This window comes from Elaeis guineensis, chromosome 4 (assembly GCF_000442705.2).
Source record: "Elaeis guineensis isolate ETL-2024a chromosome 4, EG11, whole genome shotgun sequence".
NCBI lineage: Eukaryota > Viridiplantae > Streptophyta > Magnoliopsida > Arecales > Arecaceae > Elaeis > Elaeis guineensis.
In genome coordinates, this window is record NC_025996.2 from 131,787,191 (window position 1) to 131,859,279 (window position 72,089).

A 72,089-nucleotide genomic window follows, 5' to 3' on the forward strand; every position below is an offset into this window, starting at 1 on the left:
CGTTTTGAGCAACTATCCATATTTTACGTGTTTTGATCATATCATCAAATTTTAACATTTAATTGATATCAAGAAATCATTTTTAATCTCAAAAAAAAAATTATACTTTATTCTAATTGATTGATATTAAAAAATAAATTTAAAAAAATGCTATTCTTGAATCTTTTGAAATTGATATTAAGCAAAATATTTCAAAAAGACTGTCATTTATATTTAAAGCTAAATATTTAAAGAAGATTTTAGTTTTAATCAATTGATATCAAACAGTTTACTATTTATTTTATAATTTATTAAGTTATCTTTTGATAAAAAGAGAAAAATATCTTTATTTCAAATCTGATTTTACATAGCTATATTCTTAATATGAAGTCATTTGAGATAAATTTGAGAATTTTATATTCTGAACTTAATTGAGTGATATCTCTTAAGTAAAGAAAGAGATGCTCTTATTAAAAAATAAATATTTCTTTATGATTTATTTTCAATGATCTAATGGTATCAATTCAAAGTAATTTATCATTTTGATCTGAATTTAATCAATTCAACTTTTTCGATCAAAAACCTTCACAATTGGTATCACAATTTTCATAATTGGTGTCAAACAACATACTATTCATTTGTGCTCTATTGCTTTATCTCTTGATAGAAAGAAAAAAATATTTTATCTCAAATTTATTTCGCTCTGATACCATATTTTGTTCTGATACATTTTTGATATAATATCATTTGAGAGTGTTGGTGCAGAATTCCACCGACGCCGGAGAAGCTGGAGTCGAGGGGATCGCGTTCGCCATCGGGACCTGCAAGGGAAGTCTAAACCGAAGTTGGGGTGCTCTGGCAAGACCCTCCGACTCTCAAGTCAGTACTCTGCCTCAACAGAAATGGAGCACTCAAATGGGATTTTAGCAGAGTTTCGGGATAGAGTTTAGAGCTTAGAGAAGAACGTATCTGGGGGTCCCTTTTTATAGATGGAGAGCATAACTGATTGACAGCGACGTCTGTAACCGTCTGGTAGTGGGCCATTCGGGGCCACGCAGAGTTTGTTATGGAGAGTAGTAGCGTCAGGGGGCCGTTCAGGGCCACGTGGAGTTTGTTATGGAGAGTGGAGTGGTGTCCGTTGTCGTGACTTGTCAGAGAGTGGTGGAGCCATATGGAATCTGTTACAGAGAGTGGAATAGGGTAGTGGCCATTGTCGTGACTTGTCAAAGAGTTCGGGCCTGACGGTTGAAGCTCGGGGACATCTGATAAAGCAGAATGGCTCTCTATCTAGGCAATCCAGGAGAAGCTCGGATGTTTTCAAGATTGCAAATGAGTCTAATGTTGTCGAATGCCTTGGGCGCTGATACTACAGGCGGGAGTCATCTGCTGTAGAAGCTCGGACGGAGACTTTCTGTTGGTGAAATTCGGTAGAAGTTCGATTGTCAGAGAAGTCCATCTGGGATTTGCCTGATGTGGAAGCTCGTCTGAAGATTATCCGTCGGAGAGGTCCATTTTCATGAAGAATCCGACAGGGGGTCGTCCGACAGTGGAGTTCGGATGGCATTGTGGAGGTTTGTCCACTGGAGGAGTCTTGAGGATACTGTGGAAGGTCGAATGTTGGAGGAGTCCGGGATTCAATTCTGCTGTATTTTGATTTTTGTAGGAGTCTGAAAGGAGTCTGCTTATTGTAGAAGCTCGGATGAAGATCGGTTATCGTGGAAGCTCAGATGGAGACTTCTTATTGTAGAAGTTTCGCTACTGAAGAAGCTCGATCATTAACGAAGTCCGAAAGAAGTTCGAAGTAGAGATCCGGTTGGTGGAGCCTGTCCGTTGTAGGAGTTCGTCTGTGATCCATCCACTGTAGAAGTTCGGATGGAGTCCGACTCTTGTAGGAGCTCGGATGAAATCCGGAAGGCGATCGACCGTCGTAGAAATTTGGATGGAGTTCGATTACTGTAGAAGTCTCACTGTTGGAGAAGCTCGAATATTGACGAAGTCCGAAAGAAGTTCGGAGTAAAGTCATTCGTGGTCGGAAGAAGTCTGGAAGAGATTCGAAGAATGATCGATCACTGTAGAAAATCGACTGATAGTGAAGCTCGAAAATTGTTTGGAGCAGCCCGGTATATGAATAGAGGAGCTCATTATCGAAAAAGTTTGGATGGTATTATGGAAGCTCGGACGGTTGAGAGAGTTCAGAAAGACGCCACACAAGGTCGGAAGCCGAAAAAGCCCTGGAAGGATCTGCCTTTTACAAAGTTCGGCTGGAGGTATTTTATACCCAACAGAGAGAAACAACAAAAATTGATATCCTTTTAGAACTTAAGTGATTGATACTTTTCAAGAAAAGAAAGAAATAAAATTAAAAAAAAATTGAGCATGTCTTTTGCATATCTTTAATGCTTGCAAAGATCTATCCCTTTTTGATGTTGTCAAAAAGAGAGAGAGTTATGTTGACTATATGCTTGAGATACTCATTTGTTTGAATTAAGACAATCATTTGAAATGAGTGTATGTTGAAGTATGCATTAATTCTTGAAATCTGAATATAAGATGAATTGAAGAAAAATGGAAGTATTCATAAAGTATGTGTCTACAAGTACTTAGTTATTTTCATCATGATTCATATTGATAAATTAATTGAAATAAATTATGTTTATTATTTATGCATATACTCAAAATTTTATCATTATCAAAAAGAGAGAGATTGTTGACCCTATGATTGATTTTGATGATTATCAAATTTTGAGTAATTATGATACTAATCATGTATTTTAAGAGTAGATATAAGATTTCTAAAGTGTTCATAGGGAAGAAATCATTCTTGAAAGAAATTCTCTCAAGATGGTAAGCCAAAGTACTTAAAAGAACATGTTCTCACAACTCTGGATAGCTCATCATGAAGAAAATAAAATAAGAAGAAATAAATATCATTTGAAAGTATTGAAATCAAGAAATTCAAATTTGAGAAGTAAAAATATGAAAAGAATAAAGTTGGAAGGTCTTGAGTTGACTCCAAAAGGAGTTGAGTCAACTATAACATAAACTCAGCTTTTGGCACAGGCCATGAGCCAACTCAAATGAAGCTTGAGCCGACTCAATCATACAGACTGGCACTAACATAGCCTTGAGCCGACTTAAGGACTACTTGAGGTGACTCAATGGTCTCTGACAGCAAAATAGCTAGTTTTCTATATTTTTTGAATAGTTAGTTTTTAGGTCTAATGGCTATTCTAGCTCTTCCAATGGTCAAAACTTATTCTCAAGTAATTTTTAAACCTTTTAAAGCTAGAGAATCAATTGGAAAGGTGGATTGAAAAGAAAAATTTATCAAATTAAGTGAGGGTGGTTGAATACCTTTGGAAAGGGAGAAAAGAGAGGGATCTATGCATAAAATTTAGTGGGCATTCAAGAGTAACCTTCTACATCACCTTCCACATCTTCTCAAGCATCAAGAAGAGAAGTTGAAGCATCATTTGAGCAATCCAACAACAACTTATCTGGGCTTTAAAGAGTTTCTAATTTTTTATTTTTACTTTATGCTAAAATTCTCATTCTTGTATTTTATTTTTTTTACAAGTTTTTTTTGGAGGAAAGAAACTTAAGGTTTAGGTCCATCCAAGTCTGAAATTGGATATTATAGATTTTGATTAGTAAGTCTGAAAAATCAACTAGATTGATTGTGAACCTAAAAAATAATTGATGTATATGTTATGGTTGGTGATCTCAAAAAATCAACTAGGTTTATTTATGATCCCAGATAAAACAAACACATTATATCGGAGAGATTATAATAAAATTTTTAAGAGGCTCTTGGAGAGTAGACGTCAATGCGGGACTGCACTGAACCATTATAAATTGGTTGTCTTTGTGTTGTGCTTTGCCTTCTTTTCTTGCTTGCCTTATTTATTTTAATTCTTGCTTTGCTGCCTTTAATACCTTAATTCTACTGTAGCACATTGTCTCCACCTCACAATTACATAAACTAGGTTAATTTTAAGTACATATTTATTTTAGATTTCAAATTTGGTTTAAATTTATAAAGAACCTAATTCACCCTCCTCTCTTAGGTTGCTATCTTTCTGGACAATAAGCTTAGTGAAATCGGAGCTAACCTTAGGGGTGAAAACTATAACTATCCCTAGATTAAAACATTTGGATTTGGTGATTTGTTTAGGTAAGTGTTGCTTGCATTTAATATACTGTCCAATCTTATGCCTATAGTTTAGGGATTTGATAAGAATCCCTTTTCTCTTTTCTATTATTCTACACATGATACACTAGTGTCACTATTTTGTACTTAAGAGGTTATATGATAGATGTTGACCAAAGTAAGATGAAAGATGCCTTATAATGATAAAACAGAAAAGGTTAGTTACTAGAAAGAAAAATTTGTTTGAGAAGAAGTGGAAACTTTGGATGAGGAGTGATAACATTTTGATGATTTTGATCAGGAGTCAAGAACAAAGGAGCTATTGGTGCAAAATATTGAGACTCTAAGTTACTCTGAGGCTGTTAAAAATGTTTTGCATTCTTTTTTGGTTAGCATTTAATCTTTCTTCCTTTTATTTTCTTGCATATTGTCTGCCAAATGTGTCGATCATATTATATATGTCAGCCATATGTTTTTGTGAAAGGAGTAATTACATTGTCACACACTTATTTTGCTAAGTAAAGTTATTGATGGAATAATGAAATATCTATTTTGGTTCACTTAAACTGATGCAAACCATGTACCTATGCACTTAGAAATTGATTGTAGTAAATCCTTTGTAGGAGAATTGAATATACTTCTACTGAGTTTGTCATGAATTTTGCTTCTAGTGGGATAGTCTACATCAACTGAAGATCTATTTTTGGATGGCAATTCAAGTATATATCGAATTAGGATAATGGTCTAACCTAATTTATTATAGGAATATCAGTTGAGTCTGAATCAATTTACTCTATTATAATTATTCTTTATAACCCCAAAGGGAGAAGTAGTAATTAAGAGTTATAATTGAGAATCCTAGAGATTTGGTGGGTTGGAGGCAAAAATTTGTAAACTAATTTTGTACTCTGTAATCTCTAATTTTTTATATTGAAACTTTTGCACTGTCTCTACCCATAGATGTAGGTCAATAAATCAAACCACATAAAATTTGTGCATTCTTCTTTTTGTTTTATTATTCTCCTAGTGGTCACAATAAATGGTATCAAAGCCTTGGTTTTTTTAATTTGGGTTTCAAGATGACAATTGCAAAATTCAAAAGCAAGAAGTTTAATGGTCTGAATGATATTAACATCTAGCAGATTAACATGCGAATCCTTTCGGTGCAACAAGGTCTATGGAAGGCATTGGAAGGCAACAAAAAGTTACTAGATAGCATGTCTGATGGAGATAAGAAGGAGCTATTACCAAAGGCATATAGTATAATTCTATTGTGTTTGGTAGATGAGATGCTTAAAAAAATTTTAAAAGAGAAGATAGTGGCTGGACTATGGTTAAACTTGGAGAAAATAGTACATGATTAGATTATTCACAAACAAATTATATTGGAAGCATGGGCTGTACCTCCTATGCATGAAAGATGGTACACCCATAAAAGATCATATAGATGAATTTAATAAAGCTATTTTGAATTTAAAAAATATTAGTATTTCAATTAATGATGAAAATCAAATCCATATTTTATTATGCTCACTACCACCCTCTTATGAGAACTTCGTTGATACCATGTTGTATGATAGAGAATCTCTTTTAGTCAGTGATGTAAAAAATGTCTTGCAATCTAAAGAGTTAAAGAAAAGGTTCCTGAAATTTATAAGGAGAATCAAGAAAAAGGCTTGATTGTTAGAGGTAAGAGCAGGAAAAGGGGTTCTAGCAATAAGGGTAAGTTTAGATCAAAATCAAAATATAAAAATATCTATTATTTTCATTGTCATAAAGAAGGACAAATTAGAAACTTTATCCATAAAGAAAAGAAAAGGGTGAAAAGAGAGAGCTTGTCTCTGAAGCTAATACTAGTGTAGCACAAGAAAATTTCGATAATGCTAATAATGAAATTCTATTAGTTAGTGTTGATAGCTCTGAGACAGTGTGGATTCTTGATTCTAGTTGTTCCATTCACATGACTCTTAGTAATGATTGGTTTTCTACCTATCAAGATTAGGAAAGAAAATATTCTGTTGGGAGATAATAAATCCATTGTAGTTATTAGAATTGAAACAATTCAAATTGAGATGTATGATGATACTATAAAGATCTTAGAAGTATGGCATATTTTGGAATTAAAAAAGAACCTAATTTTCTTATGTACACTAGTTTCTCATGGGTATAAATATACAAGCAAGAATAGTTTGCTAAAAATATCTATGGGAGACCTTATAGTGAAAGGAAAGTTAGTTAATGGACAGTATCACTTATTGGGCAAAACAATAACGAGTATTGCAGAAATTTCTTCGTCATTAAGGTTGTCAGATACAAATGTCATCCAGTTATGGCATATCCATTTAGGGTATGTGAGTGAGAGAGGGATGATGATTCTCTACAAGAAAGGCCTGCTTGAGATAGGAAAACTGAACTTCTGCAAACATTATGTATTTGACAAGCAATGTAGGATAAATTCCGATGTCGACATTTACAGTACTAAGTGCATGTTAGATTACATTCATTTAAACCTCTAGAATCCCTCTCCAGTTGCATCGAGGAGTAGACATCATCATTTTTCTAACATTTATTAATGATTATTTTAGAAAGATATAGATGTATTTTTTGAAATATAAGGATGAAGTGTTTGTCAAATTTACATATTGAAAAGTCTTGGTTAAGAAGTAGACCAAAAAAAAAAGATTAAAATGCTAAGAACTGATAATGGCTTGGAGTATTATTCGGATGAATTTGATAAGTTTTGCAAGAATAAAGATATTGTGAGACATCGCATTGCACGTGGAACATCATAACAAAATGGAGTTACAAAATGGATGAATAGGACACTCATGGATAGAGCCTATTGTATGCTCTCAAATGTTGGTGTCGACAAAACTTTTTAGACTTAAGCAATTAATACAGCATGGTATCTAGTAAATTGATCTCCATTAACTGTAATTGAATTCAAGATTTCACATAAGGTATGGTCCAGTCATTCTGTTAATTATTCTGGTTTGAGAGTATTTGGTTGCCTTGCATATATTCATGTGAAGATGGTAAATTTGAATGGAGGACAAAAGGATGCATACTTTTACATTATGCAGAGGGGGTGAAGGAATATAGATTATGGTGTACAAATGATTCTAGTTTATTTAAAATTATTATTAATAGAGATATTACTTTTGATGAGTTTATTATATTAAGCCAAAAAAAGGAATCTGTTGATAGTGCAGGTATAAATTATGATGTCAGTAATTATGTAGAGCTTGATGTTGAAGCCCCAAAGAGAGTCAAATTCTCTAGTTCTACCTAATGAGACAGAGATGCAGGATTTTATACAAAATGATGCATTACCATAACAACAACAATATAAAATTACTACTGATAGGGAGAGGAGGTGTGTTAGACCATCTTCACGATATGCAGATATTGTTGCTTATACCATTATAACAGTTGAGAGTATTGAGGGTGAGGAACCTTCCTTCTATCAGATACAATTAAGAGCGGAGTCTATATGATGGGTTGTAGCTATGAATGAAGAAATTGAGTCATTTCAAAAAATTACACTTGAGAGTTAGTCTAGTTGCCTAAGGATAAAAAATTAGTAGGATGTAAATGGATTTAAAAAAAAAAACATTCTTGGGGCTGAGACAATACAATTCAAAGAATAGTTAATTGCAAAGGGCCATACTCAAAAGAAGAGAATGGAGTTTCATAAAGTATTCTCTCTTGTTGTGAAGCATAGATCGATAAGTATTCTACTTGCCATTGTCTGTGTATTTGATTTAGAGCTTGAGCAGCTTGATATTAAAACTGCCCTTGTGCATAATGAGTTGGAGGAGCAAATCTATATATCATGGTCTAAGGGATTTCTTGTTTCAAGTAAATAAAGTTATATTTGAAGCAGTCCCCTAGGCAATGGTGTAGAAAATTTAATACTTCCATGATTAATAATGGTTATACTATAAATCACTATGGTAGCTGTGTTTATTATAAAAAACTTCTAGATAATTCTTTTTTATATTTGTTGTATGTTGATGATATGTTGATTATAGCTAAAGATAAATCTGAAATTAACAAGTTGAAAGTTCAATTAAGTGGTGAATTTAAAATAAAAGATCTAGGCATGGTAAGGAAGATTTTAGGAATAGAGAACTATAGAGATCAACAAGCAGATTGATTATACTTGTCTCAAAAAAAAAAGTATATAGAGAAGGTGCTTGAAAGTTTTGGTATGGATAAATCTAAACTAGTGAGTACTTCTTTGGCTGTATACTTTAAATTATCTATTTCATTGTTATCATAAATTGAGGAGTTGGAGGATATATCACGTGTTCCATATGCTAATGTAGTTGATAGCTTGATATATGCTATAATTTGTACTAGATTTGATATTTCACATATTGTTAGTATAGTTAGAAGGAACATGGCAAATCCTGAGAAGATATATTGGCGGGGCATGAAATGAATTATGAGGTATTTGAGAACCTCCACAAATATTGACTTAGTCAACCATACTAGCAAATCAACTAATAGTATTGCCATCTATTTGATTCTAATTAAGCAAGTGATTTGTATAAACGACGATCATTGACAAGATATATATCTTTAGTCATTTTGATTGCACTTTTAGTTGAAATGCTATACTTCAGTCTACAATTACTTTATTTACAACTAAAAATAAGCATATGATTGTAACAGAGGGAGTAAAGGAACTTATATGATTGCATGGTTTTGTTGATAGTTTTAGCTTACAGTAGTAGTTAACAATTATGCATTGTGATAGCTAGAATGCCATTCTCTTAGCCCAAAGTCTAATGCATCATGAGCGAACTAAGCACATTAATGTTAAGTATCACTTTATTTGAAAGCTCATCAATAATTGAATTATTGTGGTTTAGAAGATAGCCACCATAGAGAAGTCGGCTAATATGTTGACAAAGTCACTTCTAGTTAACAAATTCAAGCATTGCTTGAACTTGATTGATGTTTGTAGAGGTTAATATCCTTATAGGGCAGGTGACGAAGAGACAATCAGAAAAGTTTCAATATATTTGACTGAGTAAACTTCAAGTTAAGATGGAGATTTATTGAGTTTGTCTTAAATTTTAGTTCTAATAAGACAAATCTACATCAACTGAAGGCCTATTTTGGATGGCAATTTAAGTCCATATCAAATTTGGACACCATCCTAAACTAATTTATTATAGAAATATGAGTTTCAGTCTAAATTAGTTTACTTTATTACATATATCTCTTGTAACCCTAGAGGGGGAAGTGCTAATCGAGAGTTCTAATTGAGTGCACTAGAAATTTGGTGGATTGGAAGCTAGAATTTATAAAATAATTTTGTACTTTGTATTCTCCAAGAGTTGTAATTGAGTGCCCTAGAAATTTGGTGGATTGGAGGCTAGAATTTATAAGATAATTTTGAACTCTATAATCTCCATTTTTTATAGTGAAGGTTTTGGATTGTCTGTATCTATGGATATAGGTCAATAGATCGAACCACATAAATATTTTGTGCTCTTGTTCTTCTCTTATATACTCTCTTCTCGATTTATTTTCTCTTCTTTTTGTTTCCTTCTTTTTTTATTTTTCTCCTAGCCAGTTGCAACAACTTCCTTCTAATATGTCAATTGATTGACTTCAATTTACTTTGGACTAGATGATCTATTTCTAGAGTCTTTTGTCTCTAACATGTCTAGAATCTACTCCATAACCAAGGAGCTTTTTGATAATTCATGTAAGACCGATCAATTGATGGAATTATATATGTTTGAACATCTGGTTCCTAGTTGAATAAAATAATCCATATTGCCTTCATAAAGAAATCAAGTGGCAGGAAAGTTTGATCATGATTTACATTCTTTCAATTGGCTTGAGTTGCATTATTGAAACTGTAGGTCCTGAAGTAAGCCTGCTTGTTTGCAGTTTAAGGTTATTGATTCGAGAAATAATTTTTTTCTACTTAGAGAGGTGAGCGAATTATTTTAGAAGTGACCCTGAACAGGAATACTTGGCCAATGAGAATGTATAAACCGACTCCAAACAGTTGGAAAAAGACTAGATAATTATAGTAACGGTAGAACAAAAATCATATGGGATGGGCACTATAAGCCATCATATAGGGCAGGCCTAGTTTTATGCCACGTTTTCATTTTTTTCACATCATTAAGAGAAAACTTAGAAGTCAAATAAGGATTAAATTTTTCCTACTAATGGAGTCCGTTAGTTTCATTTCTGAAACAATAAAATAAAATAAAATACATGTCTAAGAGAGACTTTTCGTGACCGTCTATATTCTCTTTCTTCCTCGTCAAGTCTCTCCATCCATTATCTTTCTCATCAAGCTATTTCTATCATCCACAAGATTTTCCTCTCAATCTCTTTCTTCTCTTCCAAACCCCATGTGCCATCTCTCTTATTCATGAGATCTTCCTTGAACCCCTTTCTCTTCTTCCAAATCCATCTTCTTTTTTAAGGTTTTTGCATCTAAAAGTTCATGAAACCATATATCATTCTATTTATAAATATGTATTGAATCATCGGATGAATATTTTGTTGGGTGTATATCAACTTACCGTATATTTTGTACTAATGAATACTAAGTTCAGTAAACTATGTATCAATTTGTCTATATGTGTATATTAAATCGTTATTGGATGTGTATCAAAAAATCTTATGGTATGTATTAATAAGTCATCTCGTATGTTTCATAACAACTGTTCTGTCCAAATTAATTTTGTTAGTTCATTGGTCTTGTTTTACCGAAGAATGGGCATGATTTTACCCAGTTGCAAAGATCGAGACCTTTTTTTTGATGATTTAGAAGGGTCAGATTCTTAATATGAAGAATAAATTGATGTTGTGGAAGAAGAATCTAAAGATGAACAGATATACGAGTACCATGGAGACCATCGTTATCACCACCCTACAGGTAAGTTTTGATAAAATCCAAAATGCCAAGCTTTTGTCGTGACGTACCACCGTATCGCTCAAGTCGAAGTAATCATTTTTGGCGAACTCTTTTGACTTCACATTATGTAAAGAGTCCAACGTTAAACTTTTTTGTTAAATGTTGCCCAAGGCTGCTGTAAAAGAGCATGTTGACATTTGAGTCATGCAAATGATGAGATGGAAGTGTTCACCGTAAATCAGTTGCAATGGATTTTGAGTTTTGATTACTTTCTCATGCACACGAAAAATGTAGTGAAGGAACTGCCCAGGACCACAGAAAATCCGCCCCAATATCACCCCACCAAGAATCTTAACCTTTCACATAAAAGGATTCCCATCACTTCCCATCTTTGGAATCTAAAGCCAATAATTGAACCTGATTCCTCCCACTTCTTTTGTTACCCTACCAATCTATAGAGATTGACAATGTGTACCAGACAGAACTCTACCATCTTCCTTGCATGCGTTCGCAATACTCGTGAACCATAGCAGGGTAAGATATTGTCTTAGTTATATAAATTCAATGGCTTATGTGAAGACCTTCATATTCTCAGAATGCCCTTGTCCAAACGTATCCCTGTAACATCTTACTACTGTAACAATTATTATAGCTACTATTTCTTGCAAATAATAACAATACAAGGAAATTAGGGGCCTCATCAATCCAATAAAGAAAGCATGTGTGAGCCAGCTATTTTAATGAATAAAAACCTGCAATTGTTGGAGCTTTGAACCTTCATTTTATCAACCATTATATGAAATCGCTTGTGCAATGTCAACCTGCACTTTTAACCTTAAAGAAAATAGCACACGTCCATGACTACATAGGAGCCTGTCAATCAGAATCATTCTATTTGATAGATTCATTAGTATCCATTCAAATTAATGACTTTCGAACAAACTCGAAATGGAGAGAGACATACGGAAGAAATAACATCAAAATATCAAAAAGGTGCTCATCGCATTTCTTTTTCCTTTGGTCAGTCAGAAACATAAATACTTTCACTATATATTATTGTTTTTATGTACATAATACTGTTACAAAAGGTACAATGGCTATAGTTGCTTAAAGAATTTAAAACAGAATATAATCTTCCTTCGAAGGTACCCACACATCTATGCATTCCAATAGGTTGGTTCAATCAACTCAAAACTGCAGCTCAACGGCTCTTCCACCACACCCAATCAAAGAAAATGAAGGAAAAAAGCCTGATCTCTTCACGAAAATGAGAATCTTGAAAAGAGAGAACGGGGTGTAGATGCAGTGTCGGAAAATGAAGCCACCGGACTAGATGAAGCGTCGTTTGAGGAGCGGTATACTTGTTGGCATTTCTTAATCTGTAAAAGCAATACAGTAAAAGATAATCATGCTTATAAAGCCTTAGGAGTTGATGTAATTAAAAGATAGCATCTCTTCATGGCATTTTTTAAGCAAAAATGGAAGCCAATTATACTTCATTATATATCATATAGCGAAATCAGGAACATGGTCAAGGGTTACAGGCATCTGCTGTAGGACTTTAGAATCAACTAATTTAACCACAATAGTAAGAGCAAGTTGATGTGACCTCTTCAGGGCTGAATTGCAATAGTGTTGCAACCACAGGAAGCAAGGCTTCCACTTCACCTGCGTAAAAGGTAATCTCCTTAAATCCTCTGATCATTTGTCTTCACTTTACCTACCAGCCATGATGTACATTTTTTTGAAGCATGGTGAGTTTAGGTTTTTAGGTACCTGTTTCAAGTAGCTTCAATATCACATTTTTAAGATATGTCATATCGATCCCTTCTCGCTTTTGTGATCTCTCCATGTTCCGAAGCTCAGCCTTCAACATCGCTTCCTGTGACAGTTGTGCAAAACCATGAAAGATATAAAAAAAAATAACTGGACAATCCAATAAATCTGTTGAATGCAGGCATCACATTTTAAACCCGTGATGGACTATTTAAAAGCAATGTATGACCACATGCCAATAAGCACAATGGAGATGGTAATCCAATACTAGATCATGTCTATTAGAGGTTCGTTTTCTGTCATAACTCATAATTAGTATTTCGTGTTTACCAAGTATCACGCATATCAACTTGCAAGAGTTATATAATCAAATCAGAATGATACCAAAACAACTAAACATTTTCATACTTGTTTAAACAAGGCTATTCAGAAAAAGATTTTATTCATAGAATATGAGAAGGCACACATATTTCAAAATTGAGAACATTTTTGAATGGGAAAATATTTAGTAAATTCATAGAGAGAACTCAATTTAACATACCCATTACATTAGTTTACCAACCGTAAAATACAGATGATTTGTCATGCTTGCTGCTGAAATTTCCAGAGTGAAACAAATTATATATGGTAAGATTATCAAAAGCAAATAAAATGTTCTGACATGGACTAGGAAGTGAATAGGAAATGTCAGTTGTGGCCTTGGTAACATGGGGACACAGTAAACTAGCCTCATTTTGACTAAAAAGAGATGCAAGTGACTAATTCTGCTCGGTTTAAACTGATTCAACCCCTCTTTTCCATATTCTTTATTACCCTTTTTTCCTTCTTACCTTCTTCCTCCTTATTTCATTTCTTTATATTTCTTCATTCCTTCCTTTCTTTCCTTTTCCTTCTTCTTCTTCGCTTCCTTTTAATTTCCTTTTCTTCTTCACCACTTAGGTCATTCCTTTCATTATCCTCATCCATATTTTGCTATATAATAGATTATCTTTAGTGGATGTGCTTTATATCAAGGATCGCCGACTCGAAACTCGATATCATGCCGGCCAGCTAGTGATACGAGTCGTTATGCCCCCGTACCGGATCCGAACCGACACGGAAACGGGAGATGAACCGGGAAGGAAGAGAGAGAGAGAGAGAGATGGGGAGAGCAAGGGAAGGAACCAGAGGCCGGCGAAGACGCCTGTGGTGGCCACTAGAGGGCCGCTGAGGCCTCCTGGACTCCACGATCCACGAGAAAAACTAAGAAGAGAGAGAAAGGGGGAAAGGGAGAGGAGAGGAGATAGAGGAAGGCGGCAGGAAAGCTATCGAAGTGCTGCCGAATGGCCATCATGGCTATCGGGTGGCTCAAAACCCCTCACGACCGTCGTGAGTTTGAAATAGGAGCGAAGCTCTTGTTTCATTGGGTTTTTTAAAAAACCTGACATAGTGAAGTTGGCAATGGATTTGCCGACTTCATGTGTATCAGATTTTTTTAAAAAAACTGACAAAATAATGAAATCAACAACGGATTTGCCGACTTTACTTAAGTGAACCCGACAAATCCATTGCCGGCTTTACTGTGTTGGATGTTTTAAAAAATCCGATAAAACGGAGGCTTCGCCTCTGTTTCAAAATCGCGACCGGCGTGGAGGATTTTGGACTGTTCGACGGCTACGACGACCATCTGACAGTCTTCCAGCAGCCTCCCCGCCACCTTCCCCTCCTCTCCCCTCTCCCTTTCTCTTTCTTAGCTTCCCACTCTCTCACGGAGGATCGTGGAGACCCAGAGTCTCAACCGGCCACCATCAGCCTTCCCCTCTCATTCCCTCCCCTTCTCTCTCTTCCTCTTTTTCCTTCTCTTTCATTTCGTTTTTGCTAGCATTTTGAATTAAATGTCCGAACTGCACTGATTAGCATCGCTATAGTTCGGCACGCCCCGAACCATCTGATTCGGGCCGATTTGGCAAACCATGCTTTAGATAATAAATTTGTTCATCTCATGGTAAACTCTAGGTTTGTGATCCACCTTCAGCTTAACGATATTTAAAATGTTTGAGTAAGCTTAAAAAAAAATCCTCTAAAATTAAAAAAAATGAAATAAAAAAATAAAAAAGCCAAAAATGTTATCCCACTACTAAACCAGTACGCACTTGCATACCTAGTGCTGATATGGTACAGTTCAGAATCATACTATCTTGATTAGGTACTAGTTTGATATCTTACTACACCAGTCAGGTACAGGTATGGAACTTGGTACCAAAATCAAGGATCTTGCAACTGAACCTGCAAGCACTCTGACCTGAAAATGCTGCTTCTGGGAGCTACTCACAAGATAACATTGCCATTTTCTATCCTATGAAGCACACATCTCCAAATAAAGCTTGTAGCCACATTTCTTATAGCTACTGATAATAAGATGCCAAAGAAGCACTGGCCTTAACAGGAATAGTACCATTCCAAATTATCTGAAATGTGTTCTCAATAATTTATTTCTGCTCAGAGGAAGGATAAAGTTCATAGGAAAGTATGAGGTGAACTTTTTTGCATTTTCGGAGTGCAAGTACCCATAGCTACACTTCTTAATAATCCCAAGTTATGAAAGCTTGACCTTTAAAATGACAGTATTGTTTTTAAGTTTTAACTATCTAGAATATTTTATGAATTTTCCTTCTAATGCTCAGAGATTTAAGCTACTTTAATATGTGAACAGATCACATGCTTATGCCTCATTCAAAAGCTATCATTTTATAAAGCAAAGTAGCCAACATTATGGTGCATCATGCATGCACAGGTCAAGGCACTCACATGCTATGCGCATGCACTATTCCGGTACCATGTAACAAATGGTTATCTTATCTTAAAACCAGCCTGAACAAATAGTTAAGGATTGTCCTTCCCATTTATCTAACTCTCAAGTTTTACTCCCATTTAATGATTTTTTAGAATGAATTTTAAGTGAGTTCCACAAGGTTGTAATCCATGTAATAAAGAAACAAAACGAGAAACATGAAAGTAAGTTGCAAAAAATCCAAAAATAAATGTCTAAAGCAATGGAGGTATGAAGATTGGTGGTTAAGGTCATTTCATCTACAAATTCCTGACTAATCCAGTATAACTTGAAAAGCATAACCAATCTTTCAGATGAAATTGATCTCAAAAGCCTCCCTGTCCTGATACTTGAGTAATCAATTTTCCCACACCCAAACATACACGAATACACATGATGAGAAAATGACGGACTTCTAACAGCATGAGTTTATTCTAAGAAAAAGTTTTAAGATACCATTACATGAAAAAAGATCAGAAGATAGAAGCAAATGATGACTTCTCAACTGATATACATGTAACAACATAGATATAATGTACTGTACACATGAGTGTCCATAAACTTGTTGCTTTAAGGACCAGAAATGCATAAAGATTTCTGACCTGTTGATTGTGAAGACGATTTTCACGCTCAAGCTCCTCAATCTCTTCCTGGAGAAGAGAGAGCAAATCAGATACTGTAATTTACAGATGGAAATAGGAAAATACCAAAGTATTTCTGAAGCTTACCTGAAGTGCTAATATATGTCGTTGTGACTGGGCAAGTTCTTCCTCTCTTTGAGCTTGTTGCCTAGCCAAAAGCTGAAAATAAAAACGATAAACACAACATTTAAGATGTCAATGGTTTTAGTACAATGAAAGTTGTATGCTCACACTCCTTATATTCAGTATTGTCATAATTAAGCAAAATCAGATAAGGAAAATTTTGCATAAATAATGAGCAAGGTACATATAGAAGAAAAAAGGAATAATCCAATATGTTCTAGTGGATGTCATGAGCAAGACCAGTATCATATATTTGCACACTACACATTTAACTAATTTGATCTTGTAAGTCATATGTACAAGATAAACAAAGTAACCTTGGCATAGAAAATGCCGCTTGAGCTAGTTGCTCGCAAGAGACTCAAGACTCTTGGGCCTTGGCTATCCACACAATGGATACTGGAATGACATTGTCTTCCTCTTTTTCCATCAAATCTCATACCATAACCTTGCTCCTCCATTGCCAGCCTGAGCTGACAACTTTGACCCTTCTCACCTATAGCTACCACCACTAGCACCATCACTATTAGCTCTCATATCTCTAGCAACCCCACTCTACTTATGTGCCCTATCTAACCATGATGCTGACTGCATTCAACCACTTTCCTTTGGTCCTTAGATGAAAGGCCACATCCTTTTGTTGGCTCCCCAGAGCCACTTTGCTCACATCTTTACCTTCTAATATCACAATTAGCTAAATAGCAGAGCTTCATGAACCTCTACTAACACTCCTCCAAATCCCAACCACCCAAGGATAGCAGCAGAGGGTGGTGAGAGGCAATAGTGAAGCAAAGGACTGGAGCATGGAATGTTGATTTAGAGGAGGATAGTTGATGTAGTAGGGAGGGGGGGTGAGAGAGAGAGAGGAAAGACAATTGATGTTGCAGCCAAATATGATACCCCTCTAACTAACACCATCATTCTCTCCTCCATCCTCTCTAACTCTCTTGAGAGAACCAACGAGCAGATTGTTCCCCCTACTATTATGTAGCTAGTGAAGAAAGTAAGTCATTGGCAATGGTGGAACAAAGTAGAGAGAGGAGTAGGAGTCAAAGAAGAAAGAGGGCAAAGTCATCGAGCTTGAGGTTGGAAAAACTATGACTTTCCTCAAAGAAGAAAGGTGGGGAACTTAGAGGTTGTGCGGTCTCTAGATTTTAATTTGTGATACTTAAATCAGATGGAACCTTTTCACCTGATAGAAAGATCCTATGGTTCAAAATAAAAAAGGAGATTCCTTCTCCTCTAAAGAGGAGTGTGGTCCACCTCACTCTATGTTTGTGTGTATATATAAAGATATGAAAGTGCATATAGATGAACATTACCATAACCAAGGATCAATACACTATCATGTGCTACAGTGCTAGCATTTCACTAGTATGGTATGCTCTGGCCAAGGTTCACCGAACTGTTACCAGAGGTTGTACTGGCCGGCAATCGATTCGGTACGGTACAAGTCTATACTATTCCAGGATGTACATTAAATAAGAAGAGGGTGGAGTAGAGGGAAAAAAGGAGAGAGGAAGAGAGGGTGGGAGAAAGAGAGGGGAGGGCTAAGGGAAACCCTAACCTAACCCTAGTGGAGAGAGAGAGAGGTGGAGGGAATGAGGGATGAAGAGGGGGAGGAGGGCGAAGAGCCAAAAAATCGCTAATCCTAACCTTAGCAAAGCGAGAGAGAGAGAGAGAGAGAGAGAGAGAGAGAGGAAGGGAGGAACTTACAATTTGAAAAAATAAGATAAACACTCCAATGGCAAGGGGGCCCATGGTTCTCTCCAATGTTTTTTCAACCCATACAACGTTCGCCTAGGTGGACAACTCCATTGTCCTTGTAAGCTAAAAGTGCCTCATCACTATCCATTAGAGAAAGGGCCACAGGCAAGAAGTTAGCTATGACATTCTTCCAATGACAGTCAGCGACATCTTTTTGGGCAGCCCTTGGCTTTATGATAAAGATGTGCATCCTTCCAGCTGCAAGGCAAGAAGGTGACAATATCATCCAAAAAAAGCAGGCTTTTTCTATGCAAAAAAGCTCGAAGTAATTCCAAAACCTCCAAAGTTCCTCACTGTCAGATGCTTTGAGAAGGAAAGAAAGCAGGAGCTATCTGTGCCCTAATTAAAAGGAGTCTATGGTTGAAGAAAATCGAACCATACTTGAAGCTATTCAAGAAATCCTGAAGGACTTCAATGACCAAAATGCAGAAAAACTGCCAGATAGATTTACTTCCCATGGAAAATCCAGCATACCACAGACCTTGTCCAACGGTCTAGCTTGCCAAATTTGGCACCTACCAAATGAGTCCTGTTGAACACAAGGATTCAACAAGTAGGAGGATAGTTGGCTGCAGAAAAGATTCATGAGGGAAACTTAAGCCCTTGTGGAATCCCAACTATATTAGCTCTCAAAAAGGATAGATCATGGTGAGTCTATATTAACAGTAAAGCAATTAAAAAAAATCACAATCAAGATCGGTTTCCAATTCTGAGACTTGATGATATATTAGATATGCTACTAGGATCTACAATCCTTCCCAACATTTACCTTCGAAGTAGCTACCATCATATTCAGATCCAACTTGAGATGAGTGGAAGACTGCATGCAAGATGAAGGACCATTTGAATGGCTTATTATGCCATCCGGACTTACTAATGCTCCTAGTACTTCACCAAGAGAAGTTCTACATTAATCTAAAGAAGTGCATTGACCCAAGGAAGATAAAAGCCATAGTGGATTGGATGATGCCAACCAATATTAATGAAGTAAAAAGCTGCCAAGGACTTGCTATGTTTTACCGACACTTCATCCATGACTTCAGTATCATCATGGTGCCTATCACCGAATGCATGAAGCAAGGTCCGTTTAATTGGATGAAGGTAGCAAACAAGGAAACAAGGCCTTCACGATACTTACAAGATGACAGAAACCCCACTAGTCTCATCTGCCAAATTTCCACAAAGTCTTTGAAGTTGCCTGTGATGCTTCATCTGTGGGAATAGGTGTTCTAAGCCAAGAAGGTCATCCATGTGCCTATCAGCGAAAGTTGCATGATGCAAAGAAATACTCTACCTATCACATGGAGTACTGTATAGTTGTGCAAGCCTTAAAGCACATGCAACATTATTTAATCCATCAATAGGGTTGGAAATGAGCTCGGGCTGGCCCGGAGCCCATCGGGGTGGACCAACATTGGGGCAGGCCAACATTGGATCAGGCTAGGCCCAAACAATATCAGACTTGGTTTGGACTTATTAGATATAGAGCCCATTTTTTTCGGACTCAGCTCGAGTATACCATTGGCCCGACCCAGGCCTAGCCCAAGCCTGAATTCAAGCCCGATCTTGAGCCCGGATTCAGGCCCATACCTTGTATATGACAACCCAGTTTGGCGCCCATACCGTGTACACTAAGGGATACACCAAACATTGCCATTCCAAAATTTCTCCCCCTCTCTCTTCACCCTCTTCATCACTCTCCTCCCAACTCTTTGCCCTCCTTGAAACCCATCAGAGTTTTTGCGAAAAAACCCTTCTTCGATCCACCACAACTCTCAATTTCGTTGTTCAAAGGAGGACCTAATGGTGGAGGATGCGGTGATGCTCGGACCATCACAGGTGGGTAGTAGCGACTGCAGGGATGATCGAGAGCTTAGAGATCTCGATCGAACAAGCTGCAGGACATCTTCGCCCAGCTCGACAGCTCCATTGATCTGCCTCAGGTGGCAATGGTCGGAAGCCAGAGCAGCAGGAAGTCGAGCATGCTTAAGATGCTCATCAATCGTGATTTTTTACTGTAGGGATCGGATATTTTTACTAGGATGCCGCCATGGTCCAACTTGTGCATTGGCCCAAACGGCAAGAGGTGGAGGGGGCAAATGAGTGGGGGGAGTTCCTCCACTTGCTTGGAAGCCACCAATATGAGCACTAGTAGGAGCAGGAACTGATGGTTGAAAGTGGAGAGGAGGTAACGAGAGTATGCCGCCCCCACCATCACCAAAGCCATGCCCCCTTTCCAACTCTTCCTACCGTTCCTTGCTAATTAATGGATCAAGTTGGTTGAGGGAGGAGGCAACGAATGGATGGGAATGAGGCTGGATTTCCAATCAGGAGGGGGAAAGGCAAAGATGGATGGGGCTCAGGGTTGAGAAGGCGAGAACAAGACGAGTCAAGCTAGCCCAATCGAGTTCGGGCCAGGCTCGAACCTAAGCTCAGCCTGTTCGGGCTTGGGTTTTTCCAAACATATCGGGCCTAACCTTAGCCCAAAGCCCCAAAAAAATCTCAGGCCAAGCTCGAGTAGGGATATGGCCAGACCCAGCCCAACATAGTTCCAACACTATCCATCAGGAGTTCATCTTACACTTTGATCATAAAACCCTTAGATACTTGAATAGTTGAACTCTTAAAAGAAGTTAAGTTCTCCACATGCCGAGTGGAGCAATTACTTAGAGGAATACACTTTCCACTTGAGGGGATCGAGAACAAGGTTACCGATACCCTTAGAAGAAGAGCCTGCCAGTTTACATCCATGTTTGACGAAGTCGCTTGATTATCCAAACCTAGCACAAAGACAGATTTCAGCCCTACCTACAAAGCTTTTTGACAAGAAGAAGCTAGAGATGAACTATGATACCTGATCCAAGATGGCTATCTCTTTCATGGCAACCATATCCGCATTTCAAATACCTCACCTCGAGGCTTTCTAATCAAGGAGATACATGCCAAAAGAATGGTAGGACATTCAGCAACAACATACCTTCGCACTTCAAATAGGCAGATTTTATTGGCCAAACATGCAAAAAGATGTTAGAAAGATATCAAAATATGCCTATGTCAACTTGCCAAAGCTCATATTTTGCAAAATGCAAATTTATACCAGATAAGCAACTACTAACTATTCCAAACAAGCCTTGGGAGGACCTCAACATGGAATTTATACTTAGGCTATCGAGATTTTGCCAAGGTTGACTTGATCGTTATTGTATTAGACTAACTTTCCAAAATGGCATATTTATCCCCTATAAAGGCTTCTAATGCTTCCCACAAAGCCAAGATCTTTTTCAATAGAGTTGTCAGGCTACATGGAGTTCCTAAACTGACAGAGATGCGAGATTCATAAGCTAATTCCAAAAAATATTGTGAAGAAAGATGGGCGCTAAACTACTATTTTGTAGTGCCTTTCACCCATAAACTGATGACCATACTTAGGGGGCGTTTGGTATGGAACGATCCACCCAAGATCAAGGATGATGTCGGTGAAGATGATGAGATCACCGTGTTTGATTACACCATGGTGATCCTACGTGGCGATGATTTTAAATCGCCCCCACTCCTCAAATCACCGTCCAACGCGGTAATAAAAAATCCGCTCTTGAGGATGGATATCCAACATCACTCCACAGCAATCTTATATTAAAATACATCAACCAAAATACCCTCATAATAGAGAGACTTCCTAGAAGAGAAAATCTTTTTTTTTGCCGTGATATTTTTTCGCATGCGTACGCGATATTATTTATGCGCATTGGGTGGGTAGTTGGGCGTCATCTCAACGAACGAAGAGAAGGAAATCCTTCCTTTTCTTGCCATAGTGATTAAAAAGAGGAAAAATCTATTAGATATTTTCTGTCCCGATCCTCAATCCCAACTCCTAAAGCTTTATTGAGAGGGTGACTTGAAGCGGTGATTCATTTCCTCAACCCAATCACGGTAATCTGAGGCTTTTTTCTTCTTCCATCTCTCCTCTATCATTTTTTTCCTTTCCATTTGAGATATGTCAGGGGTATTTTTGATATTATATGGTCGGTGATCTTGGATTTCCGTAGCATACCAAACAAGTTACTTGTACATATCCGAAGATCTTTAATCACTGTACTATGACCAACCAAACATAACGATCTTAGATCACTAGGGAGCAGATCACCCCAAGATTTAGATCATCAGTGATCCTAGATTACCGTGGTGATCCCAATTGGGTCACCAAACAGCCCCTTAACTGGTAAACAAAAGCTTGGAGCATCTCTTGAGATGTTTGATCATCGAATAGTGAGAGATATGTGATATAGTTCTGCCACAAGCTGAGTTCACCAATAACAACTCAATAAACCAGACATTAGATGACCACCCTTTGAAATAGTTGCAAGAATCAAATCAAAACTTCCAGTGGATCTCATGCCCCTTCTAGCACAAGCACAGACTAGTGTAGTACTTTGCCTGGCACATAAAGGACATACATGAACTGTTCAAGAGGATCCAGGGGCAAATAGAACACTGGAGGCGGCAATCCAACAAGATATGATGGGATGTCCAAATCTAAGAAGGGCACCAGATGATGGTAAGAATCACTCCATAAAGATTTGCGCCCAGGGCCTTCCACAAGCTGCAGCAACAAGAGACAGGTCCATACAAAATCCTGAAAAAGTTGGGAGAATACCTATTTACTCGAGCTTCTAGAAAATATGAAGATCAGCCTTATCTTCAATGCATCCAATCTCACAGCCTCGATTAAACACCGTTGATGGGGTTTGGGACATAAAGCCATGTCAACCTAAAGTTGTAAAGATTTGGATAATCAGATCATTGCCTCTCCCAATCGACCCTATTAGAAATTTTTACCAAGTGGCAAGGGAAACCCATGAAGAATGGACCTGGATCACTAAATAAGATTTGCAGACACTCAACATGGACTTTTACAAGGACTACTAAGCACAATATTCATCCAAGTTAAAGTTTCTCAAGCAAAGGTGGTGAGTGTGTCAATGCAAACCAGAGGTAGTCCAAGAAGAAGAAGGGCCGATTACTGCTAACCAGAGCCTGAATAAGGCAAAAGAAGTCAATCAATTACTACCAAAAATCAACTGACTTTATGAATTACACTGTCAGAACATACTGATGGTAGGACACACTGTCAAAGGAGAACCAATGGTGCAAAGTCACCTTCAGTACAAGCTGACTCTGAGTTGGATTGGGAGAAGATAAAGAACTGATACCAATGCATCCATGGGAATTGATGGTGGCCTGTTCGCCATCATAGAGAATTTTATTTCTAGAGGCCGTTTAGACGAGATTTCTTAGGTTAATAGTCCTAGGAGTATTATTTTTTATTTCTAGTCGGAATACAAGAGTCCCCATGAATTTCTTGATTTAACGGCCTTGTATCCAATAAATACCCCTTCCCATGCACTCGTTTTATCATTGAAGCATTAGTAAAATTTCTATTGAGATTTCTCCTAACTTCTTGAGTGTGAGGGATTGCTTGAGTGCCCATTATGCAAGATCAGAGTGCCCATTGTACAAGATCATGATTCGGAAGAAGGCTTTGGCAAGAGGTCAGGGTATGGAAGGCTAAACCATGCCGAACCAACTGGTTTGAGATGCACCGAACTGGATTAGTCGGTTACCGGCATGGTTCAGTCCATTGGTTCAAAACAGAGGGAGAGAAAGAATGAGAGAGCAGAAGAGAGAGAGAGAAAGAGAGAGAGAGAGAAGGAAGAGGGGGAAGGGAAGGGAGAGAGAGGGCTCAAAAGTCCTCATTTTGTCAATAGAGGGTTCCCTTGTTTCCTTGCAAAACAAGGGATGCCCTATAGTTTTTTTTGCCACTTTCGAACTGATGTTGGCAAATAGTTTGCTGACCACAGTTTAAGTTGGCAAAAAAAAATGAAATCGGCAAACAGTTTGCCAACTTCTTAAGGGATGTGGGCAAACCATTTGTTAATTTCAGTTCAAAATTGGCAAAAAAAAAAAAAGAAAAATAAGCTATATGTCCCAAAACAGCACAGCATGGATCCTTTCTGTACCATACCATCCGCCGACCAGTATGGGTCCCAATACCAGTTTGGCGAACCTTGTGCTACAATTCTTTTACCGAGATCTTGTGAAGACTAGACATGCGAGGTTGAATGTCCAGCAAGAAGAGAAGGTGTGAGGCCATATAGTTCTTAGTCCAATTTTGCTTCTAGTTTAATTTTTTTGCATTTGGTTAGCTTTCTAATGTGCTACTTTGATCTTTTGTGGGATAAGCAATCCTATGGGGTCCTTTACCTTCACACCTGCAGCATGCCAATTGATGAAACATAAACATATCTTGCCAATAGTAATAATGGCAAGAAAAGTATCCTGTTGTGTTGTGCCATGATGACCATGACCTAAATCCACAACCCATTATCTTAACCATCAATCCTAGTTCCAATGATTTCATAAAACCTCACAGGAATAAGATAACTTAGACCTTAAAGTAATTAAAACTAAATATCACCAAATTAAAATAGCAATGAATTACAAAAAAAAACTTACCAGAATTTGTTGTTCAGCTGCTGCGATGTTCAAAATTTGGGCATCCTGCTTTGAAGCGGCTGAAAAGTCAAATGTGTCAAGAGTCTAATAGCCACTATTGGATATGAACAAATCCTTGTGGATTTGCAGAGTTACAAATATGTTTACATTACCTGAATTTTGTTCATCATTATGGTCCACCTGAAACACAATAAAGATCAAAAAAATATATATTAAGACTGAGAAATTAATAAATCACAAATGCAGGGGAACCAAATAATTGTATATAATACTGATGATGCAATTACTTCAGTTTCAATATGAGATAAAAAAGAACACATAGATTCTTGTTAAGAATTACAAAAAGAAGAATACATTTTTCATAAAAAAAGCAGGACATTCTTGTTCCACTGTAATTTGACACACAATACGTTGATCATGATCAAAATGTTTATGGTGTTCGTATGCAAGAAATTTGGTCATTGATCAGTAAGAAGTAGATATTACGTAGTCGACATTGCAACTATATTAAAGGCATTAAAAATTATGTCTTGCATGGTTGAATTTAAATTAGATAAGATAATGAAGCCCAAGGCTTATGATCCAAAAGAATATCAAGAACAAACACAATATTGTTATTAGAATTACATTAGCAAATAGAAACAAGTTCATTACCCAGTTATGTTCCCAATGATCCAGGTTCCTGAGAGGGTGGACTGGGACAAACCTAACCTTTGGTATTTTTCACACTAAGTGGCTGCCCTAGAATCAAACTATGCTATTGCACTTGTCATCCCATGACTTTACCATTGCACTAAGCAATGGTCCCTATTAGAAAGCAAATATTAGAGCATAAAATTTCAGGAAATCAATAGGGTAATCCTTTTGATTCATTTTTTATCTTTGGGGAGGTGCAAATTCTTTTGATTCGTTGATGAACAAATCATATTACATTTTCCTACACCACATTCATTTACACTCTTAAAGACTTGCATATTTCAGTAATTTTGTTTATGTGCCAAACTCTGTAATTATGAGAGTATGACAACTGAGCAAATGTAGGTTAAAACATGACAAACACTACCTTTACGGTGATACCAAAATATTTCATGAAGCGAGCAAAGGACAATATAGTTTTTTTCTCTATTTTTTTCCTTCTACCTTCCTTGCCATCTAGGATGCATGGATTCCTCCAATTGCATGTTGTGATAGTAGCAAATACTAATACTCATCAAAATACCTTAGGGATCATGATAATCATGTTAAGTATCCTGTTGTTCAAAACTAAAAAACTGCTCCGAGTACTTCCTAGATACACTTCAGGCACATCACAATACCTCCAAGAATAAGGGAGAGTGTTCTCCCCTTCCTTTGATGAACTAGAGTTTGTGATATTGATACTGGTGTACAGAGTACGGATTGGGTTCCATGAATTTGATTGATAACTAAATATCAGTTCATGGAAGTTAATACTATCATATAAAGCATGAGCTATTTCATTTTTGTAACTCAAGATGTCACCCAAAGGGGCTAGCTAGAAGGCTATTAACTAGGATCCTTGGCCCTGCTTAAGTACTCAAGATCTCCTCAACCCACATTAATGTCAGACTAAGCACAAGCCTGTTCGGATCTTCATGCACTCCCCTCATCTAGGCTATGACATCCTTGCCAGGAAAGGAACTAATCACAAACACCATACTAAAGCTGATCATGGGTGGGGCTTGAGCACAGAAAATGTCAAATTTTAGATAGGCCTGATCCGAAGCCTGACTAAAAACGAATATATTTTAAATGGCCCAAGGCCCAGTCCATGATCATCTCCACAACATACCTAGCTTGTGGTCAGACCTAAAAGGGTCTGCACTATATTGTCCCCTAGCCACATGGGTCATAGGCTTACATTGTAGTAATCTAGAGCTTCAGCCAAAAAGGGCTAGCTAGAAGGTTATTAATCAATGTCCTTGGCCCTGCTTAAGTACCTAAGACCTTAGTTCACACCAGTTGTAGGACAAAACACACCAAGATGTGTCTTCACACACTCCCCCCATTTAAGCCCTGACATCTCACTAAAGAAAGGTCCATCACAAACACCAAGATCAGCTCAAGTCAGCCCCAAAAAGACCCATGTTATAGTATCCCTTGGCTATACACAAAAAGGGCTAGCTAGTAGGTTATGAATTGAGGTCTGTGGCCCTACTTAAGTGTCCAAGACCTCTCCAATGCATACAAGCTGTGGAGCAAAACAACTACATGGTTCCTCACAAATCTAATAGCCCACTCCGCTATACAAATATTTGTTTACACATATATGTAGAAAATACATACATTAAATATTGTTTTCAAAACATATTATACCTTGCATTTCAAGACCTGCCACATTGAAGTATCCATATTGTGCAATATTTGCATCATTATCCCTCACCATGCTTCATAGCTTGCTCTCCAGTGTTAGCTCTGACTAGTTTGATATAATTTGTTGTACTCAAGGCTTGGAATCTTGGTACTGGACCCCATACTAGCACCCAACCAGTACACCTTGTACCAAATGTTTGGTGCAATACATACCTTAGCACCAAACCTCGATTCGAGAGGCATGCTGAGTCTTCATACCCCACCAATATGCTATGGTGCATCTTGTACCAAGCAGTGCAGTTGAGTATAGGAAAACAGAGTTGTACCAATGACAATAGGCCAACATTGTAATACTGTTTCTAGGTAACCAAAAAACTGGATAGATGGCACAGGGATGAGAATCCCTTGTAAGAAAGGGTTGAACTAAAAAATAAACCCCATTTCATGTTTTGGTAACGCTAGGGAAATTTTTTAGGTAGAAATGATGCCAACCAATGGTGAAAACTCATTTTGACTCAGACCTTGGCCAATGACAAATGAAAGATGACATAATGAAATTATACATCCCAAACAAAATGAAGTGTTATTAAGAAGTCACAATCTGCATGAATAAGACAAGATTTCTTCATTTTAGTTCTACCTTGTACAACTAATCTTGCATTTGCCTTCAAATTCATTTCATCATTTATTTTTTTCAAGATCGATTGAAATACTGTAGTTTTCTATAAACACCCCTAGCAAATCAAGTTATTTGACATACAAAAATTTAAATAAATAAATAAAACAAAAGAATCTTCAAACACATTTAACTTCTCTCAAGTAGGACTGTAGTAGCAGCTAACTGAAAGTGGAATGGATGATATGGGTTGCTAATACCTATTCAGTTTATGCTGAATGACAAGTCTAAGTTGAAGATTAGAAGAGGAGAGCACAAGAAGCTTTAGGGCAACTGGTCAGGAAAACTTTAGGGCCTTGTTTAAGAATATTAATTGCAGTTTCCTTGTCCTGCCCAATTGGTCAAGTTGCTTGAGGATTTTATTTTACCAGGTTAAACTTTCGGAATGGGTTTTCTGCAAAAATCCTAAAATACCGAAGATTCGTGGACATATTTTTATTAACAATGAAAAGCAAATGGCAATGATTATAATTTCAGACAACAAATATAAATGCTAGAATCTATTCAAATGTAGCAAGAAAACAACACACAAAAAAGGATTACAGAAGCATAGTGTCAATGAACTTACAGATGGTCTCAATTCCAAAGAGTGATGAAGATTCTTATTATCTTCAATAAGTCTGGTTATCTCCTTTTCTTTCTCTTCAATTGCTCTATCAGCAATATCACGAAATGTATAATGCTCTTCCTAGAATTTGACAATGTCAGAAACTAAACAAGATAGATCAAGCCAAACATCTAGTTGCAAGTGCAAGATACCTTGAGCTTTTCATATTGTAGTTTAAGATCTTCCAACTCCTTCTGTGCATCATCTCCAATACGGTTAACATTCTGAGCCTCCAATATGTGATATTTCACTGCAAAGTGTATGCTACTATGCTTCTTATATATTATTAACCAACCATATTAATTAGACAGTGCTGTGTTTGTGCTTCTGTGTGTAGGGGGCATGCATGCATATGTTTGTGCATGTGCTTGTGTAGGGTTGAGAAAGTTTACATTTCCAATGTTCCTCTATACTCTCCAAGTTTTTTTGCCAAGTTTCTTTTTCAGACAGGTATTGAGAGGTAGCAGCATCAAGTTTCACAGTTATGTTTCTTATCCGTCCCTCAGCATCACCAAGAGCTGCATCCCTGAAATCAAAATTCAATTGAAGGTGGTTCTATCTACCAGCTGTTAAAGGTCTGCAAAACATTTGCAAGCTATTAAAAGGTTTAACTGGAAAACCTGCGGCTCTGAAAAGTTCCAAACAAGTTTCACAGAATAATAAAAAATTGGTCACAAAAATATCAAGGTTCTCAGGCTAGCAGAATACTATGTTTAGGTGATAAATATGTTAGGATTTGACAAATCAAATGGTATCTCAAGCTGGAAATGTTAGGACAAATCCTCAATCTTTCCATAAGTCATCAACTACAATTACAACAAAAATATGTTAGTTAATTGAGTACCAAATCATTATTTGATAATCTAATATATTCAGAACTTGATTATTACTAATGGGTTCATCTCCTATATTTGCATTCTCTCTCTCTCTCTTTGTTCTCAAGGAAAAGCAGGGTATGGTAGAAGGGTGTTTCCCCATGGCATAAAATCCCCAAATCTTGACACTGAATAAATGCCCTTGGGCCACTTCTATATGCTGCATTACTTTTAGAATTTCTTTCCTTCTAGATTTTCAAAAATTCATTTTGCTTATAACACTTCTTATTCCAGACTTGAGAAAGAACAAAAAGAAAATTAGGCATCATGACAGCCAAGAAACATTGCCTGATATTACTGGATCAATGAACAAGATGGCCAGAGAGGTAGAAAAAATTACTGAACACAAGAAAAAGCTATGTGAATTAGAAAAAAGGTTCTCATCAAGATTATTGAGACAGAGAACACTAAGATATTCAATTGTTCTCTGGCCTTTGCATGGGAGAGAATGCAATCAATTATTTGTGCCATTCCCAAAATGAGTAAACCTGGACTCTGATAGCAGTACTGTTGTTACAGTTATAGCCATAGATGGACACAAGTCTCCTAGACTGTTCACCATGATTTGTCTATGAGATGATATTTTAAGAGTTGACTTCAATAACGTGCTTCACATGGAAACAAAGTCATGGGCCAAACTGATGGGAACTTAAAATTTAGCATGATGGTCATGGAAAGCAAGAAAGGACCATTCCTAAGATCCAAAATAATAGGCGATCACAACTCAGCAATAGGGACTTCGTCTAAACTTAGTTTCTGGCAAGCTGCCACCTTCGTTGATAAGAAACAGAAATGTCTTGAGATTAGTTCTCCTATAGCTTAACTTATGCTCCTCTGCAAATTATGCTATTTTGGCATGTCAGCTCTGACAGAATAATTGTTCAATGTTCTACATCACAGAACTGCTCTAAACAAGATTGCTCAATGTGATTAACCTTCCTCTTCTCAGAGATAAGCCTTTAGACCACATGTGGAAGTCAAGTTAAAAGTTAGAAACAAAGAAATGTTCCAACAGAATTAATCGATCCTCTTCCATTTCGGAATCCCTCTCTTCTATGGATTATCTCATGCATACAAGATTTTGAAACACTCACTTTTAGGCCAAGTTAAAATTTAAAACCACCTAATATATCACTATTAAGGTTCTAAACGGTTATCCTAGTACACATGGTCTTTCATGCCTTGCTATCACTATTCCTTGTACAATTTACGCCACATTCTCCTTCAATATGGGACTGATTTTTCCAATGAAATTGATGTGACCGCCCATAAACCCTCTGAAAACTGCTATCAAACCAGACAATCAGATAATATGATATTACATCAGCCCAAAAATCTCGCTTTAAGAGATCAAGAGACATCTCATTAAGCACTATATTTGACACAACTCGGAGGAGAAAGATACCATCATCTTCTCAAGGATACTGTTTTAAATGACTGATTTGTACCTACCTATATGTTCCTGTGCATGTCAAGTGCCAACACGTTATGCATATTGTCTTGGTCCCTAAAAAGCACAGCCACAATGCAAAATACTCCAACCCTACTGATCTTGTTTTCTTGAATAATGGTTTGGCATTATCTTTGGACGGCTATCCACACACACCATTTTTTGTGGATCTCATAATTATGTTGCCTTTCCCAGGGAAAAAAAACATGATCCAATTTGCTAAACCATAAATCTGAATCATTTTCCATTTGCTGACCATTTTATTTTAAATTATTGCAACTATTCATCTTATAAAAATCTAGGACCTCACCCAAAATGGCTAAGCTAGAAGGCTATCATTAGGGTTTCTTGGACCTGTATAAGTACCCAAGATCGATCCATTGCAAAACAGAAGTGGGACTAAACACATGCCCTGATAGGTTCTCACATAATCCCCCATTTAAGTCCTTGAATCCTCACCAGGCTCAAGTTCCAAATCTGATTAAATTCAATTGCAAACACCATAATCAGCCTGTAGTCAACCTCAAAAGGCCCCATGTTGCATTGTCCTTTTGTCTACATGGCTATAAGCAAAGTTTGCTCTAATTTCATTTGCAACAGCCCAAGACCTCCCTCAAGAAAGGCTAGCCAAAAGGTTATTATTTGTTTCATTAACCATGTATATGTACCCAAGAGCTACCCAGCACATAGATGTGGAAATAAACATGTCTGCATGGGTTCTCAAATAGCCCCATAGAGGAAATAAGCAATTGTGACTAGAAGTTTATCTCTGAACAAATTGTATATTCCTTGCTTAAATATGGAGTTGCTTTGTAATATCCTTACCCATACATGATGTGGCTCAATTAGCACAAAGTTTTCCACATTATGGAAATGGGACTTTCCATATTGTTTCATATTGGTGTCCCCTCACTCATGTAACACCAAATCCACTAGTAATATTATTAACAAGGTCCACGAACCAGTATCGGAGGTTGTACCAGCCGACTACCAATTTGGTACAATATCAGCATGCACCATACTGGTCCGTACATTACCAGAGCTACGGAGAGAGAGGGCGAGGGAAAGAGAGAGGGAGAGAGGGAGAGAAACAAAGGGAGGGATGGAGGGAGAAAGAGAAAGGGCACCCACTATCGGCCTCATTAATGGCATTGTAGTGATGATAGTGATAAGCCGAAAACCTTGGCGATGAGGATCTTGACCTTGCAAAGGATTATGAGTTAGAGGCTTATGCATGGCGAGCTCATTTCAAATGAACCAAGGTAGGAAGGTTTAAATATAATATTAAGCCGATTCAACCTTTGAACCGAGTCAAACTGCTCAAAACCAAGCAGAATAGAACAATTCAGCTCAATTTGGGCCGATTCACATCGAGTCTTGAACCAAATTGCCAACTCAACCTGGTTTTGTACTAGTTTGGTTTGGTGCACCCTGAACCGAACAGTTCAGGTCAGTTTGGCAGACATTGATTACTATAAAATACCAGTATCAGTTAATTCAGCGTCCGACATATACTATCGATCCTAAAGTTTGCCATAAAAGAAACAATGAATTAAGATTATGATGTCTAAAGAACTTAAAAGAGAAGCTAGACTTCCAATAACAGTTATGATTCACCATACTAAAGCTACATGAAAATAGGGGTATTTTGGAAGAATGTTTAAAATTAGTAGAGATGTAATGTAAAATAGCTAGTTAATTGCCTAGATATGTTTATTTGTCATACAGAACGTTTTAGAATAACATAGGCAGCAGATAGGTAGCCAAGTAGCCACCTAGCACCTGCAGCCAAGGTCAGCCCAAAAATGATAAATTAGAAAATCTAATGAGTAATGAATATGATGAGAAATGTAAAATAATAGTCATAAGAAAAAATAAAATAATATAATACCTATCAAATAAGATGTAGCAAGTCAATAAGAAATGCAACATGGCAATATTCAATACCAATAAGATGCAAAAACATGGGGGTTGGCACCTAGTTGGCCAAGGAGGCAGTTTAAAAGTAATAGTCGTACACGGAAACATACTTACCTTGCAGAAATTTCTTTATCATGGTTGACCAAAGCGTCTTGAAGATCATGGATGGCTTTGTCCCTTTCTGCTAATGCCATGACTACTACTCTTTCGGCTTCCTAAAGTAAATAAAGGACACAATAACCATAAAAGGGAAACAAAAATTTCTTCTGAATGCGTTCAAGGTTATCATTAGGCTGTAATAATGAAGAATATTGCATACTCTGACTGCTTCCTCCTGAGCTTTGATAAATTCTGAGTTCTTAGCTGCAGACAGCTCAGCATCCTTCTTTTGCAAAAGTGCATGTGCGCGGACCTTATATGCAGAAAATTCACTTTCTAAACGGCCGATCTGCAAAAAATAGTCAAGTGAAACCGCTATCCAACAAATGGACAGTACATAATTTGAAGAGCATTTTCCCAGTATATAATGTTAAATAACACCTGTTATGGTTCCAAAAAGAAGTACATTGTTCTGTCATACAATGGAGGCCTCTGACAAATAAAAGTTTGAAACCTTTATGGAGAATTATTCTTAAACTTAGTTTCATCGTTCACTCAATATGGGACTCAAAATCTAAATTTGAGACTATGAGAGTAAAAAATGAACTAAAAAAAAAAAGAATCTAGACTAGGAGTTGGAAAGTCCGAAACCATTCATTTCCACTAATTGAATAACATTTTGTATATATTATATGCTGCTATCAAAAGTAGGTACTTTGTAGGGAAACATGACTTATTCTACATGATATAAGAAGGCAGACAAACTAAAACACAAGCCTTCCTGTCTATTAGAAGTCAGAAGGGCTAGAAGATGAACAAATCAATTGAAGGAAATCCCGGCAGCCAACTCAATCAGGTGACTGGAAACATCAATATCAAGAGTTTTTTCATAAGATCTTACTAAAACAACTAGTATGGTCCATGAGAATTTGCTTGATGTTATACATGTCATGTGAAGTAATTATGGTGGATAGGCTTGTTGCTTTTTATGATATTCCTTCTAGCCAGCAAACGTAAGGCATAATTTTGATGAAACCCCAGTAACTTCCTTTCCTTCATATAAATGTCATTGTGATTTACCGGGCTAAAGGTAGCGAAAGAATGTAAACAGGTAATGAATTCACTGAAATTTGGTACATAGAATTATGGGATTGTTTTCATTTTTCAACTAGAACTCTTCAAGTAACCGCATGTTGAAGAAAATTTCAAAAAAATATTGACCCATAGTGGTGTCCATACTTGTTGATTCCATTACCTTAATAATGTTAAGGAATTTAAGTTATGGCTATAAACACAGAATAATACTAGCATAAAAAAAATGCTACACATGATTAACAGTTTTTAAATGAACCAATTATGTCATAAATATGTTCAGAAACAATTATATTCTTTGCTCAAGCCTATAGAAAAACATTTCAATTAGAAAAAATAGATCATCAAATTTAGTCCTTGAGTACCTCTAGTACATCTTTCAAATGATTTAAGTACCTTCTACATAATTCTGTGCTAATATTCCGCAGAACACAGTTTCAAAGTAACATATACTTTCACAATATGCAACACCATGGACCTTAGCTAAGAACATTCACCAACAAAAAATGCTAGGCACGTACAGACTAACATATTAGAGGTCATGCAAGAGCTATGGTAAATGTGCTGCAAGGAAGTTTCAATAGCACATATGACTATAATCTCTGCTTCCAGAAATTCACCTTAATAACATAGAATACATCAGCATAACACAATACAATGAGTTTATCATATCTTATAAACAATATATTTCATGAGTTAAAAGACTAAGAAATGAGTTCTACGCAACATAAAGGACTTACATAACAATTTAAGTGATCAATCAAAACTCAAATCCAGCATAAAAAACTAAATAATGGATACTAATTAGGGATATGTGAATCAAGAAGTTGCCAACTAGCCAAGTTGGTAAAGCCTCTTGTCTTGATACATGAGACCTCGGTTTGACCGTGCCCTCACTCCAATATTCCTGACCTGAGCATCCAACTGTTCTCCTTTTGAAAAGTGGATCAACATTTAGATTTAACAATTTTGCCTCTAAAACTGAACCAAAATTAATCTGTGAACCTCAATTTTGGTAGCTTTAATAGGTTTCAGCTGGAATCAGCCATCACAAGCAAGCCAACAGCAGCCCATTCTTAGGCAGGGCCGCATGCATGTTCAACACATCTTCAACCATTTGTAAGCCCCCTTTGTCTAGTTTCACATTAAGAGGCCAGGTTTTCATGTTTCAGTGTGAGGCTGTGAGCATTCCATCATTTGACTGCATTTAAATGCAATTAAGGCACATCTCTTGTTTGGTTTGGCAAGAAATTGGAAAATAGGTGATTTGCTTAAAATAAACACCCTTTTGTTTCCGTACTTTGATCTATGCCAGCTGAAAAAACACAGTAGAATTTGCTTACCTACATGAAATCCACTAGTTTGGTGTGAATTTCATGCAACAAACTCTTTTAAGTAGATTTACTTTAGATTTTTCTTTAACAGAAAGCATATAATTCTAGAAGAGGGTGTTTGCTAAGTAGCGTCATGAATGTGATTGCCATAATACTTAAACAAGTGATATGTCTTAGAGAGGACTATCGAATTTTAACAACATATTGGCATAATAGATTTATGAAATCTAAAGATATAAGAAACAGCCTAGCATTTTCAAGTTGAATTTTTGACACAAGGCTAAAAATCTGTAGTCTGACCTAAAACAGAGAAATCAGCTTTTATTCTTGGAGAATTGGAATTTTTAAGTATTTTTGGTGAATTCAAATAGGGAGTCCTTTCTTCTTTACATATAATGTCTCAAGTAAATGTCTCATTTACTTGAATGATAATATTTGCAAATAAGTCCGCCTCTGGCTATCCACCCCCATCTTGAGCTATCTGCCAAGTCCCTTACTTTTTGGACTCCTGACCCAACTGACCTAGGTAGCTGATTGACTTAATAGGCTCCATTTATGACTAACATATTTAGTGGGGTAACCGTCCTAGTGAAGTGGGCTCCATATAAATTGAACCACCTCCCCTTTTTCATAAATAGAGGCAAGGAGGGAAGCAAGGGGGGAATGGTAGCTTGGCTGGGAGAAAGGAGGAAGAAGAAATTCTGTATAATGGTTTTGGATTTTGTTTTCTTCATTTTAGTAGGTAACTTCTGCATGTGCCTAAGATTTTGGCTTTCTATTTTGAATTTTATGTTCCATCATATGCTTATCTTGTTTTCAAAAATTTAAAAGTTTGAGGTCTACCTCACAAGTATTTTATCAACCATCATGATTTCAAGTTAAATTTCATGTTTGTAACCCGAATGTCAGTTCTAAGCCTAGATTTTGCTTTGAAACCCCAAAAATCCTAATCAGTTCAAAGCTTATGGCTTCCTTTGTGGTTTATGAATTTTGTACCAATTTGGAACTCATGTGTTGTCTAAGATATAATTCTTTAAACTAGTTCTAGAACCTAGGGTTCCCTTTGAAAGCTTGGATTCTATAATCCAATTTTAAAGTCGTTTTTGAATTTGAAACCAGAGATTTGTTCCCAAGACTTTTGGCCAATTCGTTCCTTGAAAAAACACATTACCATGAAAACTGGAAGTTGTGTTCTAGCATTTGATATCGAAATTCAAGTTTTTACAAGATTTCAAGTCTAAATTTTGGAAATTGAATGTGTTTTGGAATTTGAACATATGCATTATGACTTCATTTTTTATCATGCTTTTGAATTCTGACATCAATTTGTTCCAACTAGAACAAATTATAAGTGGTTTACAAAGCATTTGGAAAGTTTCATAGATTAAAATATAATAAAAGTGAAAGATTTATGTAAACCCCTAGCTAGGTGGTACATTAGCCTCAATCAAATTACTGATGAAGATGTCTTCGGACCCCTGATAAGGTGGTATATCTGGCCTGATTCCTAATATGAATGAAGATTTGCGAACCTTGGCTAAGCAGTATTTGTGAACCTCGAGGTTTTATGTCCTCGAGGTTTTATGTGGCCTCAATTGCATTAGCAACAACGATTTTATGTAGCCTCATCTAGTTTATTGGTTCACCATGAGGATTATGTGGCCTCATTAGGTTTAATAGAGAAGATTTTATCTAACCTTGTCTGCAGCCATGGAAGATCTTATGTAGCCTCATCTAGTTTATTGGTTCACCGCGAGTATTATGTGGCCTCATCCAGTTTAATAGGGAAAATTTATCTGGCCTTGTCTGCTGTGAGGCTTTATGTGGCCTCGACGTATCCGTAGAATTTCATCAGAACATATGAAACTATGTGAATATAACAATTTTTGAAATATAGATTGTGTTTTAGTAATTTTATTTCTAACAAGTATTTTACTTATGATTTTATGCAAATTATTTGGACTCCTAAATTTGGATTTGAACATTTCTATGGCATCTTATTTCCTAGTGAAAACTTGGCTTTTGGAATTTCATAACAAAATAGTTTCAATGAATTTCCATTCAAGCCCTTTATTCATAATTTGGTCATGTGTCTCATTGTAAAGTTATTTGTTTCTTGTGGACCTTAACTTCTGTGATCATGGTACAAGTTTACTTACTGTGCTTCTTAGCTCACTACATTCATTACACAAATTTTTCGGAGTGATTATAGAAAATTCTGGTGGCCTTATTAAAGGAAGGGGACTCGATATTCTGAAGTTGCCTTTGGATATGGCAATCATAGGAGCAGTGTAGACAATGCCCCAGTTTGTGTTTAGTGACTTTACATATTTAAAGTTGAATATCATGTGTGATAACCTATACTTAAGTTTGTGACCTGAATTTTATTTTAGGGGTTTGGGCAATAAAATAACATCGCTTAGTGATTGCTATATTAAATCATATGGCTTCATTTAAAAACATTAAATATTGATAGTATTTGATCGACTTATATTGAGGAGGATTAAATTTGAACATTAGTTCACTTGATTTCGGTAGTTACACCTTGGGGTTCAAGTAAGTTAAATTTGGGAGCATGACATTTATATTGCGGGATCATGCATGTTACGTAATCTATATATGAACTCTACAAATTTTGGTTCACATGTTAGAACAGATTCCATGGCAAACAAAGATGCTAATCTTTTTTCAACTTTTAGAATATGGAAGTTTTAAAGATTGGAACCAAGAGTCACCAACCAGCATCAAAGAGTGATCTATTTGGTACAATATAGGTCCATGTCGTGCCACTCTGAGGGGTACTGAAACAGGGAGTCAGAGAGGGAGGGAGGGAGGCCAAGAGAGAGGGCTCGAACAGTCATCATCATATAGGGGGAGAGAGAGAGAGAGGGAGGGAAAGGGAGAGGGAGAGAATGAGGGAGAGGGGGGGGAGGGAGCAGGGGAGAGAGAGAGAGAGAGAGACGGCTAGAATAGCTGTCATCATCATCATCAAGTGGGAGAAAAAGGTAGAGAAAGAGAGAGAGAGAGAGAGGACTTACTTGGCAAGGGATCTTGTCATCGACATCATACAACATTCTCGTTGAGCTAGTTGAAAATGGAGGGCTTTGGAGATTAGGGTTTTGAAACAAGGGAGAGGCAAGGCAAAGCAAAGCCAGGGTGAGTTTTCAATTCCGAACGAAAGTTTTGAACCATACCGATAACTGACCAATCCGATTAGGTACAGCCAAACTGGCCAGTTTGAAATATTTCGGCTAACCTTGATCGGAACCACCAAAATTCTAAACTTAAGCATCCTAGACTTCACAAGATACTCTATTAAAATCAACATAAAATGATTGTTCAAAAAAAAGGTACACGATGTCCTCTAGGTTTTTGCTGGTTTTCTTTGATTTTCCAATTTTTCATTCGATAAATTATATGAAAAATCATGGAAGATGCCACTTCCATGGAAACGATATGTTTCCTAATACCATTTTCACATTCATCCTCCGTACATAGTTTTGGACACTTTTGCCCCTCTCATGTTTTCATCACTAGAGTGAAACAATACATGAAATACCATTCAACAAGATATGGACCTCATAGATTGAAATCATTTAGCATGGATTCAATGGTTGGCTTCCCAACTTAAAAAAGCAAAAAACAAACCCTGTGGCCCCATAGATGGATATCTTCTAGCATTGTTTCATTGATAGAGCTCAAGCAGCCCTCTTTGTGCTTCATCAAGTGCAACTGGCTCTGTAGGAAGTCAACCAACTGCCTTCTCTCTCTCATGATGGCCATGACCAAGGCTCGTGGTCTCAATATTGGACTATGTACCATTTGGAGACCTATATAGTATAGTACACTACCATACCATATCAAATTGTACCAATACACCAAAAAGGTATTCTTGAATCCCTTTATTTTGAAGGTTTTTAAGATTTCGTTTTTTTTAGTTTTGAGTGAAAAATAGGGTTTATGAGTCTGCTTTTTGATGTTTAAATATAATATACTTTAATTTTTATGTTACATGCCTAAAGGATGGTGTGACTATACAATACAATACATGTTAAATTAAAAAAGTTATAGAACTTAATAGATCTGGCTAACATCTATAGCATATCATAAAATCATGCCAAAATATAAAACTTTGGTATGATTTTCTTATATCTTTTCAATTTCTGCGCACTTGTGGGATGAAATAGGAGAAAAAGAAAATAGAAGAGGGCAGTACTTGGTTCAAAGGAACATTTCACCCTTCCACTCTCTCCCTCTCTTTCTCCTCTCTTACATTGAAACAAACAGAGAAAATGGCATCAAGCACTTTCTCTCATAATAATTAAGGCTCCGAACTAGTATAGAGCCCTTACCAAGCCAAACCACTCGAAACCGAGGAGTTCTGATTCAAGTATAATCCCATGCCATGACCAAAAATCATCCTAGTTCATCATTGATACAATATTGTATACCATGGACATGACAATTAAGGCTCATCTAGAGTATGTACCTTTCTCATGACCAGATGGTTTTGAGGGAAATGGAAGACATCATCATTCCACATTGCGGCTCATTATCATGTCTCCACTTTGTTGGCTGGTACTCCTCCAATGTCCAATAACTTGGTGCACTAGTGCTACCTAGGTCCCTCTCATGTTTGGCTGCCCACTTCCACCACCATATTTGGATGCCAGGTTAAAGGAACAGTCCAATAAGGAGCAGAATGTCAGGCTATTGACCCTTGGTCCCTACTAGTGGGAGTTTTGTCATAGTGTCTTGTTGTTTCGGAGTTGTCTTCTTCTTGCATGGGGTTTTTTAATGGTTGGGAGTTTTTTTGAAGAACTATGACAAATGGAAGTCATATTGAAGTCATGTTGTATGGGCCTTTTCATTGTTTTATCCAAGGTTCACAATCTCATTACTGAACCCCATATTGGTATCATCCTATTATAATGTCAGTACGCAATATGGTATGAGACAGCAAGGTGTATCCAGTGTTGATACAGTACAAGACTGCGTATTAGTTCAGTATCGATACAATACAGTACGTCTAGTACGATAGGGTACTAACCGGTATAGCAAATCTTTTTATCTTTGTATTGCTTGGGGTTTTGTTTCCTTCGTGTAGGTATCAAGATGTTAAATAGAAAGTAGGCATTCGGTTGTTATACTCTCTAGATGACATATACACTACTCAGTTACCAAGAAAACAAACAAAAAAAATGTTGCATCCAAAGTTTGCCGTCTCGGTATCGACGGCCATTTCGGCCGACCGGCGATATGGATTGGTATTGTTCCGTACCATACCGAACCGACAGCGAATCGACAAAAGCACCAGACCTGAACCGGGAGAACAAAAAGAGAAAGAAAGAAATAGAGAGAGAGGGAAAAAGAAAGAAAAGGAGGGGAAGGAGGGGCAGGGGCCATCGGATGGCCTCCGATTGGCCGCCGTGGCTGCGGACGGCGCAGTCCACGCACGCGGAGCTGCGGATGTGAAACAGAGGCGACACCCCTGTTCACGATTTTTTTAAAAAAAATCAAAACTTGAGTGAAGCGGAGAAATGGTTTGCTGGCTTCATTGATTTTAATTTTTTTAAAAAACCTAAACAGTGAAGCCGAAAAATGGTTTGTCGGCTTCACTGTTGATCTTCATTTTTAAAAAAGGTCGCATGAACAAGGGCGACGCCTCTGTTCCACGATCGCGACACCGCCTGCACTGCTTCCGCCACCCCCTCTCCCGACCTCGACGAAGCCCGCATCCGCGACGCCGTCCGCTCCCATCTCCGATGATCTCCCCCTTCTCTCTCTCTTTCTCACTCGTTTCAAAGCCCTATCGATCAAACCGACAAGCCACGGATGCTTTTGCGGCCCTCCGGTGGCCGTAGCGCGCCACCATCGGTCTCCAGCGGCTCCTACCTCCCTCCCTCTCCTCCTCTCTCTCTCTTTCTCACTTTTCCTCTCTTTCCCTCCCTCCCTCCACCGGTATACCGTTTGAACTGGCTGAACCGTGCCGATTCCCCACCAGTCCGACTCGATACGGAGTGTACCGATCGATTTGGCATGGTACAGTATTTCCATGATTGCATCAAATCCTTATCCTAATGCTTGAGAGAAAGAGAAGGGAGATCAAACGTGTTTCTTTAGAGTTTCCGAGAAGGAAACTGCTTTGCAAGATGACTCCCCCACCACCACAAGTAGGCCATGAGAACACAAATTTTATATGCATGTGAGGAGGGAAAAAAGAAAAACCAAAAAGAGAAGCAGATGAAAGCAATTCAACTTAATTCTTTGGTCTAGGTTCTTCCTTTTCAGGTTTTCCACTTGCATGGGATGCAGGGGGTTGTTGGCTTTGTTGTTATGTGAGACTCTCTTTTGGCCCAATCTAGATGATGCATGGGGACGCCCAGCTATGATGCCTGGGGATGCCCAGCTATGATGCATGTCCAGCTTCAATATGTTGTCTCCATGATATAATATAGCTCAGTAACTTACCAAGAAATGAAAAGGCAGTGCCAGTGGTAGAGGAAAATAAATAAAAGAAAAGAAGCTTTTGAACTAATGACAAGCTTGGAGTGGGAGTCTTTGGCTTACTCAGAGAGCTCAGTGATCATGTACAGGAGGTTGGCATCACGCCTGCACCAAGAGAAAGAACAGAGAGGAAGCAAATGGAAGAAGTTGAGAGTTGAGGGAGAAGATAAGGACAACATCACCTTTCTTGACTTTGAGATAGAGAAGAGCTAAAAGGCGTCAAAGTGGAGTGGAGAGACTGGTAGTGAAGCAATGCACAGCGGGAAGAAGGGAACCGCAACAGGTTTTCTTGTCCACATCAAGGGAAGGAGGTGGTCACCCAAGGCTAGGCTGCAAAAGCTATCATCATGCAGAGAGGCAGGGAGAGTAAGGTTTGGTGACTGGGATGCAAATGCTCGAGAACCAAAGGGATGAGTCACGTGTTGATCCATGTCCAACAGCATTATCCATCCATGGGGTACATCGAAGAGATATTATGTGATCTAGTCAGGCGATAATAGTAGAAGCCTAGAGGGTAAAAGTGGACAGAACAATTCATGTAGGCCCCATTTTAAAATATCATTTATGGGTCATGTTGATCCATGGAAGAGATATCATGCAATCTGTAGGCCATGTGTGGATACATGTTCTATAGCATTATTGTGCTATAGAGCCCAAGGAAGAGATATCATGTGATTCAAAGTTTTCTGTACCATGCCGAACCGGCCGGTACACTCCGTACTGTACCGGACCGGCGGGGAACCGGCACGGTTCGGCCAGCGAAATCGATATACCGGAGGAGGGTGAGGGAAAGTGAGGCAAAGTGAGAAAGAGAGAGAGAGAGAGGAGGGAGGGAAACCCCAGCCACCGGAGGCCACCGGTGGCCCGCTGCAGCCGTCGGAGGGCTTCAGCACCCGGTTATCGCCCGATAGGACTTTTACAAGAGCGAGAAAGATAAAAAGAGAAAGCTCAGAGGGTGGGGAGCGACGTATCGGAGGCCGGCGGAAGGGCCATCAATGTTTGTCGAGTAGCCGCCGTGGCCACCGGACGGCGGAAGCGGGCACGTAGAGCCACGACTGTGGAACGAGGGCGACAGCCCCTATTCATCGCCCTTTTTTAAAAAACGAAGGTGAATAGTGAAGTCGGCAATCGGTTTGCCGGCTTCACTTTGGAATTTTTTAAAAAAAAGGCAACAGTGAAGCCGACAATCGAAATGCCGGCTGCACTTAAGTGAAGCCGGCAACTGGTTTACCGGCTTCAACTATTTCGACCTTTTCAAAAAAATAGCCGTGAAACAGGTGCGACGCCCCTGTTTCACGCCCGCCGCACCGTGCGCGTGGACTGCACCGTCCAACGACCAACCGGAGGCCGTCCGACGGCCCCTCCGACTCCTTCCCCTCCTTTTCATTCTTCCTCCCTCTCTCTCTATCTCTCTCTCTCTTTTTCTTCTCTCGATTCGGATCCTTTGCGTTCGTCGGTTCGCGTCGACCTGGTATGGTATCATACCATACCGTACCATACCGCCGGCCGGCCAATATGACTGCCAGTACCGATTCTGAAAATCTTGATGTGATTTGATCCAGTTGGGTGATAACTTTGGAGGGTAAAAGTGGACAGAACAATTCCTGTGGGTCCCCCTTTCAAATATCATTTGTCCATCCTAACAACATCTAGAAGAGCTCCATCTGACCTCCTCTAGGCAAAATCATATGGCAACAAAAACAAAAATGACCCTACAAAACAGAAGATTCTATGGCAGTGGCATCTTCCACGAATTTTCTTGCAACTTATCCTTTGGATTTTTTTTCTTTTTTGGATATTAACTACCCAGAAAAAACTGCCAATACTACCAGAACCAATGCCCTGGTGGAGTCTGAAGGAAAATTCTAGCTTTGGAGCCTTGACATTAAATGATAGCTAAGAGGGCATAAGATTCTATATTTATGGTTAATTCACTTAGCTAATAGAGTTGATGTACCTCATCTTTGGCAGCCATAAGTTCAGCATCTCTTGTATTCAGTAATTGATTCTGCATGGATAACTCTAATTCCAATTGACCTGTAAAGTCAACAAGAGTTGTGTTATTTCTTTATACTTAAACTAAACAATTACAGAAATACATATGATTTAAAAAAATATACTTCTCATTTTAGCTGATTCAATTTCAGAGCGTAGGCAGGCACTCTCAGATGCCTCTAGCTTAGTTCTAAGTGCTTGGCATGATACTTCCCACTTCTGTCGCTCTTTTTCCTGAAAAAAAAAAAGAAGAAAAAAGAAACAGAAAAACAGGATGTAAACGATACAAAACTGTTAAGGATTATTACTCAGAACAGATATAACAATCACAAATGAAAACATGAGCCTGCTGAGAGCAAATTTGCATATGGGCATCGATTACATAATGGAGCTCTAGACAGCTGCAATCATCTAGAAATCTTAGAAAAGAGAGAAAAACCTGCATTTATCAGTAAAAATATAGTGATACTGCTGAATGGCTCATTATTGGATTTTACATTGTGCTTATTGGTTATTTTTACATATTTCTCTCTCAGCTTTATGTCAATCATATTTTATACCAGCCAATTATTTTCACCCACAAAACAAAAGTTGCAAATCTCAAAGATAAATGTTCATCAACGGGCCTCTAAAGCCGAATTTGATGAAATGTTATAGCATGATAAATGTTATAAAATAACAAGCAACAGGAATGGACCTGATGTATGCAAAGCTCAAACCAAGGTTTTACATCCCAATAGGGCAAGAGGTGTCCCAATCGTCCCATCCCATTCCTGTGAGAAAATGGGATTGGGACAGACTCAGGATACAGAAACCCATCCATGCAGGGAGAGAAGAAGAAACATGAAAGAAGGAAAGAAAGGAAAGATAAAGAAAAGGAAAAAAAAATGAAAGGAAAGAAGAAGAAAAATGAAAAAGAGAAAGGGAGAAGAAAAAAAGAAAAAGGAAAGGAAAAAAGAAGGTAGAGAAAAAGAAAGAAGAAAGCAAAAAAAGAAGGAAAGAAAAAGGAGAGCAAGATAAAGGATATCCACCAGGATGCATGACCAGGATTGCTATCAGGATGGGATGGGATAGCAGGAGAAGAAAAAAAAGAAAAAAGAGAGGAAAAAAGAAGGTAGAGAAAAAGAAAAAAGAAAGCAAAAAAAGAAGGAAAGAAAAAGGAGAGCAAGATAGAGAATATCCACTAGGATGCATGACCAGGATTGCTATCGGGATGAGACGGGATAGCAGGACATCTTGTTCCATGGAGAAACCGGAATACTTTTGTTTCATGAGATTTAAAACCTTGGCTCAAACTAAGGATTCAAGTCCTAGCGAGACGTCCTGTGAGACACCGGGATGGGATACCATCCCATGCATTGAGATAGGGCCGCTCTGTCAGTGTCCCAGCATTCCGATCAGGACATCTTGGGACATCCTCTATCCCAAATGTTAGGACGAGGCACGATGATGGTGCGTTCTATTTCATGAAAAAATCGAGACAACCCCGTCCCTCGGGATTTAAAATCTTGGCTCAAACATCAAAAAATGACACTCATTTTCTAACCAATACTAGTTGAAATTTAATTATTAGCTACTTAACAATCATCGAAGATGCAGATTTGAATGTGGGAGGAGGGAAAGTGCTTTATGCCTCTATCTATATCAAGATAAATGCGAATATACAAACTAGAACATAGTGCTTTATCTAAATCTGCACTTATCAAACTCTTCATCATTCTTGGTTAAAGATTTGCACTAGAATTGGCAAGATCCAGGAAAGAAAAAAGAAGTAAAAACGTGTTACTAATCATAAGCATATGAATCTTTTGTAAACAACATATTGTTAATCCATGACAATGAATTTTGCCCAAGTCTACTAGTGAAGAAAAAGGGAAGAGCACCATGGCATATATTAGCTTACATGTTATAGTTATTTGACATCATCAAAAAAATATAAAATTTTTAAGAATATAATAGAAGAATATCACATCTAAGTGCCCCCAAATACTAATTTTCATATTACGAACCAAAATAATAAAACATACCTAAGAACCATGATCTAAAATAATTATTATTATTATCACATCCCTATTACATTGTTATGGTTATATGCAGAACACGCAGAGATAGATGAAGATTTTCTCAATGAAGCAACATAAGTCAAGTGCTTACATGCCAATGAGAATTGAGAAGAAATTTCAGTAGAGATAGGCAAGGTTGGAGGTTTTCTGACAATCATGATGCTTGGAAATTAAATTGGTGATGATATTATCGACAAACCAATAGAATATGGACATCTTCCATTTCTGGATTTGTTTTAAAGTTTTGAATGTCCAATTCTTCTGGACAATTGGAAATCGAACAATCACATCAAGCAGACAGGAAACAATGCCAGCTAACATCATTGTAAATCGGAAAGAATATGGCAGATCGAAAAGTCTGCTGCATATATCCTTAGATTTCTCTGTCAGCTTACAAGAACATAGAATATTTTATCACGAAATACCAACTTTGGATATCAACAGTTCTTTAATAGCTACTCATGGAGTGTAAGAGTCAGAAGCCCAAAGAGCAATACATACTAAGGTGATGAATAATGTCTTTAATGTCAGCAGTTGGTATGATGCTTTATGATTTCTACCGAATTATAACCTAGAGACCGTGCCCCCCAATTCCCATATATATGAGCTTCTCATTACAAGTCATTTTCAGTTCATTTCTGCCCATGCCAATCAACTGCCATTTATGATTAATGTTATCATTCTCTTCCATTCTCCCAATTTAAGACTCTTAAAAAATGATAGAATTTTCTCAATATGTTACCAGTAGTTAAACCCTACCGAACCAAAAATATAAAAGACTAAATGAATATATTTCTCACTCATACATGCTGGTCTTTAAGATGGTTAAGTTCTCCTCTCACTTCCTCTAGTGCAGCTCCAAGTCTTACAGCTTCCCCAGTCGAAGCTGCATCCATCTCTGCAATTTTTGAATCTTTCTCAGCTAGTAGCATCTGCAGAAAAATAAAAAACAATCAAATATGAGCATCAGTTTGTTCCCAGCATTTATCAAGGTACTTATGTCTTAAATAACTGTCCTTCAGAATGCCCATTTGTAGAAAACATTAAACAAAGCATAAGGAAAGCCAGCATTCACAATGACAAAGAGCAAGTGACCTCTACATTTTCCATAAAATTATACCACAAAGTTCAGAACTTCAGATAAAAGTACACAGGTTAACAAACTAATTATTGCTTCATTTGATTCATCATACTGTTTCTGCAGTTGAAGACAAACTACTTGTTCCCATTAAAGAATTAAAAAATTTCTGCAAATCCAGCTGGACCATAACTAAATATTGAAGTGAAAAATGCCAAGGAAATAATCAATTTCACCAAGTTATTGAAAACATGAACTCATGGTGATCATCTCAAAGCCCTTAAATGTGTTCATCCCTTTTTCAATGATAAGTAGGATGTAAGAATACTTCAACACGCATCATGATCTGACTAAATGTAGCACACTGAAACTTCAACACATACCGTGCCAATTGAAGTTATAAGTGGCTTCAGTATAAAATCTTCAAGTTTGTGGGATATTTGTAGATAAAAATAAAGCACAAATGATTTATATATGCAAAAACTTGTAGGTGTATGATTTTGAAGGGGAGAGAGCAGAGGACAATGGGTTCCAAACTTACAATCTTGATAGTACAAACATCCAATGGATGCTATATATAACGGGACTCTTTAGCATGGTTCATAATCTATACATCTTAGAACATATGGACCAAATTTTAACAAGTTTGTAAACTACTGAATAGATACTTTCAGAGCTTCTGACGTGTTGACCATGTGGTCACAAAATGAACAGTTTCTCAAAAACCAACATCTAGATATATACACAGAGTGGGTCTAGGTGATTTAAATATTTTCAAGAATGTGTCCAACCAAAACTTTGTTGCTAGATATACATTTCATAAGGAACTTTCATCATCTCATAATGGATCAGGTGGAGTCCAATCAGATCCTTTTCCAGACTTAAAACTGTTTGGAAGTTCGTCTTCGTTTGGAACTCAAACTGGTTCAATATGAACATATCACAGGTACAGATAGAGCCAATGTGGTCTAGTGCTGGGCGGATCCGGGCCTGTGCAAGTGCAATCCACATGCATCACTAGTCTCAGTCAATTAAAATAACTACTTTAATAGAGAATTGTGGTCAAACTGCACGACTTCAAGGTTCTGAAATGACCTAGACCAGAAGACCTATGAGTCAGCACTTCAGAGAGTGTAATTCGCTCTCATCTAAAACACATAAAGCAAAACCTTACATTAAAGTAACTACTTTGAATAGAGAATTGTGGTCAGACTGCAACTTCAAGGTTCTGAGATGACCTTGATCAGAAGACCCATGAGTCAGCACTTCAGGGAAAGTAATTCACTCTCTTCAAAAACACATAAAGCAAAACCTCTTGGAACATAACAGCACACATTTAAGGAATTTATACTACATAGTACCTGGAGAGATGAGATTGTTTCAGCTGCTTTGTTCCTCTCTGATAGAGCATCAGCAAGTTGTGTTTCCAAGCTTTCTAGTTGCTGAAGATGAAGTAAATATGAAGATATATGTCCAAAATGCGTAATTAATTCTTTTAACTAGACCGAATGCACCTAAACAAATATCTTTTACCTTTTGGTGCTTAGTAGAAAGCTCTGCTATTGATGCTTGCCTTTTGTCTTCTGCAGCTTGCAATGAACCCCGAATTTGCTCCAACATCTATCAGAAATTTTTATTAGTAATATTAGGATTATCTCAATAATCAGCTCATATTTTGACCGCAAAACTAAAATTAAAAATCAAAAACAATAAGACTAAAAAAGTTCACTGTATTGCAATTGTTAACGTCTGCAAAAATTAATCTATGGCGTTGCAACAAGTGAACATTAAGAATGTGAGACACATACAGATATACATATTTATTCAGTTTGTCATATGTCAAGACAAACTAAGCATTCTCTGCAAGCTCCTCTTGCACAGTATCAATTACTACAGAATCCCAATTGATGAAAAAAAGGTGACGTAGTTTAAGAGTTTAGATAAGCTTAATAAGAGAATAAGCCCCATTTGGCACCACTTTTGGAAGATGAAAAAGAACTTCTTGGAGGGCCAAAAGCTTTTCTGGGTGACTTTGAGGTGTTTGGTAAAATTTTGAAACCACTTTCTGCCTCCTCCAAAAGCTAATAAAGGTCTACCAGAGAAAAGCTCCAATTGGCAGCTTCTAGGTAAAAGCTCTACTTGAGAGACATTGAGAAGTAGTTTTTTTAGCAAACCCTCGATTAGGAGACCTAAGTTCAAGTCCCAACAATGGGTTTTTCAAAAAACTAATTTAAAACTCTTTATTGCCATAATCATTTAAGTTGGTGGCATTTTATTGCCATAATCATGCAATCAAGGATTTGAGTTTAATCTTATGATGATGAGGATCTACTCCCTTCTAATTGTTTAAAGATTGATCAACCATAGGGAAGACGAAGCACAGAATAAAGTCAAACATTGAATAATAATGAGATGGATGTTTTGCGTGATCATATAGCGACTCTTCTTATGAGTTGTGGACTTTTTGTTTAGGATAATTATGCTTGTAACATGAATATTGATAAATGTTGGTGAATATTTATGTTGCTAATATGATTGTGGATCTATCAACAATTTTATTGCCATTTTGTAACTAGGTGAAAGTCAAACATTTATGATAGTACCATGTAATAACAATATAATACAATATAATAATATTATTATTACATAATTATATTATAATAATCATAATATAATCCAATACTATTATATTATATAATATAATATTTTTTTGAATGCTATTGAAAAAATAGTGCCGTGTTATTATATAATACCTACAAGATCATTATAGTATGGTAATATTATAAATATTATTATATTTTATATTAAATATAAAAAATATTATTTATTATATTATTTAGATTAAAATACCAAAATAAATAATTTACAAATTTTGTCATGCTAAAAGTATCTTCTCAGTTAGGTTACTAACAAATGTTAAAGTTCACAGCACTTCAAAAATGTAGTTATCAAAAAGCAAATAGTTTTTTATTAAAAGCTCTATTACCAAAACTCTATAGACAAAAGCTCTACTACCTATAGCAATGCCAAATGGGGCCTTGGTTGTATCTGATTATGGATAAACCGTCTGCTACTTTGAGTTAAAAATTTGCCATGAAATTAATACTTCCAGAAGTAGACCTGAGTTAAAAATTTGCCATGAAATTAATACTTCCAGAAGTAGACCTACATTATGGCATTCTCGTATTGGTTATAATATGTATAAAATAGTTCATGTACACAAATATCATGATAGTTGATATTCAATAACTCAGCTGATGCTTTTTTTTTAAAAAAAATTTACACTCTTATTTTAATTGAACATATGTGAATTACAGGTTTTAAACCCAGGGTTTCATGCCTCATGACATAGATGAATATTTATGGCATTTCTTGGTGAGAACTTGCTTCAATAGGGGTGATGGCTGGTGAGATTTGTGGCAGGCTAAGACAGGAGTACCTGATCGTGATAATCAACCTAGACCAACCCACCTAACAAACAAGCCAAAACCTTAAATCTTAAGGCAGAACGAACATAAAACACATACGCAATGAAGCAACATCGAACCCTTTTGCACACTAACCCACTGAAAACAGACCAAAATCTAGAAGGATGAGAAGGAAAGGATATGCTAGTAGAGTAACTATAGCTATCACCTCTTCCGCACAATGACAACTGTCAAAAAGAAAGAAAGGAAGAAAAGAAAAAGGGAAGAAACGTAGATATCATGCATGACCGAGACTGCTACCGAGATGAGGCAGGACAATAGCGGTCCTGTTCCATAGAAAAACCAAGACACCCCAATCCCACAAGATTTAGAACCTCGGCTCTATCACGAAACGACACAACATAGCATATATTTCCATGCCAATGCCATGCCAACACACCATCCGCACATAATACACTTCAATTCTTGGCTATATTGATGGTTCAAAGAATATGATACCACATGATTCAATGTTTTTGCAACAAATGGGATGCTATGCTAGTGATGCATCAATGATGTTGCAACAAAAGCATTAGGATAGGAATCATATGGTTTTAATTAAGACATTAACAGCACAAGCATAAAGCAATGAAAATGTAAAAAGAAGTACCTGCTCTTTCTCAAGCAAGGACTGCTTTAAACCTTCAAGGGCATTTTCCTTGGCTTCTAATGTAAGACGCATTTCCTCAATGTTATCACGAAGTCTGAAAATTACTTATATCAATAGCAGTGTAAAAGCATCTTATAATCCAGAGGCTATAAACAGAAGCTGTTACTATAGAAAAAGGGGATAGGGACCTGCATAAAGACAGCATTGGTTACCGCAAACATACTTTGTGGCTAGGATGCAAATTATATATGTTGCAAGACACCATTTAAATAGAAAAGATAATATGAGGTAAATTAATGCTAACATAGCAACATGTCTTCTGCTAAATATCAGCTCATATATGTCCATCAAAATGATACATAGCAGTTCACAGCCTGAAAGGAACAAAATCAGCAAACACATTGAAATAATTGTAACATGAAATTCTTTTAACACTAATGGAACAGCTAAAATAATTATGGCCAACTTTAGACAGTTTGAGAGACAATATGAAATAATAGTAAATTTGAGGGCAAGAAACAGAAAGGACAAGCTCATTTAACCTATGCCTCCTAGCCATCCAATCAGCTGGTTTATTGGCTTCCCTATAACTATGCTTTTTAATCTTACCACAATCAGCTTGAACCCCCATCAATCTGGTGAGACTGGAATCAGTATTCCAGCACCATTCTGATATCTTTTAGGCAAGTTTCTCTCTCTAGCAAAGGCATGCTGCTACAGAGTAAGTTCAGTTAATAGAAGTATCTATATTCAATGTAGTGCTTCCTTCAACAAGGTTTGTGCCACTGGTAAATTATATATGCAGCATCTTGGTAAATAAGTAAACCACCATGAGTATAGGAAAAATTTTCATTGATCATCACATAAAGAAGTTCAAATTGTTCAAAGGTAATATCTTAGACTCTGAGGAAAATCCGCATCTTTAACAAGTTTATTCACCAGACCACACTACTAATAAATGGTGTCATATCCATTCAATTCAACTTAACTCTGGATACAGGTATTTCTATCAAAAGTGGATCCCAAAATGAAAATTCATAAATCTCACTTGTCCAGAATACCAGATCATTTAGAGGAGGCACAACTAGCTCAACATGTAAATTTGAGTTCAAACCCTGTGCACTGCATCAGTTCACAATGGTGGAATCTTCCAACCATCATAAACCCAAAAGGCTGAGAAGAACCCAATGAAGCAAATGAACAGTCTCAAGCAGGGCATCCCATCCATTGTCCATTATCAGCCAAGCTTCTCCCAGCCAAACATATTCTCCCTGCCACTGAATATGAACTTTCATGGCTTAAATCACAAATAAGTTCATTTTAAAGACTGTTGGATATTATAAACTAACCACAAGCCTAGAACAGATCTCCAAATCATCATAGATAGCAAGGAGACTAGCAATAGCATGATACTTAACAGGCAGCACCTCATGCTCCAAAGTGGCATTTAATACTAATAGAACCTCGGATATTCTTTTCCATAAATTGGTTTATATTTTTCAAAAATTGCTATATATTACTTTTGGCATATGGTATCATCATATATTAGACAAGGACACTAAGTGTTCATTCATTTTCATATTATCCCACTTGCAACATCTCAATCCTCAACATGGTTCATCTAAACTTATGGAAGATGTTGAAGGTAGTCAGTAGATTGATTTTTAATAGATAGGGTCCACTGTGTTATACATAATGAATATTGTCTATTATATTGCTTGTATTCCTTTATGCCAAGGGTACAACCTCAATTATTATTTAAAGAGTTTGGTTGAAACTGATTATTAGAGATTATCATTTTCTGATGATATAAGTATTTGCTTCCCTCCAACTTCTAAGCTTCCTAGAATAACCTTATGTAAGTTTTCTCTTTTATTTTGTTTTTTAGTTATGCAGTGTTTCCATCCAGCCTGTCTTGAAGGAACCAAAACTGAACTTAAAATGGTTGCATACCATGATTTTCACAAGTTACTTTCTTTATCAGAAACACTACAGATGTTACACTTATATTTGTTTGATTTACAATTACATGAGAGGGATTACTTATTGTTTGCTGTCCGTAATTGTTGCCTTTCAGCATCCATTGATCGCAATGCTTCATTGGCTTGTTGGCGAGTGCGTTCCAATTCTTGTTGTGCTAATGCTTGCTGAGATGAAGCTTGCTCAGCCTTCATATTCACATCATTGAAGCGAGCTTCTAGGTCATCTTTTTCCTGAAAAAAAAAATAAATTTAAAAAAAAAAACTTCAAATCAGGGTATTATCCTAGATTTAAGGAGATTACAATTATAAAATGCACCAACAAAAAAGCGGAGTATGCATTCCTCACACGATCCAGATGGCTTGTATATGCATATCTAATAATTAAAAAAATAAAAAATAAAACTAAGCATGAAGGACAATGAAATTTAGAACATATAAATGTGTGTTCGGATGGTGTAGTGTTCTTTGTTTGGTCAATACCTTAAAGATAAAGGGTGGACCATGAAGCAACAAACTCATCTGTTAGAGGAAGTATTGATCTACTTGTCATGCCCCTGACCCAAAATTAAAAACTAGGGACATGGCCACCGCCTCATACTCATATAGCCAAGGTTTTAGGAACCGATACCGAGGTTTGTACCGGTTCCTGAACGGTATAGTACCATATCGTATCGGACCATACCAACAATAAAAAATTCAAAAAAAAATCCCACCCAATGGCCAACAAAAAAAATCAAGCCAAATCGGACCGAACCGGTATCGTACCGCACCGTACCTGATCACACCATCCGATATCGAGCTGTTCTGACTGATACCGTACCGAACGGACCGGTTCAGTCCATTTTTCGAAAAAACCAGTCTGAACCGAACCGAACTGATTTTCTGCTGGTACGGTACGAGATGTACCAGCCGATTCGGACCGATACGGAATACCATGCATATGGCATTGCCTTACAAGCATGCAAGGCATCCAATTTGTGATTAAATCAATATATACATAATAATATAATAAATCCAACATAGGCAGTGGATAAAATCAAAGCACCTAAATTTTCAAATTTAATAAATAATAAATCCAAAAACTAACAAGATATACAAGAAATTTGTTCAAAAGAATCTAACTTCAACAACTCTTCGAATGTTTAATATAATTAAAGACGGAAAGCTATAAAATAGCTATAAAAACTATACTAAGAAAATAAAAACTAATTCTAAGCCACATTGAGAATTATGTTCTTTCATTTAATCACACTCCTAAAATGGTACACTATCAGACACTAATTCTCAAGATATATAAAGAAAGAAAAGATCAAATAATGAGCTTGACGGCCAATAAGTAATAATACTTCAACTAGTTTGCATATGTAATAAATTAAAAAAATTTCTAAGAAGGCAAAATCATTACATTTTAGCAAAAAGAATAATATGATTAAAAATATTCAAGTATGCTCAAATATTTATATTTTCAAGAACAAATTAAGAGTTTATATTTCAAGTCAACAATCTATGAAACTGCAACCACATTTATATTCTGTGGCAAGGCGAAGAACAACATTTATACCCCACAGAGTGGGCTAGAATACCATATTTATACCCTAAGAAGTGGGCCAGAGTACTGCATTTTTATACACTATGGAATGGGCTAGAATAATATAAGTTTTGGAACATAAGAAGTGCCAACATATAACTCCTATTGGCAGGGGTCCAAAACAAAGCCAGGTTGAAAGTCAAAAAATTTGAAAAGTATCTAAGATCATAAATAATATAGATGGAAAATTCTAAAACAAAATGTTCATATTTGACAAAAGACTTCTAAACAAAAATATGCATAAAATTTTGCAATAAGAGAAGTTATACTTTAATTTACCAACTTATTTTCCATATAAAAGCTTATGATGACTCATTATTTACATAATAAAGAAAGGTTTATTTACATAGAACTGAAGATTAGCATCAGTGTTATTATTTTTAGTACTACCAATAATATGAGCTTCTAGTAGGACAAACAAATGCATATTAAGGAAAAAATGCATTCTTCATAGGTAACCACTATCACACATCCCATAGCTTTTATCATAAACTTTAAGATTTACAGTAGTTGGCTCCCACAACAAAGGGACATGCAAATAGAAAGAATAGAGAAATATAACGTAGATCTAGAGAAAGGAAAGGAAGAATATATGAATGATTCTTCCCATATTTCTAAGGTATCAGCCACTACGATGTGCAGAATTCAATTCTTTTTCCTTTCTCAGCCATAAGATACCCACAGGAGAATCATGACCTTGTCCAAGAATTATGACTTTCTTGTATGTTTATTTTTTGCAAGAATTTTCAAGAAGATCGCTCTCACGAGGAGATCAAATGCTGGAGCTAGGACTGTCCAAGGGAGCATTTTAGTGTTATTATTTCATTATTTAGACATATTGAACTGCACAAAATTTTTCTCTCTATTCTTCATCTTCTTATCTCTTAACTAATTCTTTTACAATTAGGCACCGACCACTATAGGTCAAGGATTTGACCCCAAAGAGATTATATGTATGATCTGAACTTATTTCAGATCTCTGTTTCTTTTTTAAAATATGGACCAAAATTTCAGCACACAAATTATTGTAGTTCAGATTAAAGATTATTCTACATTATTCTTACTCTAAAATCCAACACTAATGGTACACTTTGTAATGTCATTCAAAACAACCCTTGGTGACCCCACAGACACCTACAGATTCCCAGGTGGATGCAAGGGTATTTTTATGTACACAAGATAAAAGAGGAGAAAAGAACAAAGGATAAAACTAAAAAAGAAATAAGAATCTGTTTAAACAGTTCACCTTCTGCAACTCTTGTATACGTTGTTTTGCACGTTTGTGAAGCCTTCCAAACTTGGAGTCCAGTTCAACATACTTATCATCACGCTCTTTTATTTCCTGCTCCATCTTCTGTTGAGCTACAAAAATGAAACTAAATAATGGTTTAAGATTTCCAAAGGAGTTTAAGAAAAAAAGTGATAGGCCATACCATACAGATGCTCTCACAAACATAAACAAACTGGAAAAATTTTTAATGATAAAACCATGACAAAGCAGATCTTTTGGAAACATCTTTATAATTATTAACTCAGATTTAAGATTGGCTAGTATAAGGCAAAACAGTTGACCATTGATAGCTGAATACCCTCAGATATTAACACGCTTCCACCACTAAAGGATTCTCTGCAATGTGGGATCTTATAGACATCAATAGAAGGACTCTCTTCTTATAATCTCATCTTACAGCAAGATGAATAAAAATTAATAGTTGTCTTCCAAAAGTCTAGCTCTTTTCAATTTCGTCACTTCCTCTGATTCTGTGATGCAGTCTGAGGATTAGAAACAGCTCAAGAAGGATTTGTGAAGAATGTCAGGGTTTCAAGTTAGGTTAATCTATTGATGCTGTCTAGAAATTTTTGTGGCAAATCCTAAATTGAGCACTGCAGCCAATAGGCTGGAGCTTTCTACAGTTCCATAGCAAAGTTGTCGAAGAGAGGACCTTACAGCTTTTCAGAAATTTCTGTATCTGGCTTTGCTATTATTTGCGGTAATAATAATGAGAACAGGCCAAAATAGTCATATCATCAACCAGGTTCATGCTAGAAACAAAAAGAAACTGATATCATGCAACTTTGCATGAGAAATAATATTAAAAAACAGCAAGGACCAATTTTGAGAAAGTAGGTTGTAAGAACACAAATCTTAAGAAAAAGACAAGCCTAGAGAGAGAGAGCATCATAGCACTGAAGGCCTGAAGAGACACAAGTTAACTAAATGTCAAACCTCAAATTGTTCTGCATACGAGATTTAACTTTTTCCTATTTAATATTACACCCGTTGCAACAAAAGATAAGTAAAACATTCAAATAATGGATTGTTAATTTCAAGATGCCAAACAAGCAATTGAATCAGAGGCAAATGAAGAAAGCAACACAGAACAAGATAAGCAGTTTGTGAATTTCCTATTAAGAGAAAACAACTAACCTTCAACAAGCTTTGCAGTAAGCTCTTGAACCTTTCCATCAGCCTCAGAATATGACATCCTGAGATGCTCCAGAGCATTATCTGCTGCCTTTTGGGTTTCTTTGTGCTCTTGAATTTCCTTATTCAAGCACTTTATCTGTTCATGTAGGTGGTTCACTTGTTCAGAAACCTCTTTATCTTCGCCATTTTCAACGTTTTGCGTACAAGCATCATTTGATCTAAAAAGCTCCGACTTGATATCTCCAAATTGAGCCTTCAAGTACTCATTCTGTAATCTGAGCTCAATAACCATTTGTGTGAGTTGGTCATGGGTTTCATCAGGGCTAGCATTGTCTTCATGAATACCATTTTCCACATCAAAATTCGCAACAGGACCATCTATCTTGTGGTATGCATCACCAAACTTCTCTGATGGTTTTGCAGCATCCTCCTCCAGACCTCCCACTCTTTCACCAATCCTCTCTTCTTTACCGGAGATGGCTGTGGTCTCCCCAGTAGCCATTGTCAATTATATTGACTTGAGCCTATAAGAAGGCAAAATGCAAGCTTACCAACGACACAAGCAGTTTAAGCACTGATGCAGAAAGGCATAACAATCTAAACTAAAAATAGAATAAGTGTGATTGCAAGTTCCAGTTACGATAAAATGATCAAACAAATAAAGAAGCTTTTGCAACTTTGCATTACCATCATTGGCTGTTTCACAAGTAATTAAACAAATAATCAAAACCAGCTATTTCTGCAGCAAATTCTACCCCAAAATTCAAGAAATCAACACATACTCCAGAACATACAAGTAAACTATCCAAATCCACTTCCTTCATCACGCTACTCAAGTGGTCAACAAAATGTAGCTTGATTTCATCTATCCAACTCTAGTTACATGTAAGAACTACACAAAAATTTCCTCCCCTTTCCTTCTTTTATTCAGAAGATCGGCTCACTAATTGGATCTGAGTAAACACTTTACACTACCAGAAATGATGATTGTTAATAAACCGAATTAACTTGCAATAAGCATCAAACCCTTGTCTCCACATCTCAAATTTTCGCAATCTGTTAACATTCTTTGGAAAATTCTAGGAATGTGAGACCAAATCTGTCGCCCTTTTATCAACTATCCCTCCCTGAAACCCTCATTACTTGTCATGCCAGCGAATATCCAACAAGAACTACCGTTACGGAATCCAGTTCCCAACAAGCAAGACTGGATCCCTCCCACTATAAGACAATTCACCACAACATAACCAATTTTTCCTAACAAAATTGGTCTACCGATGAATAGTCCTCTTAATGTCAAAATATCTCGGATCCAATACCCAGATCTTGGAATTTAAGGGCAAAAAAGAAAAATCAAGTTGGTAAGATTTGAATCGGGTCGAAAGGGAGTCCTGACCTGATCAAGATCGACGCGATCCAAAGTATGAGAGCTTAGAGGGAGAGAGAAAGAAAGAAAAGATGGTTTTCAACTCTTTTTCTTCGCTTCTTTTTCTCCTCTTTCGGTTTTCGATAGATGGGAGAAATTTGGAGTCTGGGATCCGCGATGGCCCTTCGAGGGAAAGCGAGGTGCCACTTCAGATTCTCAGAAAAATAGCTGGGGATATTTTAGTCTTTTAAAAGAATATTCTGAGATATCGATGCGGAGACGGTAACGTAACGGTCTCATCTCTCAACCGGAGAAAAATAAATAAATAAATAAAGACCAAACAGAAAAGCGTAATATACGTTTCAGAAAAAAAAATAATAATAATAACAACTAATACTTTTATTAGTTTTATCTAAGCAAAAAAAATAAAAATTCAAAAATAAATAATAATTATGAAACATAAAATTAAAATAAAATCTAAGACACGTAAATATGAGTTAAGAGATTTTAATTTATTTAAATCAACACCTATTATAAATAATACTTTTCAGTTTGGTTAGTAGAATTTTTTTAAATATAATAGTCAGAAAATAGAAATGAAGAATCTAAAATTGAGATATAATATAGAGATAAAGAGAAAATATTTTTTTTCTTTTTACCATAGTTAAGAGAAAGTAAGAAACGATTCAACAAGTACCGGGTTATATTTTTTTCTTTTTTTATCTTAAGAAAAAATATTTAGATTTATTTTTTTTGATTGATGCGGACGACCACACCACTCTAGTGTTAAAGCAGTCCAGAAAATCAGAATATAAAAGATCCTATCAGGCCAACAGACAGATCTCATCTTGTAGTCACATCCAGTCTCCAAAATACTCTGCTATATATGATACAACCCAATCTGTTGCACTGTTTATTAACTTGTTCATTATGATATATTTCTTTTTTGAATCGAAATTAAGTTTCCTTCCTTTAGTAAGAATTTATTTTCTTAATATATTTACTGTATGATTCTATACACATTCTGTTAATATATATAAATCAATCTCACCATCAAGCTATATGGCAGCATCAGGATTATTTGAATTATAAATATACTTTCTGGTCAGGTCAAGTCGGTTGTATACCAATTTATCGATTTGCGTTAATCTTCAGCTCATCATTTTATCAATATAATCTGATTTAAGTTAATTCTTGTTGAAACATGATGCTCGGCTCAGCCAATCATTGATCTACAGTAAGGCACATCAATTCGAGACCGATATGATCCCTAAAAGCATAGACATTATCTTGCAGTTGCCATCCAGTCCAGCAGTAGCTGTCTTTCAGTCATTTTACAGCTAATCTCCATATGGACAAACAACCCATGATCTCTATATAGTTAGTCATTTTGTTGTAACAAACTAACGATCTAATAAACTCTCCTAACGGCCTAACGGGCTATGGGAGCTCTCTCTCTATAAAGAGGACAGGTTGCCCTTCATAAGATATGTCAGAACTCACAGTGTTAAGACTTTACTTAATCTTTTCAGTTCCTCCACTGAAGAAAACAAGAGTCTTCACTCTGTTCTTCCAAAATCTTCTCTCTTGTCGTTCAGTGTTTCCATATCTATTGTTGATTATCAAGACCTCGGCTGATTTAATCATCAAGGGTCTTAATCCGGAGGGTACCCCATAGGATCCAAGACTTCTTTTGTAGGATTTCTTGTGGACTTCAACAAATTACACTCAAAAGCGCTCCAGCCCGATCCAAGACCGACCTCGTCATCTATCTTTCGGAGCCTTGCGACACTAGATTGGTGCTAGAGGAAGAGCGGTGTCTCCAAAAATTTTGGTAACAATGGTGACCCAAAAAACACAAAATCATTCTTTACTTGCACCATCTTCTCTAGGAGATGCTCAAAAGAATACTTAATCTCCAATTATAGTTTATCCACAACAATCTAATCTTTTGGTCAATAGGTCCAAGTCCTTACTGCTACAGTACAATAACTTCAGCATACTACTAAGCAGCAGCAAGAAGCAACCTCTCAAGAAGCTCAATCTCATCACACGCTGTAACCAATTCATCAAGATCCTCATCATGTCACTATTTTGATCATGTAGATCAGTTTTGGAAAGCAAAATCTACTTCGCACAGTAAGAAACCACACTGGGAAGAAGGTCTTGGACATAAGATTCAAGATCTTGAGAAAAAATTGATAGAAATACAGCTTGGAGGTCACCCCCAAAGTGGAAGAGATTTTAATCTACGATCTCTTTTCTCCTAAGAAATTCTAAATGAACCAGTTTCCTCCCGATTCAAGATGCCAACAGTGCAATCGTTTAATGGTTTCACTGATCCTTTGGACCATCTTGAAGGTTTCAGATTCATTATAAGGTTACAAAGGACATCTGATGCCCTATTTTGTATTACCTTCCCAATTATCCTTAAAAAATCTGTAAGATCTTTATTGAATCTTTGATCTTTAATGATCTTGATTAAATAAAGTTATTTGATCGAACTAACTTTCAATCATTTGACGATGTACCCACCTCCATCATGATTTTTGTTAAATGCTATTGATTTGATCATCCTTGATCTCTATGAAACCACCTATATTCTAGTTTGATCTTCATCAAATAAAGTTATCATAATCGAACCGATCTGGACCGTTGAGTATGGCTACTATTTTATCTTATTTTTTTATAATTAACCATATATTTTTTTGATTATTGGGCTCAATTTTATATAGGATAGTAGTCTCAATATGAAGGTCTCCAAAGTGGGATATTGTAACATGATCTATAAATTGAAGATTTCAAAAAAAAAATTTAGAATTATGTTGATTTATTGGAGGACGTTTGATATAAGTAATAATCCACCTTTTTTAGATCTTTTATTTATATAACATTATTTTGAACATTGAATAAATTGTTAATTGATTTATATGTGATTTATGAAAATATGTTTGAAATTTTTAAGTAATATTTCTTGGACTATTACTATATCTGTTTATTGATCTGAAATCATATATGCGTATTTTGATTTGATTATGAAATATGTGTTATTTTATGAAAAAAATTTGATACGAATTATATTTGCACTCTCAGCCTCACTATGTTCTGAACCCTACTAATTGGGGGTTATGCATAGCACTCTGAGCTCATGATTATATTTCTGGCCTAACCATAGGATGTAAATGGGCATTTCAAATCTATCATAGGATAAAAGTACAATATTTCAGCTTGGTCACAAGGTATAAGTGTGGTATTCCGATCCTGCCACAGTATATAAGTATGGTACTTGATTCGATCATAAGATATAAGTGTAGTACTTTAGTGTAACCATAAGATATAAGTATAGTCATAATTAAAGGTTGATGAGTTGGATGAAATTTATTTTGAGTTAAATTATTGAATATGATTGGTTTTGAGATCAGATATATGACTATGTATTTGAAGGATACTGATATTACTGAATTCATAGTTTGAAATAAATTTGATTATGTTTGTGCACTGATTAATAATAAATTATATTTTGATTACCGCAACCTCTATTATCATATGAATTATCTAATCAAGATATTTATTGCTTAGTAGGTAGTCTAGCTCATTACTCTATATTTTATTATTTTTACAATTCAGAGAACTAGTTTAACTTAGAAATTTATTATAGAAGAGCAAACTAGAAGTAAAATTTGATTCTTTATTTTATATTAGGATTATTGAAGTTGACATAAAATTATGGAATATTATTTTGTAAGATATTTGATTAGTTATTTAAATTAAGTTGAGTATTAATTTATTAATTATTTATTTCATTATTATTTTATAATATTATGAAGAGATGCCTTGCATGTTTATGGAAAGAGTTCTCCATGAGTATACGGTAATGCCGTGACCCCTGTCTTGTGATCTTGCATCGAAAGCATGATAGGGCATCTCTCCAATAGTGACCTTGACACCTATTAATTAACTCTCACCATCCCCATGAGGAGACATCGTTGCAATAGCTGGAGGAGATATAATACCTGGAGGCATCTCCACAATAGCTAGAGTAGCTTTCTGAGTGGCATCAATAGTGGTACAAATTAATAGCTGCATCCTCCTAGTGCTCCACATATACTTGCACCATGTTTGTCCCTCACGTGAAAACTAGTATTTCTACAATATTTATATCATATCTTAATTCTTTCAAGCCATTTTTAAATGTCCGTTCAAGCATGAGGTAATAAATGTAGGTACAATTTGTATATCCTAACTAGTCTAGCATATCCTCTAGCTTTGTAATACTGAATCTATTTGGGTCATAGTTATTAAAATATTTGACATACCCCCCATTATAATAATAGTTTGGATGGCACTTGATTGATTCACTATAGTGGATATATACAGTTAGAGCTGTCAAAATAGGCCAGAGTCTATAGGCCAGCCCATTTGGCCCTAAAAATGGGTCAGATCGGGCTGAAAAATTATGGCCTATTTATGAAAGTGGACTTTTTGACCGGCCCCTTTAGCCTATGGACTGAATCGGATTAGGGCCGGATCAGCTCGTGGGCCGACCCACTTGATGGCTCGACTTTTTTTATTTTTAGATTTTTCTCTCAAGTCCTTCTCTCCTCCTATCTCCCCCTTCCTCTTCTTCTGCTTTGGCCACGATACAATAGCAGCGATGTGAAGCCGGTCTTCTTCATGTCCGACCTTCTCCACACCCTCGCCTCTCTCTCTGGTAGTCCCGCCTCCTCCATGCCTCTCCCCAGCCGATCTTGCCTCCTCTAGACAGCCATGGCAGCAAGGTGGAATTGGCATGGGGCCCATGACGGACGATGCGGAGGACGGTGGTGGGGTGGGGCCGCAGGTGGCACGTCGAAGGGGGATGGGTGCAGGTTGACCATCGACAGAGAAAGATGGAGGATCGATCGGAGTGGGGGGGGGGGTGGGAGGAAGGAAAGGGAGAAATGAGGAAAAAAATAAAAAAAAATGGGCTGGCCCGGCCCTAACCCATAGCCCATGTGGGCTAGGGCCAGGCTGGATTTTTACAACTCATTTTAATAAGGGGGCTGAGCCCGGCTCGATCCTCATAATCACAGCCCACATGGGTTAGGGTCAGGCCGGCTAATTTTGACAGCTCTATGTATAGTAAAAAAATCACTATCCATCCCTACAATAATGAACAAATGATATATAAAGTTCATACAGATAAGTTCAACTTTTAGTTGAAAACACTAAAATATAGTCATTGGGCATTGAAAAAAAATAATGCTTAACAAATTGAGAACATAAGTCTAATTAGAATTTTGATACTTCTGATGTTAACAAACTCAAACAATACTCCAAAGAGCAATGCTTAAGAAAGCAAAATATCAATCTAAAAAGTGGTTAAAAAATTGCTTTCACTATGCATTATGCATTTTAAAATATCAAAAATATCAGCCTATACTTAAAAAACTAAATTTGAATATTTTTGGATACCTTTTCAATTCTTCTATTGTGTATTGAAAAGAACAAAACATAAGTCTACAGTGAGATCACAATAAAAGGTCATATATTAAAAAAAAAAACTTACAAATGACCACATCAGTCCAAAAATCATTTTTTATGCACATGCACAATAAAATGGGACTACAACACACATAGAGGGACCACAATCTCTTATCAATGGATCGTGGAACAATTGAAAAAAAAGATTATAAATAAGAGGAGCCACTACAAAATACATATCAATGAATATTATATGGAAACAACAAAGATTAAAAAATGATACCACATCTAAAAGTCAATAGCATGACACTATTGTATAAAGAAAAACCTAAATTCCATGTCTCAATCTATAATTATGATGTCTTACTTTAGTCGGTTACTAAAGGGACAAATAAGAATACAATATTTACTAAAATCATGATTTTAGAAAGAAAATTTTTGAGAAAAGAAGCATTGATATTGGCTAAAGAAGGGGAGAAGATCCTTCTTCACGGCCTTGATGGAGAGAAATTAGGATCTTGGGAGGCTACCACGCTCATGCATAAAGGAGGAGGGACTGTCGGACTTAATTAGAGAGTGAGATGATGGTTGTCATTGAAATTTCGTTGGAGAAAAGAAGACAGAAGCAAGAGATGCAAAAACAACAACTCTCAGAATTTGGAGGCTTGCTATCGAAAGCTATTTCAAATGAGAGAGAGGCATTTTTGTCTTTTGCAACAACAAGCTAACACCATCAGTACTTAAGTAAATGTCGAGGTCATATTGGAATAATTCATTACATAGAAGAGTCTGTTTGACACGTTTTAAAGTATAGAGAATACAAGTGAAATCGAGCTAAATTTGAGGGAGTATTCTTATAATTTTCTCTAACTTTTTTCAGGATGACAATAAATTATCATTTAAATTTACAAAAAAAAATTATGAGATTTCATGTCATTTCTTGTAAACATTGTCCATTTGGTAGATGGTGATCATTCTTCATCTTTTCTTTACTATTATCATCAAACTACTTTGACCTTCTTCCATGAACCTAAACCTTTGTATTCATTAAATATCATCATATGTTTATGTATAAGGCCATATTTATATTTTTTAACAAAAACATATCATTATTACCTCAAGATTTTATTTAATTAAGAGGAATAAAAATATACCAATAAAAAAAATATGAGCACATTTCATTTGGGGTCATAGTTTCGAGAGTTCACATCTTGTGTCTCAAAACTGTCCTTATTTCTTCTCACATATATTATGCTAGTTGGATGTAATCTCTCTTAAGAATAAACATGATAACTTATTTTGTGAATATCAAAGCCTCCTCTCATGTAATTACAGCCATTAATGTTTTCTTGTGCATGCATCTTATATGCATGCATAATATCAGTTGGACATAATGTCATTTTTATAACTGCGAAGTAGATCTTGGTGCACAACTCTACATATCCTTGGTTTCGACGTCATTTTTTCCTTTTATGCAAATATCCTTTTATGATTATATCACTTATATGCATTACATATACCTTGTTCTACAATATGAATAAAAATGAGAAGTTCAAATGAACAAAAGTATTGGTTGGTTGCAAAAAAGATGCCAACCTACTAATCAAGTAAATCTCTTGGCAGTTATACAAAAAAACTATGGTTTATATCTCGCCTTCACTAAGATTTCATGGCTGAAAGATGATCTAAGCAAAGGCATTAAAAAAAACTTGAAATAAGTTATCAAATAAATATAAATACATGATAGTTTATTTTTGTGAGATAAGTAACAATGCGTCATTTGGTCCATGTTAAGCAAACGTTGCTCTTTATAAATAAAGGATATTTTGAGTTATTTAAGTATAAGTATACTATATCTAGAAAAAAATAGATACATTCATCCCCTCATAATATAAATACCAAGGTAAGAAAGCAAGATATGCTAAGAATTGAAATATGCTAGTAAGAGAGCTGAGGTGGTGAGATGAAAAAGTAAAATATGTAAAAGAAACATAATACATACACCATCGAGAATAACCAAAGTTAACTCAAACTTAAAAAATTATAATTATATTATAATATGTCAATAGGCATGTAGGATATGCTTTTCTTATCATTACATATTCAAATTCTACATGCCTTGAAAGTGTGTGTGCGCGCATGTGTGTGTGTACATATATACCTCTATCTCATTTGAAAGAGTCGTGTTGTGCACAAAAATTTACTAAGTGAAGCAATGTCAATGAGAGCTATGCAATATAACATAAGTACAAAGATGCAAACAATGAGCAATAAAAAGAAGAGACAAAAGCATAATCGAATATGAAGTTTTTATGGTGGTTTGGCGTCAAACTCAGCATCTACATCCATTCTCTAAGCCATCCTTAAAAATTCTATTATAATCTTTTCCTAGATAATAGTTTGCTTATTTTTTCAGACTCACAATCAAAATTTAGTTGATTTTTTCAGTGAAAATCAACCAAATCCATATCTTCAAGTCAATCCTAGTCTTATACAACAAGCATACTCCAATTCGAGGCTTGGATGGGCCTATCTCCAAGATTTAATCTCAATTGAAACTTATTTACAACAAATTAGAGGTATAATTCGAAGCACAATAAAAAGCTCCCAAAAGAGCGAAAAGAAAGTCAGTAAAGTTTTTTGAAGATAGTGTCAAAGAAATTTGACAATCAATATGCACTTTTTTCTCTGAAAATCATTTGAATACTTCAAGAATTTGGTGGTTAGAAGATTGTAACTCTTTCTTAAATTCTAACTTAATGCTCTTAGATTTTCTCTTTCTTTTAGCTTTTCTATTTATTTGTTAGCATTTAAAATCTCTCAAAACATCCAAAAAGCCATTTCAATCTATTGAAGATCAAAAGCTAGCCCTCATAGCTGTTCTGCATAATTTTGAAAGTTCTGTAAAATTAACCATTGGAGTTGTTAGCTACAATCGAATTGACTCGAATCAAATAGAGATCGACTTAAGATAACTACAAGTCGGCTTAATAGTAGTGGTCGACTTGATGTCTGATTTAAGAAATATACCTCTTTGTCTTTTCTGAGAGAGTCGATTTGACTACTAGGAGTCGATTGAGAGATGTTCAGGAGTCAGCTCGAGACTAAGAAGGGGTCGATTTGAGATCAGACTGAAAAATATACATTTCTATCTCGCTGGAGAGAGTCTATTCGATAAAAAGAGGGATCGACTCACAGACTGTGCCACTTGAATTTTATATGTCAGAGTCGACTCTTTGAAGCTTGGAGTTGGCTTTTGACTTCTTCCACTTGATTTCTCATGTGTGACTTTTTTAATCTGCTTTCTTCGGCTCCTTAACTTAGCATTCATAAGAGACTTTCCGAAAGTGAACTTTGCTTCTTGAAACATTCTCAACAAGAACTTCACCAACTCATTATTATTAAAATATATACTCAAATATTTTGTATTCATCAAAATTAATTCTTGGATCAACAATCTCTCACTTTATGATGATGATAAAATTTTAAGTATAAACAAATAATACAATTAATGTAAATATGTTGGAGCAGATTTCACCTTATCTTAAGAGTGATTTAATTAGAATGTAAGTATAAATGGTAAAATTTCATTGTGACTTGAATTTGAGCTGATGTAAATGGTTTGAAATTTAGTCATGCAAAAAAATTGAGTATGAGTAAAACCCATCGTGTTTTGAGAAAGGATGGCCTTGGCATTGTGAAACCCACCATGGATCCCCTGTTTCTCGGATCTTCCCTTCCTTAGCCGCTGCTCGCTTGGCTCGCCACCCTTGCATTTTTCTTCTGCTAATCTTCCTTGATGTATCTTTCCTGTTGCTTTATCCTGTTCAACGCTTTTGCCTAACAGGATCCCGTTATACTTCTGTTTCACTTTAATGAAGTTTTTCACTTCTTTGCCAGAAAAAAAAAGCATGTAGCTAAACATGAGAATTATAGAACATGACATTCTCATTCGCATACATTGCCAAGTCTTCTAGATTTTTTTGTATGATGCTACAAGTGTATAACTACCGCTTTTGTGTTTGATTATGTATTGCAAGCTTGATGCAAGATGAACTCTGACAGACTTTGCGTCTCCTTCCAGCACAGATGGGTGTCCCTTTAGTTATTCTCTGTCGAGCCATACAAGTTAATAAGTGATTGCTTTTCCGGTGTCTCAGGACTTAGAGTCTATGCATCTGTGGACTGCCCTGTAAGCTTTTACAAAGCTTACACATCTTCAGCCTGATATTGATGCCAGAAGTGGAACGAAGAGAGGCTGTGATGTTGTCGTTGGTGGTGGAGAATATGTAAGCTTTACTCTCAACATCTTTGCCGTATGAATCCACCTTTTCTTTTGCATTTTCACCAATAATTTATTTGAACTGAAATAGTATCAAATTAATTTCTGTTACAGTCTCCTTAAGTATGCATGTTTAAGTTAGTTAGTAGTTTATAAGAGTGGGATTTGATCTTTAAAATTGAGATAAGATACATATAAAGGAACATTTTGCATGGGTCATTCAGAATTGAATCGGGCATATCTTTCTTTGCTATCAAAAACAAAGATGGACAGCAAATCTAATAGCCTTGGAAAAGGATAGTCCATAAATGTACTTGCGTAGCTAGTGTGAATATTTTAATTTCACAACTAATATGTTGAGTTATTTTACATAACAAAGATTTTTCTTCTCTCTTAGTAGATAGATTCTTGTTGCTATCTTGTTTGCATTGCCTATCTAGACTGCATTTTTACTGATTTGATAATTTTTTACTAAGATTTTTAATCTGACATATTTGCAGATGGTAAATGATCCCAAATTAACTGTTTACCCATGCAGTAGGGCCCATGGAGAAGGGTTTCACATGATTCAATGAGAAGTTCCACAAGATTTACCAAAACAAAAAAGGTAAGAGGAAAGAACCAAGTATGATAATTAGATGATGTCACCAATAAGGAGAATACTACATAGAATGGATGATACTCTCTTGAATAGGAGCACCTTTGTTGGAGAATCCCTCACGAGTGCAGAATATAGATCCCCGCCCAAGAACGTGACGTCGATGACGATGTTGATACCACGAGAGGAAGAATGAAGAAATAAGTATAAAATATAACCAAATAACATGGATTGACTCAAGACCTACCTCTATGGGGCATGCAAATTTCATTATGAGAGAAATCTATAAATACAAGAGGAGATCATAAACTCTTGACTCTCATATACCAATCTCTCAACAAGAAGCATATATTCCTCACAAAAACTCTCAAAACCCTCAAAGAGATACTCTAGTCATCGCAAACTCTATTATCAAGTCGTAGACTCATCGCAAGCTTTTTATAGAGCCTAAGAACACCTAAAACGGATAAGAAACCATCAAGTTATGCTCATTTGAATCAGAACAACTCTTAGCCATCTGATCGTCATTCTGATGCACAGATATCGTTGATCGCTGTATTTTTTCTGCTAGCCCATGCATCGGATTTGCATCTCGATAGTAGCCCTAGTGCGCCTTCAATCACCAACCATCTGATTGCATCGATCAGACAGTCCAGAAGCTTTCTGCCACAAATGTTGGTCCAGCGGTCGGTTCAGGGTGCCGTAATAGGTCCAGAAGTCGGTTCAGCATCAATTTAGATTGGTTTAGCCCGGTTCAGACCGATTCAGCTTGATTCAGGGTTGGTTCAGTTGATTTTCAGTCAATTCTCATTGGTTCAGATAGTTTACTGCTGATTCTTCACCGATTCACTTTCAAATTGGTTGGTTCACCTCTGGCTAGAATCTAATTGAGCTTAATCTTGGGATTTCTCCATCTATCCTTGAGTCTTAGGCTTCTATTAACTAATCAAGATCGAATCCGAGGCATCAAACCCAACAAATCTTCATCTCGATTTGACATTCGGCCTCCATAAGAATTTGAGAGCTTATGAATGATTTCGTCCCCATGCCTTAGGATAAATGCCTGGCTGCTCATAGATGGACAGACATAGAAGTTGAGCCAGGCTACTCGATACTATCTCCGTCATGTGCTGTAACTTGCTTGATTTGAAATCTACTCAGGGTAACCTTCTGCAATAATAAGAATTTCACTCTGCGATATCATCTGTCATCCTTCCGAATCTTTGGTCTCGTGCTCAATCCACTTACACCTGGAGCTCTATCTTTTATTGAGCTCTCTACCAAGAGATAGTATCCTCTATATTTTTTTTCCCTTTAAGATAATCTTACTACCGCACACAACCTTTAGAACTCTACTATTAGCTCCCCATCTATGGTAGCTTGAATTTAGTCTGCTTAATGAAATCAGATTACTCCTGAAACTAGATATGTATTGGTATCGGACATCATCCAACTTTTTCACTTCTCTATCATGTGTTTGCAAGCTAACTGTCCCAATGCCCTTGATTGCACAGCTCGATCCATCCGATAAATGAATAGTGCCCTTACTGTTCTCTAGAGATTCAAATAGCTCCTCTCTATAATAAACATGATACAAGCAAGCCAATTCTCAAATCCACCGAATGGAAGATGTAGATACCTCATCAGAGACCATATACAAATCATCAGTCTCATCAGTGTCGCTACCATAGACCACCACTATAGCAGCCTTCATCTATCTTTGAGTTGTGGGCAATCTTTGACTCGATGCCCCAATTTATCATATCGGTAGCATCTGATCTTACTCAAGTGCTTCAACTTGAATTTGGATCGCCCATCATGCGATTCTTTACCGCTTCATCCTCTACCACTACCACCTCCAGTTATTGCCAAAGCCGAGTCACTGCCTAAACTCAAGGCTTGATTCTCTCGCTTAAGAATCTCGTTCTGAAAAAGTACAGAAGTGATCTTATCTATCTTGATGGTGCTATTTCCCATAAGAAGCAGTCACCAAAGACTCAAATGAAGGAGAAAATGATGAAAACAAAACCAACGCCCTAGTCTTTTCCTCAACCTTCTCACCAATGCTAAAGAGATCGATGAGGATCTTCTGAAAGTTGCTAAGATGCTCCTATACACTCTGTCCCTTGCTTATCCGTAGCTAATAAAACTACTTCTAGAGGAAGAAAACATTGACGAGTCTTCATCATGTACATCTTCTTGAGCTTCGACCATATCACCATTGGAGAAGTCTCGCTAAGCACATGGTCACCGCATCATTTATCAAGTACAAATGGATCATGCTTACCACCTACATCTAGAGTTGCTTCCAATCCTTCTCTTTCATGATTGTCGGTTTCTCCTCGCACAAGAGAGCATCAATCAACTCTTGTTGGATGAGCACATCCTTCAGCCTCGCTTATCATAGGAAGAAATTACTCTTTTTATTAAATTAATTGATCTCTATCTTGATTGAGCATGTTGTTCGGACAATCCCGTACTCTGATACCACCTGTTGGAGAATCCCTCATGAGTGTGGAATACGGATCCCTGCCTAAGAATGCAATATCGATGACGATGTCGATACCACAAGAGGAATGATGAAGAAAGAAGTACAAAACACAATCAAATAACATAGATTGACTCAAGGCTTATCTCTACGGGGTATGCAAACTTTACTATGAGAGAAATCTACAAATACAAAAGGAGATCACAAACTCTTAACTCTCACAAACCAATCTTTTAACAAGAAGCACATATTCCTCACAAAAAAACTCTCAAACCCTCAAAGAGACACTCTAACTGCTGCAAACTTCATCACCAAGTCATAGAGCTTATTGCAAGCTTTTTATAAAACCCAAGAACACCTAAAATGGATAAGAAATCACCAAGTTACACTCATTTGAACCGGAACAACTCTTAGCTGTCTGATCGCCATTTTGATGCATAGATACCATTGATCGCCACATTTTTTTTGTTGGCTCGTGCATCGGATCCGCATCTCCATAGTAGCCTTAGTGCACCCCAATCGCCAGCCATCCGATCACACCGATCGTCCAGAAGCCTCCCGCCATAAATGTTGGTCCAGCGGCCGGTTCAGAGTGCTGTAATCGGTCTAGCGGCTGGTTCAGCACCAATTTGTACCGGTTCAGTCCGGTTTAGAATCTATTCACTTGGTTTTCAGTCAGTTTTCAACTGGTTCAGTCGATTTACTGCTGGTTCTTCACCGATTCACCTCCAAATTGGCCAGTTCACCTCCGGTTCGAATCCAATTGAGCTCAATTTTTGTGATTTCTCCACTTATTTTTGAGTCTTGGGCTTCTATTAACCAATCAAAATCGAATTCAAGATGTCAAACCCAACACCAGTGGTTGCTGTCTCAAGAGGAAAAATACGTCATCAGAACTCCAGTTATACCAATGCAGAAAGTGGGGGCGAGAGAGCAGTGATCAGGTCATGGTGGTTGTGAGATTTGGTGCAGCAGGTCAGTTACCAAGGATTAAGGATTTATTTGGCCAGAGGATGTGTTGCATTGATCCTGTTCGAGCAAGCATGGATAGTTCTTGGCACAAGGGAAATGAATCTTTTTGGTGTTTGCAGCTTTGGAAGCGCTATATCTGTGAAGTTGAATTGGCTCTATTGT

General features: G+C 36.6%; 1 protein-coding gene across 1 annotated transcript; it reads right to left on the reverse strand.

Annotated features, from left to right (window-relative positions):
- Positions 1-12,010: 12,010 nt before the first annotated feature.
- LOC105042650 (protein GRIP) lies at positions 12,011-58,307 on the reverse strand. Its single transcript, XM_010919934.4, has 22 exons — positions 58,155-58,307; positions 56,759-57,282; positions 55,577-55,692; positions 52,804-52,973; positions 50,761-50,854; positions 48,217-48,303; positions 48,045-48,125; positions 46,412-46,537; positions 43,668-43,776; positions 43,505-43,584; positions 32,835-32,963; positions 32,630-32,730; positions 28,663-28,796; positions 28,423-28,520; positions 28,232-28,351; positions 24,809-24,836; positions 24,657-24,715; positions 16,341-16,412; positions 16,215-16,262; positions 12,804-12,909; positions 12,637-12,695; positions 12,011-12,406 (listed from the first exon to the last, which is right to left on the reverse strand). The coding sequence occupies exons 2-22, from the start codon at positions 57,258-57,260 to the stop codon at positions 12,287-12,289; spliced, it is 2,439 nt and encodes an 812-aa protein (XP_010918236.1). The 5' UTR covers positions 57,261-57,282; positions 58,155-58,307; the 3' UTR covers positions 12,011-12,286.
- Between the last annotated feature and the right edge of the window lie 13,782 nt (positions 58,308-72,089).

What these genes read in the sequence shown, in the direction of transcription:
- LOC105042650 (XM_010919934.4), bottom strand. Translation starts at nt 57,260, where the DNA reads ATGGCTACTGGGGAGACCACAGCCATCTCCGGTAAAGAAGAGAGGATT. An exon ending in CTCAGGAGGAAGCAGTCAGA is followed by an intron (nt 32,731 to 32,834) that starts GTATGCAATATT and finishes TATTTACTTTAG; the next exon opens with GAAGCCGAAAGAGTAGTAGT. An exon ending in TAATGATGAACAAAATTCAG is followed by an intron (nt 24,716 to 24,808) that starts GTAATGTAAACA and finishes TTGACTTTTCAG; the next exon opens with CCGCTTCAAAGCAGGATGCC.